At 40.3% G+C, this 72,089-nt stretch overlaps 1 protein-coding gene across 1 annotated transcript; it reads left to right on the plus strand.

The window, feature by feature from the left end:
* Window positions 1-21,872: 21,872 nt before the first annotated feature.
* Window positions 21,873-25,383, plus strand: SNAI2 (snail family transcriptional repressor 2). Its single transcript, XM_067553876.1, has 3 exons — window positions 21,873-22,093; window positions 22,673-23,218; window positions 24,158-25,383. The coding sequence occupies exons 1-3, from the start codon at window positions 22,015-22,017 to the stop codon at window positions 24,337-24,339; spliced, it is 807 nt and encodes a 268-aa protein (XP_067409977.1). The 5' UTR covers window positions 21,873-22,014; the 3' UTR covers window positions 24,340-25,383.
* The last annotated feature ends 46,706 nt before the right edge of the window (window positions 25,384-72,089 follow it).

The following is a 72,089-nucleotide window of genomic DNA, read 5'->3' on the forward strand; positions in this document are numbered from 1 at the left end:
TGCAACAACCACAGAATCAGAGAATATAAAGTCCTCCCTACAAATGCCTAAAATAGATCTAGTTAACCTAATAGATTTTATTTTTAATTTCACCCCATTATTCCTAGTTATACCACCTTGTACCACCCTAAACAATTAGCTGCCCTTCTTCCTGTCTACATCTTTCAAATATTTGTTTTTGACAGATGGGTGCCTCTTTCCCCCTCCATCATCTCATCTACAGAGCCACAAACTCAGACATAGCTTTGCATTTTTCAAGGAATGATTCAGTCACAGGTGAAGTGATCTTTTGTCAAAGATGTTTTTTAAGGGGTGGCAGCACTGGAAAAATGGTTGCAGTGGGCACCAGTTCTGCCTATAATGGCCAGTGTATTTTTCATGTCTTCTTAAATATGATTGATCATAATTTAAGACATTTGCTATCATGGCACACATGAACCAACTCCATATCCTTTATTGGCCCCTACAAACACATGTGACAAACCCAAGGGAAAGTGAGACAACAAGAAGAAAACCCCTCTGCAACTTTGTCAAGCTGCTTCTGCAGTACATCCAAAGCAGCGTGGGACTTTTTTCAGAGCTGAACACAAACAATGCTATTTTACAGCAGACTGTGATCGGTAGGCATGAAAATTGACTGTTTCTTTCTTTCTGTTTTTATCCCTTTTTATTTTCTGAGTTCCTTTTAGATGAGTAAGAAAAATTTGTTTGCTGCACAACCCCACAGAATTCCCCTCCAACAGTTTCCCACCTACCTTTCTCCCATATGTCTGCAACAGACAAGAATCTACTTTGGTTATTTGGATTATCCTCTATGGGTTATTTAATTTTCTTAACACACACTGCTTGGTAGCGCATAAGTGCAACAGTTGCAAGACTGATCAAATAAATATGCTGTCTCCAGAATTGCAGCTACTGCTTGTTTTTTCAGAGTTTCAAGCACACCAACATAATTTACAGTATTTTTCAAAGGTCTGTGGTTGTAAAGGTGACTCTTACGCTTTTCAGAAAAGTTAAACAATTAATTACTGTCTACAATTAAGTGTAATAATAATAAACAACAACAATCCCCTCGAGCTTGAACTGCTTGCAGTATGAATTATGTCAGGCTTGAAGCAGTATGACCTGCGTTAAGCCTTGTGGACTTCATTTGCTGAAATCAATCTTCTTTGGATTTCCAGTGCCCTCTTGTGGCCATGTGTACCTCATGATGGTAAAAAGAATTAAATAAAATTTCTAATTCTTCAAGAAACTCATAAGTCTCCTCGGACTTTATTACAGTCATCATTTTCAAATGTCACAGAAAAAAGATCATCTATGAAAGCAGGCGGTTTTAATCTTATGTTTTGTAACTAGATACATCACCTAACTAATCAAATTATTTAAGAAATGGATATTTAACAATTTGCAAACATTATGAAGACCTCTCTCACCAAAAGAGTAACTTAGATTACATTACATAGACTAATAAATAATAATAAGTATAGATTTTAGATCACGTATTCACATATTTTTATAGGTATAAAAGTCTTGACAGAATCTGGTTGTGAATTTTATTGTCAACCTTTAGGGCTCAGCAGAAAAAAACCTCACAAACACAAATAAGTTTAACACCTAGGAATCTGTGTATGCTCCAGGGGCATATATTCAATTTGATAGCTGTAGGCTGGTGGCACAAACCAGACAGCTGCGTTGCAACCGTTTCTCGGGCCCAGGCTCCGAGGAAGGCCACAGCGCCTTTCGCTGAGGGGAATAAGCTTCTTGTTTATGAGTCTGTAGCCCCAGCCCACAGGAGGGGTGGGCTTCCCTGGCAGTCTATAGCCCCCTGGCCCTCATGTAGGGCATGGCTGGTAAGGGGGTCAGCGGCTCCCCGGCCTTCCAACAGGCGGGGTGGGCCAGTAGTCCATTGCCCCCAGCCCTCAGACAGGGCGGGGCAGGCAACGGAGTCTTTAGCCCCCGGCTCACAAGTGGGGCTGGAAAGTACAAAGGTCCTATGGCCCCCAGCCCTCAAACAGTGGTGAGTAGTCTGACACTCCCGGCCCCCAGGCGGGGTGGGGTAGATGAGCAGCCTGTTGCCCTCAGTCCTCAAGTAGGCGGGGCAGATACAATCTACAGCCCCTGACCCTCAAGCTAGGCAGGGCTGGCGAAGGAGTCAATAGCCCCTGGCCCTCAAACGGGCAGGGCACATAAGCAGGGTGCAGTTCCTGGTCCTCAAGCTGGGCAGGGCTGGTGCCGCAATCAATAGCCCCCGGCCCTCAAGCGGCCAGGGCAGGTATAGTGGTCTATAGTCCCCGGCCTTACAGTCAGGTGGGGATGGCAAAGCTCAGGATCCTCTGGCCAGTAGTGCAGAGGATGCCAAGCACTCCCGGGTGGTTAGGGAAGGGAGGGAGGGGGATGCAGGTCCACCCGACTCCACTGCTTCCCAGCCCAGGGCCCTATCAGTGGCTCAGTGTTTTGTCACTGAGTCAGTGGGGATCCAGCCGCAACATGCTGACTGACTCAGTCACACTCAGCCACTCTCTGGTCAGCTGTCCCTGGGCTACTTCCTCCCACCCAGTCCCCGGGTACCTGCATCCACGTAGCTCTCTCCAGGTTGCTGGGGTAGACGACAAGTGGGCGTTTTGCAAGTCCCTCACCGTCGACTGGTGGCAGGTCTGGAAACTCCTCTGGGTCGTCCGTGGAGGGTAGCTCCTCCAGGTCACAGGGCCCCAGGGGTTCCTCCAGGCCACAGGCTTCAGTCCAGTCCAGTGGGTCCTCCACATCAGGCAGCTCCTCCAGGTCAGGGCCAGCCTCAGGGGGTTTCTCCCACCCAGTGGACCCAGCTCCCAGGGTCCAGCAGCCCTCTCCAGTCACTCGGGCCCAGCAACTCGGGCAGGCTTTGGAAGCTCCGGTCAGTGAGGGGGTTGCATCAAACAGCCGCAGGGCCTGGGTCAGGCCTAGACCACAGCAGAAATCTGGTCCAAGAGGTGAATATAGTTGAATAGTGACCATAACATAATAAAATTTAACATCCGTTGTGGGGGAGGACACCAAAGCAACCCACCACAATAGCATTTAATTTCAGAAAGGGGAACTACACAAAAATGAGGAAGTTATTTAAACAGAAATTAAAAGGCACAGTGCCAAAAGTGAAATCCCTGCAAGCTGCATGGAAACTTTTTAATGATACCATAATAAAGACTCAATTTAAATGTATATTTCAAATTAAAAAACATAGTAAGGGGACCAAAAAAGTGCCACTGTGGCTAAACAACAAAGTAAAAGAAGCAGTTAGAGGCAAGAAGGCATCCTTCAAAAAGTTGAAGTTAAATCCTATTGGGAAAAATAGAAAGCAGCATAAACTCTGGCAAGTGAAGTGTAAAAATATAATTAGGAAGGCCAAAAAAGAATTTGAAGAGCAGCCAGCCAAAGACTCAAAAAGTAACAGCAAAAAAAAATGTTAAGTACATCAGAAAAAGGAAGCCTGCTAAACAACCAGCGGGGCCACTGGACAATCAAGATGCTAAAGGAGCACTAAAGGAAAATAAGTCTATTGCCAAGAAACTAAATGGATTCTTTGCATCGGTCTTCACAACTGACTGTGTGCGGGAGATTCCCAAATCTTGAGTCGTTCTTTTTAGGTGACAAATCTGAAAAACTGTCCCAGATTGGGGTGTCATTAGAGAAGGTTTTGGAAGAAATTGATAAATTAAATACTAGTCACCAGGACCAGATGGTATCCACCCAAGGATTCTGAAGGAACTAAAATGTGAAATGGCAGAACTACTAACTGTAGTATGTAATCTATCATTTAAATCAGCCTCTGTACCAGATGACTGGAGGATAGCTACCGTGACACCAATTTTTAAAAAAGGCTCCAGAGGCAATCTTGCAATTACAGATCAGTAAGCCTAACTTCAGTATCAGGCAAATTGGTTGAAACTATAATAAAGAACAGAATTATCAGACATATAGATGAATACGATTTGTTGGGGAAGAATCAACATGGTTTTTGTGAAGGGAAATCATGCCTCACCAATCCACCTGAATTCTTTGCAGGGGTCAACAAGCATGTGGATAAGGGTGATCAAGCAGATATCATGTACTTAGATTTTCAGAAAGCCTTTGACAAGGTCCCTGACCAAAGGCTCTTAAACAAAATAAGTGATCATGGGATAAGAGCAAAGGTCCTCTCCTGGATAAGTACTGGTTAAAAGAGAGGAAACAAAGGATAGTGTAGTAGTCAGTAGGCGTGGCATCCCTCAGAGACTGACAGTGAGGGAGGGTCAATCCCCCTCTGGGGGGTGGAACCTGGAGGTCCATCCCCACTTGACTGGAAGCAGAGATGCAGGACAGGAAGGGGAAGTATAAAGGGCAGGCCTTCCAGCTCAGTTAGGAGAGGGTGGCTGAGGGAGAAGGATGTCTCTCCCTTGGTGTTGGGGCCTGAGCCTGACCACTGCCCTGAGGAGAGGCTGCCAGGGCTGCCAACCAGCTGGAACCCCAAGGACCTGCCGGAGCTGCCGGAGCCCTGCAAAGGAGGAGATACCTGGGCCCTATGACCTAAAGGAGTTGCCATCCACCAGTGACCTCGAGGAGCTGCCAGACCTGCCGCTGGTTGATGTCGTCGAGGTGCTACGGAACCTACCCCTAGCCAAGTACCCTGAAGAAACTGAGGGTGACTCCGAGAGCCAGGTACTCCAGAGAAAGGGGGGAAGAAAGGAGCCCAGGGAAGTCAGATGACAGTCCAGTTGTGTTGTGGTCTGCAGCCAAGTCAGCGAGTTTCCCCCTCCTTCGCTTTCTACCCCAACCTTGGGGTGATCACCCTGCCTGAGGGCCTGGAGCTTAGACTGGTTGCTCGCCCTACTTCAGCTAATGCATGGTGTTATGGGATACTTAGCACAATTATACAGGATTATAACAAAGATACAGGCCAATCTGGGCTGTGTAACTGCTATACCAGTGCTTAATATGTATACCTAAATGCTTGAAATATATATTGCTGTAATATTATCAGCTTAATATGTATGTATGTTCATCAGCATATATTAGTCAACACATTACTCTCCTGGAGCCAGATTCTAATCTCCGTCATTCCAGAGTAACTGCACTGGTGCTAGTAGAGTTACTCTGAAAATGCTCCAGAATCTGGCCCCTAAGTATCTAACAGAGAGAAAAATTAAATATGCTGCATGAATTGCATCTGGTAAGATTAAATGAGCCTATCTATGCAAAGGGAATGTCTACCTTAATTTAGAGGATATTCTGCACAAATTTCTAATATGTTAATAGTTTCAGAGAGAAAAATTCATAAGGCTACAGTTGGATGGTACTGCACCATCAGCTTTAGTTTCAAAGAGAACAAATTCAGAACAAAAAAACTTACTGTACATTGATGATTTCCAAGTTACGGTTTATTGAGTAAAAATATTCAAAATGCATAGGTATAATTTAAGGGAAAACTCTAAATCAAAGTACTGCCATTTGTTGTAGGGCTGGTCTTTTACTCTCTGCTGAAATATGAAAATGTAGCATTTCCTATTATTTAAGGAATTCTCACAATTGGTGTCAGTTGCCTTAAGATGTAAGAGACCAAAACTGTGTCTTTAGGTGTTGGGGTTACTGCAAAGCTACACTGCCTCGGGAGAAACTTCAGTAGCACAATACTCCCCTGAGTACATTGCAAATACATTTCACATACATACATTGCATAGTAGGGATGAGCCATCTTTTAGGATGCTGCTTTCTGCTCTCCCAGACATACCTGGTGTGCTGTGCCCTACACCCACCTCTACCAATTTCCTTTGAATACCCTCCAGGGTGCAACAAAGGAGCAATCTTGGTATTTCTCAAGTGCAGGAAATACAACTGATACGCTGTTGTGCATCTCCATCAACTTGTGCAAACATCAGTCACAGGCTGCCTGGGATGTGCTACTGCTTATCCCAGAATAGCTACTGCAGCTCTCTAAATTCTAAAGATTTAGAGTCTACTGCAGTGTTTCTGTGGTAGTTGTGCTCTCTTTATTTGGGAAATATGAAGGTTCACATATACTCACATACCCAAATGGCTGCAAATCCTGTCAAGAAGTCAGAGGGATTCAGACCTGGTCTACACCAAAAACTTAAATCAACCTAGCTACTGCAGAAGCCATGAGTTGGGAAGAAAACCACTAAAGAGGGTTGGAACTTGGGAGGAGCTGGCTTCAAAGGGCACAAATGTATTGGGCACATGGCTGGGCATGTGTGAGCTAATCAGAATGTATTGTCTGGACCTCTATGTCCAGTCTTGTCCAAAAGAGATGGAGAACCCAGAGAACAGGATTGCTTTGACTTCTCATTCTCCTTTGTGTTCTCCAGTTGCATCTGCAGTACTGGAAGCATTGTGACTGGCTAAAAGGAGACCTCAAGCTTGTAATGGATCCATTTTAAAATGTTGCTTTAAAAACTCTTCGGTACCCATCATGGAGTCCACTTACCACTGGGGGCACCTCCTCCTTGCCACTCTTTGGATCCACTCGTTCTGATGCCTCCTTCTGCTGACTGCACACCCTGCAGTTCAAGATACATAATAAAACACCAGCCCTCATCATTCCTGCCTTTCTGAGTTATCTGTCATTTGTGCATGAAGGTGAAGATGAGGTGGCTGTTTTAAACCATACACATTTTTTAGGCTTGAATGGAACAGAAAGTTCTATTTTCCTATAATTATTTTTACATGTGTTTGTATTTGTGCTATGTGTAGCTAAATAACTTATTTCTCTATTTTCTGTGTACTTTTAAATTTAGAGAATCACTCTGATTTTATCCCAGAAAGCAAGGTCTATGAGGTAATTCAAGATGGCTGCTGCTACACACTGAGACATAAACCCTGTAATCTCTCAAAGAAACTTTACATATGCTCTGTTTTTATTGTCCTTTAATACAAAAAAAAAAGTCACCCAGACTGAAAGTACATATTGCTTTTTTGTATATGGAAAACATAACAGAGTGTTCAATATAAATGCAAAGAACATCACTCATGTCTATTTATGGCAACGTGTTTACATATTTTATATACTTCACCACCATAATACTATCAGAGAAATTAAAGAGTTCTGTAAGATTTACACAGAAGTCATGGGATATCAGAATAATAAAACAGTCATATGCTAGCAAGACTAGTCCTACTCAGTTTCAAAATAGAGAATGCAAGAGCCCGACTTTTCATTTTAATGGAAAAATTGTAGTTGTCTATAATAATGTAGACTTTGTTTCCTGGTCATTTTGCTAAGTGACCACAACTCATAACTTTCTACAGAACCGCCTTATCATAGAAGGGTATGTTATTACCTCTTACAATAGAACTGTGATATGTGCTTTCATGTTATTTTATAGTGAATAATTTTGGTGACTTTGAGTCCTTAGTGAAAGGACATCCAAGGGGAACTGTATTAAATGTAGTGTGAACAGTGTCAGATGTATCATGGCCATGCTTTGTGAGAACCACCCACAACTTAGCTCTGCCACAGCACCTGAGTCTTGACCGCTTGCATCTCTTTTATTACAATCTTAGGCCTCTTAAAAGCAGGATCTGCAAACTGGGATAAGTTTTATCTGTTGTGTAGGGTCTATGTGGTGTGAAGATACATCCACAGTTGACTACTTGGGATTATAGAGCTCATTTCACATATAGCCCACCATTCGCTGACTTACATAGTGCTCTCTTGAGTAAAATGATTAACAATACAATATACTGTATACTTCTTTTCTGCTTTTAAATTTACACCATGATTAGTGGTTGATAAAAAAGATGTGCATTATTCTGCCAATGAAATACATAAGCCTATCACAAATAGAGTACCATGAGGCAGAGTGAAACTTAGAACCTTCATTTCTCCTTCAGTTTCTGTTTCTCTTCTTCTCTCATTCTGTAAAAGGGCATAAAAATCCCCTTTCTACTGCAGTTAAAACTATGCATTGTGTTAAACCTACTTCAGTGTTGTTCCTTTTGCACTTTCCTACTAGTCCATGTATTTATTGCACATCAGTCCATACATTAATTATTTTTTTACTTGAGTGTATCATTTATATTTCTGTTCAATGAGACATCAGTCTCCTTACATTTTCTTCTCCATCACTTGCTTTTTGTGTGCCTGACATTCCTCCATTCTATATCTTCCTCATTCCATCTTACCTTTCTTTGGTGTTATTTTCTTTCATTTTCTTCCACAATGTTTCATTTTCATCTATCTTCACATTGTTTCCTTCCACTATTCTTTGGCATCCTGGTATATTGTTTTCATTTGACATCATTCTACTTTGTGTTCCCCATCTCTCTGAATTCTATTTCCCCTTACTTTAATTTGTATTCCCTGCACTGTTTTTGCCCACTTTTTTTTGCCCACTTCATTCATTCTCATTGACATTGCTGTTTTACTACCTTTTAAAATTATTTTGCTTCATTCTGTTTCCTTTTCCTTTCAGGTTCTCCTCTTTCAACTTTGTTTTCACATCCTTTACTTTTGCTCAAACGTGAGGATACTTTAACCATTTTAAAGCAGATATCCTTAAAAAAACACTTTTGTTTGTTGTTTTAGTATTCTTAGCCTAATATTAGGTTTGGGAAGAAAACGTCAAGACATTTATTTAAATTTCAAAGCTACTGTGAATATACAGGGTAACTGAATGGTTTTTAGGTTTAAAAATTGACCCACTTGGAAACTATATTATAGGCCCATCATTTTTATTAGAGGATGACAATATATGTAATGCTATACAACCAAATGAGACACTGCACTTGCTCCAAGGAACTTGCAGTTTTAATACAGACACAGGAAATACTGCTCAGACATATGCAACAAAATCTTGAAATGTAGTAGATCTGAGGGAGAGTTTGTTAAAAGGTTTTGCAGAAGAATGAGGGAGTTAATGTAAAAGGAAGAGAGAAAAGGTGCTTCTCTCTTTGATCCTTCTCCACACTGAACTGGCTTTGAACTGTATTCCCTACTGATATTCTTACACAGTTGTGCCTAATGTAGCTAGGTAGAGGGTTCTGAACAGGAGATAGAGCCAGGGTCTGCTGAAGGAGCCAAGAAATGCTGAAGTATCAGGAAAGGTCTTTTCTTCTTCTCCAGCCTAGGTGGACTGCCTTGGTGCAGAGACTCTGTTTTGTCCTCTGGATCATAATTTGGGCACTCCAGACCTTCACTCCTTCTCCCCAGCCTTAGAGATGTGGCCCATAAGCAAGCGTCTCTCTCTTCTTTCTTAGGTTGCAGGGAAGAGGACACAAATTATCTGTGTTTTAGCATAGTTTTGTCAAACTGTCTCTGTAGTGTGTAGAGACCAATCACCTTTAAGACTGCAGATTTTAACTCTCAGGAAGCAATGCAAAGAGAACCTCAGAGTTTCCTGATCCCAATTATTTTTTTTCCCACACAGGGCACAATTTAATCCTATAATTCTTAGTAGGCCACATTTCCTTGATTTGGAAAAAGCAGTTTATTCAATCTAAAATGAGACTCACTTTTTTCTGTTCTCACATGCTGAAATCTTTGTACTATACATTCCAACAAAAGGCAGTTTTACGGGATTCGAGTGTAATGGGTTCTCTAAACTACAATATTTCTGCCCTCTTCTACTTACTTCCATGGGAGTGTCAGCGTGTACTGAAGCTATTATGCTATGAAAAGATCAATTTGAAAGTGATACAAAGTAATCCTAATTCCAAGTGTCCTGACTGAAATGGCAAACTGAATCCTGCTTCAGTCCTATATTGGAAACACAGCAGCTGATTCCCTAACAAATGGCAGAATCTAGTATGGGTCTCTTGCTTCAGAGGAGATATAGACCAGCCATTTGCCATCTGCTGCTATGAAGGTGTTACCCCGGAAAATGAATGTTGGGATGTTGCTATAATAACCTGCCCATTGCACCCTTAGTCTTTTCTTCCAAAGGTAAAAGTTTTTGGGGTTGTTAAGGAAACACTAAAGGACACGGATATAACCTTCCAATAAAGTAATTGACATAGGCAGTATTCTTTCCAAAACCAAGTATCTTTCATTAATGTAACTAATAATCCCTACTGCAATATGATCTAAAACTCCTAAACAAGGCACAATATCCCTGAGACACAAATCCCTTATTGCAAATTAAAGAGCACTTCAACTACAATAGCATATAGTTTAAATGATCTAAGCAAAGCAATTCGTTGCAAGTGGCCAGTTTGCAACACATTGCTGACAGCAGCTCTTAAAGTGCTTTTAAGTTTAAATAGCTATGTTGCAATTAATAACAGAATTTTATGCATTCTTATCAACACACACGCACTAACCCTATATACTATCCTATTCTATACTTATACTTACCTATAATTAAAAGAATTTTAAGTTTACTCTATAAGTCCATTGATGTTTCCTTTTAAAAAAATCACTGCTGCCGCTGTTCCGTTCCTGGTCAGTCAGTTCTGCTCCTCTCCAGTTTTCTTCTCTCTCTCTGCAGCAGTTCTTTGTCTTCCTTTGCTGTCTTCCCGGCTCTCCCTGAGAACCTCTCTCTCTCTCTCTCAGACTAAGAAGCTGGGCTCCAAAACTGTTGCTAGCAGCTGGCCTTTTATGCTACATTGTAGCTTTCTCTTTATATTTGCTATTCTTAGAAGCAATTACTTCACTCGCACATGCTCAGGCCTGGTCTACACTGCTGGTGGCCGCCGACTACTTAGCTTGCATATCTCTTGTCGACTTACTAACTTTCATGTATCGCGGCGTCTCCATTGCACTGCGCCAACAGGAAATACCCTCCAGTCGACCCAGCCTTATGCTTTTCATGGGGGTGTATTTATGGCGTCAACCAGAAAGCACTTCCAAGACTGATTGAACGTGTCTCCACTGCCTGCTCAATCGATCCCATGGAATCGATCCTGTGGAGCCAGCACAGCCCTGGCGGTGTAGACATACCCTCAGTCTTAACCATTAACTCAGAATTTTGATGGTCAGCTCTGACTTTTAAAACAAACTGTGATCAGTATGAGTGAGTTCTGACCAGCTAGCTGCTCAGCTAACTGACCTCTCTGTCACCCCTTACTGCACATGCTCAGTAGCCAACAGTCTTGCACATGCTCAGTAGCCAACAGTCTTGCACATGCTCACTGTTGTCATTTACCTCAGAGCTGTGATTCTTCCAAACTACACACACATACTTGACTCCTTGCCAGGGCACCATTTAAAAAAGCCTGAATTCTTACTGAGCATGCTCAGGATCTGCAGCATCTACATCAGGGTGGAGTGATTTTTGCTTATTCAGAATAGGGATCAGAAATACAAGGAAGAGTCTGGAGAATTTCTCTGGTAACAAAGGCTGCCTGTATTTAATGCATCCAACTTACCCTGCTTCCAAAGACGACGACAACAGCAACAACAAACAATCCTGCATTGACAAGAAAATGAATTAAGTGTTTTTCATCTTTAATTTCCATGCTGCTGATGCTCTTTTATTTTGCTATTCAGCATATCAAACAACATTGCATGCACCTTAATGCACCTAAATCTACATTTCAGCACCGTACAATGGATGATCACAACAGCTTTGTAAACCATAAGTTTGGTTTTAATTCTGATGCTGCAATTTTCAAACAGCCTCTTTCTCAGATGACAAAAAGGTTAGCTAGCACATTTTAGCCAGTACTGGATTTCTTTGTCGAAGTCAGCTGTCTGTGAGAAATGGCTTCTAAGATATGGGAAGTGCACATTGTTCTCTAGAAAGTTATTGGATCTGTATTGCTGGTGCTGGGAGTTGTGCATCAGAAGCTTGCTGATAGAAGACCTTTTGAATGTCTTCTGAATATTGAGTGTCAGGCCCCCTTTTTCTGGTATGCTTCAGCAAAGATATTGATATTGATCAATTGATATTGATATTGATCACCTGAAGATCTGTTTCTGAATGAGCACAACTACAGCGTCATCAGGACACTGAAGCTTTTGGTTCTGGATCAGAAGCAGCACAGGTTGAGGAGCTTACCATCCATTCGATAGATTAGCTGCACTGCTGCCAGGATCTTGTCAGTGATCAAATAGAGCATCACAGCAAGGAAGATGGAGAAGATCGTCGGGGCAATGGCACAGCCCTGCTTAATGTCTGTCTTAATCTTAAAAGGAGCCACAGTAGATCCATTACAATGAATGAGTTCATCTTCATTATATATAGTTATAACTCAAGTGTTGCCACTAATTCAAGCCCCATCCACACTCAAAACCCATTAACTTGGTCATGTAGTGGCTGGCCTATTTGGGGTTATAGGCTACAGCTTCAGTTAGCACAACTCTTCAGCGACTAACACAACACACTGTGCAGCTTGAGTGTAATTTTGCAGAGTGGCTGCTCTCATTTGAATGAAGTTAACATATGAGAAGTAACTTGAGTGTAGACAATGCAAGTTAACTGCAGAGTATACATACACTACACAGTCACACAGTCATACATACACATACATACATACACAGTCTTTGCAGGATCAGGGACAAAAGGGAGAATACTGAATTCAAGCAGAATTGAATTGACTGATTGATTTGTGAAAGAGCCCCACAATTTTTTGGTAGGCTTTGTTCTCTAAATGTGCCTTTCTTGCTTGTATTCAGTTTGTTTGCCCTTCCTTCTCACATATATGTTTTGCAAAAATATTCTTTTCCTGCCTCCGCTTTAGAAAACCTTATTCACATTAGACATTTGTATAATGTCCTTAACATAAAAGCTACTCAGTTGTCTGGCCACATTCCCAACTAAGCTGTCCACAAAAAATAAACTGTAAATAAATGTCTGGATTGTATATTGGACCCATATGATTTATAGGGGTTTTATAGAACAGTGGAGGTTTACCTTCACCCAGTGCCACTCATTTTGTTTGTTTCAGTATGTTCTGAATGCATTTCTATATTAATTCATATATTTATTGACGCTGTCCTAAATTGTCCTAAGTTTATGTTTGGGCTTCTCAGTTCACTTCTTAAGGGATAAGTGGTCAAGTAATAAAAATCACCCCACAGGTTTTATGCAGTCTGGCAGTCACTGCTGACAGAGTATCAGGACCTAGTTAAACTTAAGCCTAAATTACCTTTCACCTCCCTAGGGAACATTCTCTCCAGCCCACTGATGTCACTGACAGAGCAGTACGGCTGCACTTCATGTCAAACCAGTCAACCCTGGACAAAGATAAATAAACTGAGAATAAATAGTCAGCTTCAGGCTCCTAGCACAGTCAGTGCCTTACATCACCAGACAAATATTTACCCACTAATTTAAAAAGTTATTAATGAGGAAAATGAAAAGATAATGTGAAAAATAATTGAGAATCGGATTTCTTAAAGAGCCTGCCTGTCTTCTCTGTGATCCCTTCTTTTAATTGCTTTCGTATATCCTGTCAGGTACCTTTCTTCTGTTGATCTTTGTGGTTGCAACAAAAATGTTGTTTTTATTTCAACATATGAATTGAGCAATAAACACACGACAGGGATGGTACTTTGCTGGGGCTATCTCTCAGCTCTGCTGGGAGGCACATGACCAAAGGCCAAGTTTCAACATCCAGGACCCACCCCCATCACACCTCCCCACAGATGTGCTGACATCTTCTGGCAATAGGCTGAGAAGTGTGTGGGCTATTTATGGTGTGACAGAGAATGAGGGGCAGGTGGGCTGATGTACCACTTTTTCTTTAGCAACTGGTGAACCAGATAATGGAAGGAAAGCTCTAGAACCTTTGCTGTGACTCTGTCTTCCCACTGTCCCTGATTCAGTTGCCCAATCATGGGCTCACAGTACTTTTAAACTGTGTCCCAGACCTTGTAAATCCAATTAATCTAAGGTATTTATATGGCCCTATTATGATAATACCTCCCAATCTTTAACGTATCTATTCCCACACCACCCCTGTGAGGCATAGAACTGCTATTATCCTCATTGTACAGATGGAGAAGTGAGGCACAGAGAGGCTAAGTGGTTTGCCCAAAGTCACACAAGAAGTCTTTGACAGAGCAGAGACTAGAATTTGGGTCTCCCAAGTCCTAACCACTGGCACATCCTTTCTCTGTAAATCCTGCCTGCAACCCCGCTGAGGAGCAAAGGGGTTTAGATAACCTGTGGAAGTCAGAGATTGAATCTTTAGAGGTTCACATATCACTGATTCCCTCATCTTGTTCAGTATATCTTAATGAGAGATACCACTGAAAATCTCCTAGCAATACAGGACGGAGTACAGCATGGCACAGTATTCTTGTCTGTGACTGTTAACTTACATCTAGCAATGGATACATATCATACTTTAAATCATCAACTACAGACTGCTGGCTTTGTTAGTTCAACCAGCAGCCTATTGAGTGTTTAATTTTGTTGAGCTAATTCCTCTCTAAGAGGCCCCAGAAGGTCATAGTGGGTACTTACTCTCCTTCCTGTGAGTGCTCATAATGTGGGGCTCTTCACAGTGTCCTCTTGTCATCTTGTCCGTTCTACATGCATACGCATCCACCAAGAGAGACAGGGAGATGTTGGGCCCCCAGTTGCATCCATATGGGGGTGACACTTAAATCGAAATCTCAGTTTTTTAAAAAAAATCAATTTTTCCCCCCATTGGCTGACAGAAGTAGGAATGTGGATGGGGCAAACGGGCATAAACTCAATTCAGGTAAGACAAAAGTGATACTAGCTGGATGCATTTGGATGAATGAGTGAAACTTGTGCATGCATCTTTTACTGAGAGTGTAATAGCGGAGGTGGTTGAAATTGTTTGAATTTTGAAATTTCATTGCGATTATCAATTCCGAAATTTCAGGTGGTAAAATTAGGGACAGTAAATTCATACGTTTTCCCACCTTTTTTCAACCAGCTCTACATGACAGAGTTTGGACAGTATGTTTAAGTCTCTGAGCTACATTGCTCCTCCTGGTTTTGCAGATGGCAGTTACAGTCTGCAGTGCCTTTCTCATTTATGGTTGGCCTGGAAGCTGTAACAGTTCCTGCCTAATGGGGACCACAATACTGTGAACCATTTCTTTGTAACCACTGGGACAGATTACTGCAACTAACTCTGCCTGGGGCTGCTGTTGGAAAGGACTTTAAAGCTCCAAGAAGATAAAAATGTATCAACTCAGCTCTCAAGCGGGGTGAGCTTCTATGAGCATATAACATCTGTGCTCTATGGTCTGCACTGCCTACTTGTTTATATCCAAATACAATGCTAGGTGGTGTTGACAGTCTATAAACCCTTAAATGTTCTGGGAGTCAGTTCACTCAGAGATCACTTTCCTAAGTCATGGCATGGACCCAGTTTCAGGTTTTGGTTTTGACCTGAGAAGCCCTTCATGGCTTAGGAACACCTATCTGAGAAATGGCTTCACTCCTCATCTCCTTCTGCTACAACTGCAGTCAGCAGAAGTGCATGAGCTGGTTCTCTTTTGGTTTAAAAGGAAGGGAGCCACTGGAGTGGCTTCCTTCATGAGGGACCTTAAAGTCTGGGGCTCACTTAAAGTCCAACTCTGTTGACCTTCAGGGCACATTCCAAAGCCCATCTCTTTTCCCTGGTCTTTGGGGGAGTGAGGAATGCACTGAATGTTTTTATTATATAAGCTAATTTGTTTTTTATAGTGCAATTCTAATTATCATAAAAGTGCCAAAAGCAATTACTATAGAGGTATGTGTATAAGAGTATACACTGAAATACATAAATATGTAAACATGGAGGTGGGTTTTTTTATTCCAAGAGGAAAGATGGTTAAGGCACCAGAATGGGACTGAAGAGATCTGAATTCAGTTCCCAGTTCTGTCACAGACTCCTTGACTGACCTTGATAAAGTCACTTAGGCACTTTTGAAAATTTTACTGTATGTGACTTTTGAAAATGTGATTTAGGATCCTAGGGCACATAGCACTTTTGAAAATGTTACTCTTAATTTCTCTTTGCCTTAGTTCCTAATTTGTAAAATAGGGATAATGCTTCCTTTCCCCAACCATTATCTGTCTTGTCTATTTAGTCATTGAGTCCTTTGAGGTAGGGATTATCTTTCACTGTGTGTGTCTAATGGGGCCTTTAGATGCTACTGTATTATTAATAATAAATAATAATAATAATTCCAAAGATTCATAGATGTCAGATATGATACAGGACCTATTAGGTCATCTAGTCAGTTCATGACTGTTGCCAAAAGTACAATTTTTATCTTTCTGAATGTTTCTGTGTTCAAAGTCATTCTCTTTTACAGTGTAATTATGTGAGCAGTGCAGAGAGTGACTTGAAATTTGGTGATTATGAGTGTCCAATAAACTGAACGACAAAGCCTAATGCAGAGCAGAGAGATTTTGCAAGCAACCCCATACTGGATATTTGTTAATCCAAAATAATTAAATTGACATAGATTAAATTACTGCAGATTTACACTTCTGTAGATGGCCCACTGATGCCTGATTGAGTGCAATTCTTGCCTTTCTCTTAGAAGTACCAGACAACAACAACAAAAGAAACATGCAGTAACTCATAACTTACATTTTACCAGAGTCAAACAGAACGCTAATGTAATCTCAAATATTTTGAGTCATGCTCCACTTTGTAAATTAAGGATTTGTGAATGGATTTGATATTTGGCAGAACACGTTCTGCTCTATAGCAAATTAGGCTCCAATTAATAATGGATCTGACTAAACTAAAAAGTATTATGTAAGTGCAATTCATACATTGCCCACTGGGTGGTATGACTGGCACAGATGTTGCCTGAGATACAGAGCAGTTGTGTGTTGTAGTTATGTCCAGCAGATGTCTCTTTCCAACCATGTAATATTTATTTAACTGTTTATTCTTTAAAGGATTTTACAGGGTCAGCATTTTCAAACCCTTTAGTTCTTCTTCGGAAACAATTATCAATTGTATATTAGAAGATTAGTGTAAGTCAATATGATGCAGAAAGCACTGCTTTTCATAGTATAATGATTTCACCCTGACAGAATACTTCTGTTTAATGAATACTTGTCACAGTACTAAGATATACACAGATTTAGAATGCATTTGCAGTTATTGGGCTATAATCAGATTTCAGTTAGGCATGTATAAATCTGGAGTAATTCAGCAGTAGCCAATGGAGTTACACTGATTTATACAGATGAAAATGAGAGCAGAATTTAGCCCATTGTTAAAAAAATCCTTATGTAGAAACAACTCTGTTGGAAAATTGAACTATGACAAGTTTAATTTATTATGACCTAAATTCTGCTCTAAATTACACGCTCCGAAGTCAGTGAAGTGACACAGGTGTAAATGAGAGAGTGCAGAAGTTAGCCTTATTTAAACTGTCTGGTACAAACTGAGTAACTGGAATGGCTAACAAATATTGCATCTTATTAATAAAGGTAAGTCTCTTCTAAGCTATCACTATTTATAGCTCTAAATACTAGAGAAGGGCTTGAACCCGTACCCCAGATTCAAAGTCCCTTGAACTTTTCAAAAGTTGAGACTCTGATCTGACCTTTGTGGCTCAGCCCCTATTTCTGTAATAGGCCTCAACTGCAACCACAAATCTGAACTGTCCAAAACACAGGGTAGTTTGGATTTGCAGCTCACACTTATTTCAATAATAGGCCCTCAGTGAAACCTTGGTTTTGAACACCTCTGAAAGTTGGCTGAAGTTTGGATCCTATTATGAAACTGAACTTATAGGAATTATTGCCTTAATAGAATTCCAGTTAATGATGAAGCACTTTGAAGATGTTGGGAGTTTGGGCTTGATTTGGAAAAGCATCCATAATTTCAGATACTTTTCCCAACTCTCTGAACCTCGAGCATACAAAACTGGGTTTGACGTAATTCAATAGCAAGCTCCTTTAGAAGCTTGCTGGACCTTCTGCTGACAGTCCAGACTAGAATTTACACACTTGTGTAAAGTGCACACAAATGAAAAAGAAGGTTATCTCAAAAAATATGTTTCTAAAAATGGCTTGAGTAGTTAGGGGGTTTTATTTTTCCCTAACTGATTCCCTCCTCTCTAAACTAATTTCTCACAGTCACATACCCTGATAACAGTTGGGGCATTCCACAAATTCAAGCTCTACCAAATTTGTATTGCTTCCAACACTCACGTCTCTGCTCTTCTTTCCCAGAATATAAATGCTGGTGCTATAGGAGAAATATGAAAGCACAGATTAAGTCCAGCACTTGATGGATATGTTCTACAGCTCAACTGGCTTTTGAAAACTGATCATGTTTTCAGGTGACAGGGGACTCATCAGCTATACAATGCCATACATGTTTTCATATGAGAGCTACAGAATTTCCCTAAAGGTTTGGAAAGACTTATTAAGTTGAGGAGCTACACTGCAGTCAAAACAGTCATTTACCCAATACTGTTGCTTCTGGGATGAAGTTGGCAACTGCTTAATTAAATCTAAAGTAGTACATTTGGTACACACCTTCGGGCCTGATTCTATGAGCTGCTGAATGCCTCTTGGCTGTCTAGGCTTAGTACCTTACAATATTGACTTCAGTGGAATTTAAGGATGCTGAGCTCTTCCTGGAAGGTGCTCAGCACTTCACAGCTTTGGGTCTGGTATCAGAGAAAAATATTTTACTGTCCAAATGCTAACTGAACATAGAATGACCGATTAATATGAAGCTTTAAAGCTGATTACTTTTGTTGCTGATATTATATTTCATACAGTTAATTATTATTTTCCAGTCCATGATCTTGCTAATAATTGATGCTTAGAGAGGGGATGAACTGTTTCTCTACAGGAGTTGCCAGATGGATTGTTTTTGTTCTGTTCCATACTATTTCTTTGATGCTCTACTGCTGGCACTGGCCCATGTCCAAAAAGTTAAGTATGAGAAGTTGCAATGGTTCTCAGAAAGTTTGACACTTCTATGTGAATCACTGAATGACTCATGATGCATTTACTGTGTTCAAAGAGTGAAAATTCTCTGCATCTCTGCCCCATTTGTCTAGATTAGAGGAAAGGAGTTTGGCCAAGATTTTCAAAAACAGGAGCCTAAAGGAAGGCTCCTAAGTTTGAATTTAGACATATAAATAAGCAGCCTGCTGTAGGTACGTAAATATGGATGTAGAAGCTTACCTTCAGGTTCATATTTTTTAAAATCTTGGACTAAATATTTTGTTTGTACATGTTTTCAGATGCTAGAATGCTATGATGGTTTTTCATGTGCCTGTTTTGTACAGCAGCAGTAACAATATATTTATCAGATGACTTTATGCAGTAGAGGCATTAACGGTGATGTATTAAAGGGTAGTTATTGAAATGGGTGCAATGTTTTGTCTCCCAATTAAAATATCAGCAGTGTGATCTATAGAGAATACTTATCTCACTCCAGAATACTAGAGCCTCCAACTGCCAGAATGGAAGGAAATCTTCTATCTTAGCTCTGACTTATACTTAACCTTTTTATTTCCTTTAGTTCAGTTCTTCCTTTCTAGCACATTGGCACTGGATGTCTGCAAGCACTCTATCATCCATGTTCACTATAAACATGCAGAACACCTGTTTACTCTGATTCACCCAGTCCTCATGCAGACTCTCCCAATTTTTACCACATACCTCAATCAAGCATCACATGGTGTTAATATCCTTTCAGAACCATGTAATAACATGCCTTACTCCCAATTCCCCACGTCATTCAAGCAGTCCAGTCACTGGGATAACACGTCAAGATTTTGTAATTTATAGGAATGCAATTAATTTATACTGCTTTACCCCGTTGTTATGCTGGTGCAACTCCAATGAAAACTGGAGTGGTGAATCAGCCCCCTTGTTTTTAAAAAATATATAAGGTCAGATCCTGCGCTGTATAAATTGGCATGACTCCATTCACTTCAATGGAGCTATCCCAATTTATACCAGCTGAGGATCCAGACCCTACTTTCTACAAAGGGTCAGTTATATGTAAAACAATATTTGACATCAGCTATTCCAGATCTTCCTGAAATACAGTACTCAGCAACGGTTGTGGAAATTCTTAAATGGACCACAACTGAAAAGATTTTTCTAGAGCTTTTTAGTGTTGTGGATGGTCGCTAAAAATTAATTGGAAATTTCATATTTTCTGTAGAGTCAAGGAGGAAATGTGCTTGTTTGTCATGGCACTTATTGCATTCCCTCCAAAAATAGGATTCCAGTCTATACCTACCCTCCAGCTATGAACCAGCTCCCAAAATCCTGCTCTGAACTGTACTTAGGTAAAGCATTTGCAGGTATTAGAGAAACCCAAAAGTTTCTTGTTGTCTTTTGTTACCACTCTTCCTTCCTCCTTTAGCTTAGGTGTTTCCTGCAAATTGAAAATCCATGTGATGTCTCTCACTGATACACGCTGGAGTTAGACACTATTAACAACTGAATCTTTGAAATCAGTTCTTGAGAACAGCAAACTTTTTCTCTGCACTTGTTTTGGCATCTCCGAGATTAAGAAGTCACACAGCTTGACAAAGCACTTTACTCCTACAAGTCTCAACAGAGCCACAAGGATATTTCCCCCATGTCTCCATTCCAACACCTGTTGCAAAAAGGCTGGGGTGGTCTCAGTGTAATTTCCTTCTGCCCCCCCTCCTCCTAGTCATACATATATACCCATACATATTGTGGTATAATTGTAAATAAACCAAAACAGCCCCCAAAACACTATTTGTATTATATAGATAGATAGATAGATAGATCCAGCTTGGAAGGCTTGTCACATCTTCAGGTGTCTAGAAGAGCTAGGCTTTTTCCAGGTTTTCATATGCATGCATTAAACATACTTGTAAGGCAATGGCTTTTCTAAAATAATCCAGGTAATTCACAAAAACTAAAGTCAGAAGATTTAGAATATTTTATCCTGAATGAAATACACAACAAAGATTTTACCTTTATATAAATCCTGCAGTATCCTTATGTTTTCTATAAAAGTCCCATAAAGAAGTGTGTCTAATAGGGTACATGATTACCCTGGCTATCATTTTTGCTGATGCTTATCATCTGTACACATTTCAAGGTCCTTGGATAATCAGGAGTGTTTCACTAGCAGAAAATATTTCATTCTGTCCTAGGGCAGTCAAAGGAGTGACTTGATTAATCAATTTCCACAAAGAAGGATATGTCAGATTCTTGCATTTTGGAGATGTTTAAAAACAAAAAAGTATTCCTAGTATTAAGAACCTGAAGCAGAGTCCTTGGGTTTTACAAAACCCAGAATCCTGCTGTGATACACTGCCTTTCCACTTGTTTGCTGTTGCCTTGTCTCATCTAATTTGCATTTGTCAGCTATTTCTCAAAAAGTGAGGGTTAAATATTTTGTTAATCTACAAACTTTTCAAAGTGTAGTTTCCAAACATAACTGGCACCTCCTAGCCAAAGTCTCTCATCAGCATTGCAAGTGAAGTTGTTATCTTGTAACATTCCCCCCTTCTGCCCTTAATGAACAGTTTGTTCCATTGTATTTCTTTTATCAAACATCTGGAAACCAGACTTGTTTTAAAGAGACGTTTCAGTTCATGTGACTTATCCAGCTCTCTGTTAGGGAAAGAAGAATAAGAATGCAGTTAAATCAGTGAAATTACACCCTATTTAAAGTACTCTAACACTTTTTTGTAGACTGAAATTCTAAAGAACAACATGCACCCACTTCGCACCAGAATAATTCACTCTGACAACAGATTCTTCCTCTGTTCACAGCTGTCCCAGTGGGAGGAGCTGAAACCTGAACCAAATCCTTAACTTGTAGCCAGGATTGGATCCTTCTTGCAAAGAGAAAGAAAACCCTCCCAGCAAAACAGGCTGAGTTTGTAAAAGTGCTCGAGCTAATTCATAAGTGATTGGATGAAAAGAAAACCTTGGCCCTCCCCTCCTGCACCTGACTAGTGGATATTTACAGCACTTTTCAAGGATCCTCTCTGCACTGCCACTACACAATTTTACTGCATGGACTGAGCTGAGTAGACAATGTTATAGGGACCAATGTGCTCGCAGTGATTCTGTGTGCTGCAGAAGATCTGGGGACCGTTATTCTAAACTGAAAGGAGATTCTGGAAGAAGAAGAAATTCTGCATTCAAAATGCCACGATCCTTCCTGGTCAAGAAACATTTCAATTCATCTAAGAAGCCAAATTACAGTAAACTGGACACTCATACAGGTAATAAGATTAAAACATATGCCACTGTGAATGAAACCTGAAGTTGTGTTTATTCTTTGGCAGTGAAATTTTAGTTTTCATACTTCTGGGCAAGATTTGGTTCATTCCTAGCAGTTTTTTATTTGCTTAAAATGATCAATTTTTGAGAAATGTGTAAGTGCCAATCAGAAAGAAACACTGCCAACTTTAAAAAGTTTGCTCATTGATTTGAATCCAATTATTTTATGTGGATTTACATTTTTCTTCTTCTGTTCATGTTAATAATGGAATTTATACTTCTATACAAAGCAGTGTGAAAGTTTCCCTGCTGAATGTGTTAGACTGCATGGATTTAGAAGCAGCATGTTTCTTTGAATAGACCTCCAAACCATGTTGTGCTTGTTTAAGTGCACTGTATGTATGTATCCGTGCATCAGTATGTATGTATAGAGTTTTTACTCATTTAATCCTCTTTACATATAATTGGATTATGTTCATGGTGTTTGACTTCTGCACTTGCTAACCCTATAGGCATTTATTGTACTGCTTTTAAAGCAATTTTCCACTTTTCCTAATACTTTCTTTTTTCTTTTTCTCTAGTGATCATTTCCCCATACCTGTATGAGAGCTATCCAATGCCTATCATACCCCAGCCAGAGATCCTGAGCTCAGTAGCTTACAATCCCATTACTGTGTGGACTACAACTGGGCTGCTACAATCCCCGTTACCCAATGACCTCTCTCCTCTTTCTGGATACCCCTCATCCTTGGGAAGAGTCAGCCCACCTCCGCCCTCTGATACCTCATCTAAGGATCACAGCGGCTCAGAAAGTCCCATTAGCGATGAAGAAGAGAGAATCCAGTCAAAGCTTTCAGATCCCCATGCAATTGAAGCTGAAAAGTTTCAGTGCAGTTTATGCAACAAGACCTATTCGACTTTCTCTGGGCTGGCCAAACATAAGCAACTGCACTGTGATGCCCAGTCTAGGAAATCATTCAGCTGCAAGTACTGTGACAAGGAGTATGTAAGCCTGGGAGCCCTTAAGATGCACATCAGGACCCACACACTACCTTGTGTCTGCAAGATCTGTGGCAAGGCTTTCTCTAGACCCTGGTTACTTCAAGGACACATTAGAACTCACACTGGTAAGAAAATCTATTAGAAATACAACATGTGAATTTTATCCCACCAGGCTTCAGCTTGTTATTAACTTTTGTGCTTTGTCTTAGGCAACTGTTAGTGTCCCTAAAATGTTATTGATGTTTACATGGATTGTTTTTTCCTAGCAATTTTTAAAGCATCATCAAAGTACAAAAGTCACTTTGTATTATAACAATATCTTGCATTCATGGGCCAGATCCTCCACTGGTGTAAATCAGCATAGCTCCAGTGAAATCAATGTCATTTTTGCCAGTTTACACCAGTTGAAGATTTGCCCATAGTGACTTCAGTCTCACACTCAGGCGTTGGAAAGTGTTGTGTATGTATACAAGGTTCAGTTTGACTCAAGGATCAGTTAGAAAAATCCAAATCCAAACTCTAAAAGTTATACAAGTATCTACTCTGTGAAGCAACCGAGGAATACAAATGTTGCTAACAGAAACAAATCATTGTCAAAGTTTGTTTCCTAAGACAAAACATGATTTTGGTGTAACATTGGCCACAGTGTTGTGTCTGAACAGTTTTTTGCTGCGTTTTTACTTGTAGCCCCTCTCCTAAGTCATTTATGCTGCTCTAGGCATAACATAGGATAACCAAAATGAACAGAGGGAACATTTGGAAATGTTGGGAGGAGCCCAACTTACAGGGGCTGGTTGCACCTGTTGAAGCAGAAAGCGTCAGCAGCTTGTCTTTCAAGACAACACCAAGCAATATTCTCTGACAAGTCTGAAATATTTCAGTACAATCAGCACTGCTGTGAGCAGTAATTGTAGGATCTGCAACCTGCTCACTTTTTTAGTACATACTTCAATTATTTAAACAAATCATTTTTGTTTCCCAAGGGAAAATGGGGCTGTACCTGTCCCCAATGGTACTTATTGCTTCAAATGCTTAACTTTTTTTACTTTTTTAACATTTTTTAGGAGAGAAGCCTTTTTCATGCCCTCATTGCAACAGAGCATTTGCAGACAGATCGAATCTGAGGGCTCATCTGCAGACCCATTCAGATGTGAAGAAATACCAGTGCAAAAATTGCTCCAAAACTTTCTCCAGAATGTCTCTTCTTCACAAACATGAGGAATCTGGCTGCTGTGTAGCCCACTGAGTCATGCAGTCAAAGTTTACCTGGACCCAATGCATTTCTACACTCCTGTTTCAAATGATAAGTGGATACCCAAAGGCATTTTCTCTTCTGTTTTCCAACCTCCTCCCCCACCCCATCCCATCCCATCCCACCCCACCCCACCCCCAAAAAGTGAAAGAATTTACAATGTCAGTACAAATTATCTTAAGTATTTCTGCTACATTACTCGAGTGTGAATTCTGAAATATGAGGGGGAAAGAACCATGTATGACATTTCAAGTAGATCATATGTAAGAAACATTATCAGCCTTCTTCAGAGATGAAGCCAAATGTGCAAAGACATTTCTTACTAAGAAAAGTTGCAAAGAGTTAACAGTACATTCCTGCCAAACCATTTCAACCAAAGAAACAGTATTTAAAGAAGAAGAAGAATAAAAATCCTAACCCAAGAGAATCTGCCAGACAACATTTATCTCAGGTGTCTTATAAAGTATTTCAAGTTTACTTTAGTAAATGTCTAATATTACTAATTGTTTTTTTATTAAAAACTAAGGCTTCTATTGATGATCTGAAATGCTTTAAAACTGTATAGTTTAAAGAAGAGGAAAAATCACATAAGAGAATGTATGAAAAATTGTCTGCCATATTTTAAAAGTATGTGCCTTTCAAAAAGACTGAAGTTTCAAACATTCCTGGTGCATACTTGACCCAATTTTTAGTATGGAATAGTTCCTCTAAACTTTAACCTTTTTTTTTTAACGGGAATAAGTGCAAGAGAGGGGGTTCATGAGAGTTTGACAATGATTTTTTTTTAAAAAAAACTTTTTTGAAATGCACAAAGGAAATGCAATATGTTTAGCAGTACCCCTCCAAGTGCCTTTTCTATTAATGACTTTGTAAAGTATGTGGACATAATGTAAATATTTTTATTTTTATATGACTGAATGCGTTGTGAATGAAAGTGAAGTGTTGCCTATAGCAGCACTTACAGGTAACTTGAAGAAAGCGTGAAGTGAAATTTGTTATGTTGTTTTCTAGTCACTTTTTTACAATAAACATTTTTGAGTAAGATCTCTGTTGTTTGTTCTGCTTGCAAAGACTTTATCTGAATTATTAAGAGTATGAAACATACAAAAGAAGTGGTTTTTCATTAAAATATGAAGATGGAAACATTTTCAAACATGAATTGATAGTTCTTGATTGTTGTGCATTAATAAGGAAAATAAGTCATTTTGGTTTTTACAAAGCATTTAAGGATTCTACTTTAAAAACCTCATTAGACTTTCTTTAGCTTAATATCTGTTTTGCTAAGAACCTTGACTAAAAGAGAAACATTTTTTATTGCATTTTAAGGATTAAGATGCTCTCATTACATTAGGATCATTACAGTGACCACGCTTCTGTGACCATCTTTTCATTATACATTGAGGTTACAAATTTGGGCCTGATCCAAAGTTCATTGAAGTCAATGGGAGTACTTCATAATTTCATGGAGTTACATCATACCCTTTAAGAATAGTATTCCAACTACAATATATTGTATATTTTATAAGAAGGTGTCAGAAATATAAATCGCATCAAAAGGGTTTTTTTTAAATAATTGTATGAAATATTCATAGATGGCAAAAGTGTCATCATAATGTTTTACATCTGGGACCATATCAGCTGAATGTTCGGCAGGGGATATAGTCAGAGTGAAAGAAGCCCTGAGATACTAAATCAGAGAAATAATTATACATACCGACTCACAGCTAACCATAAATAGTAATGATTTTTTCTTAGGTAGCTTGATTGAGATTTCCGGGCTTTGACTCTAAAAGTGTGACAAAGCATGACATGAACAAATGCTGTTCCATTACACTAAATGATGCAAAACAACACTGAGCATTTTATAAAATATGCAGCTATGATTCAGATGAATACAAACTGGGATCTAATTTACAAGTATGTTACAGTGCTAAGAGGAGTAAAGTAGGAACAAAGGAGCAAAAAGTAGTAAAACCATAAAATTGTCAGTAGAGTAAGCAGATAAGACTTGCAGTACACACAAGGAACAAATTTCTTGAATAAGAAGTTGACATTTCAGCATAATTACATTTCTGATCATATCCACATCTTTAGTTCCTACAATAGAGCACTTTAATAGGGCTTTGAAATATTACATTTGAATTTTCTTTGTTCAAATCTGCACAGTAACAGATCTTTAATTCTGTCCAGAGGAAGTACTGCATTTCAATAACTCTAACTCGGATTAAGATTTTGATATACAGCGATCAGCTGTAAAAATAACTTTACCATCTTCTTTCATTATGGCAAATTATTTTTGCAGGAAATAGCTAAACAGCATAGGAAAGATAAGCAGCAAGGTATGCAAATTTCAAAATTAAGTGCAATGAGAATCAGTGTGAATTTGTGAGCCAGCATTTTGAAATGAACCTGTGGAGGCATCAAATACCCTTAAAAAGTATCATGTAATTACTGTATTGATCTACACTTACATGTTATTCACTTTGAAGTTCTTAGGTCTCTGAAAGCAATTTGATCGTGCCAGCTTTCCCTTTTCAGAGTAAAGTTTATCTGCGTGAAAGTAAAGCTCTGACAGTAAACAAGTGGTCCGTGTGGCTTTATTTCCTATTTTCACTGCAAACATTTTGGTTTTGCTCTTTTACTTCCATGCATCTGACTTCAGAAAGGAACTTTCCATTGTTTCAATTCACACTTCTGCTTTCAATTCTTTAGGCCCCCAATAAAACTAAATAGGCTAAAGACCAACTCCTTCTCTACGGAATTCAATGGAAATGTCATTGTCTTTGATGGGAACAGGATCAAACCTTAGCATTACTAAAACACAGCTTGCTAAACTGTACACAAGGGCTATTGGTCTGATTTGGAAGGTGCAAGTTAAGATTATCTGCCTGGCATGCATGTAATCATAGAACACAAGAGATGGAAAAGCCCTGCTGCATCCTTTTAATTCCTCTTTTCAAAGTATAGTTCTAGTAGTACATTGCTAATGCTTTATCCAGGCTAGTTTTAAATATTCCATGTAATAGAGTGTCACTACTTTCACAAACGACTATGCCACATCTCACTGTCAGGATGTTTCCCACAATATTTAGCTTAAAATATTTATTCCTTTCTTAATTAATTGTATTACTCTTAGTTATGCCCCTTCTACCAGCCCAAATAATTCAACTCAGTTGAACCAAATTCTACTTTGAGATGCATTCAAACAACTCCCATTGACTTACTGGGAGTTTTGCAGGAGAATTTGGCTCTGTGCTCGGTGCTTTTACCCGTCAATATTTTTTGACTATTATCATAGCTCCTGTTAGACATCCCAGCTATGCATAATTAGCTTTCTTAATATTGCTATGAAAGACAATCATTCCAGCCCCCTAATAGTTGTTGTTACTCTTTTTTTGCCAATATATTTCCACTTTTGAGAAGTCCAGAGTTCCACGTCATGGCTTTTTGAGTGAGAGTTGGGGCTGCCAATAAGCAAGTTACTACTTTAAACCACACTAGATGGTAGAGACCAGTATATGGCAAGCCTCTGAATATCTACAGGATTTCCAGGTGTTATGACCTCTCTTTCTCAAAAATAAATAGGTCCTTATCAAACTTACCTGGAGGCTAAGGTCTTATTTGGGACCTTCAACTATAAAAGTGGCAGCCGGTGAATGTGATGTGATCCTCACATGCTACATATACCTTTGCTCTTGCCATTCACTTGTGACTATTTAAAAACCAATAGATTTATGACAGGGATTTATTTATTTATTGCTTTCAACCCACACACTCTTAGGGAGTAACATGTGCTTCACAGAAGATGATGATGCAGAAGACAACAAACACAAACACACTACAATTGTTCTGACTCTCAGCCACTCCAATGTTTAGAAAGGCAACTCAGTGCAGTCTTTGAGCATGCAGTAAGTTGTTTAAAGCAGTGACCAGACATACCGCTCAGAATAAAGCACCAAGAAGCCTTTGTGTTTAGATATTATTATTTCACTATCACTTATTATGTGTATGATGATAGCGCTTTGCATCCTCAGCCAAGATCAAGAAACTATATAATCGCATAATAAAGAAACAGTAGCTACCCCAAAGAGCTTACAACCCCAATGGATAAAACAGATCATGGAGAAGTTGGAAATTGAATCCCAACCTCCTGAGTCCCAGTTTCAGGCTGTGATGGGGCTAACCCCCATCACCTGCAAGGCAAGGGAAAGAATCCCAATTAGACAATGGGCTGCACCTGGGGTGTGAGTAACTAATTGCCTTCTGGCTAGAGGACTCAAAGGTAGGGCTTTTCAGTAGACTGAGGGAACTAAGTTGGGAAAAGACTGCAAAAGAGACAGAGCCCTCTTGTGGGGAGAAGCCCTGGATCAGGATATAACCACACAGGTAACAACAGAGGAAGAGCACAGCTAGCACAGATTAGGCTCCTGCAGGGGAAGTGCTGGAGTAGGGTCAAAAAGGGAAATACAGTGAACCCCGAGAGGGGTAGAAAGTCTATTAGTTTGAAGATTTGTTTGGACTTTGATGTGACCTGGCTGGATGCCAAGCCACAGAGCACCATGGAGGGGAGTCAGGAGAAGATACAGATCTGGGGCAAAGCCCAATAGGAAGCTCCAAAGCTGAGGATTCTCCTGCAGTGCTGTGTTCAGGCATTGGGGGGGGGGGTTGCCCTAGAGGTGAGGATGTGTGCTTACAAAGGCCTTAAACACAAGGCCAATCAATATTTCATGTTGAAATATACTATTTCTGTTCTTAGAAGGCATAAAAATTTGTATCCCTTTGGAAGTTGTTTTTTGTACTTATTTATTGTCCTATGATTCCAAATCTTAATATTTTAAAAATGCAATCTCGTATCTAAATCTATGAATTAAAATCCTGTGTGGCAGGAACCTTGAAGGTGGAACATGAGAAACATTTCAATTTATATGTATTTTTTAAATGCAAGAAATAAGAATAGGTAAAGTGAATGACTTGATACCATGCATGGTTGATGGGATATGTCTGGTTCTGGAAACTATAAGGAGGTAATATGAAGAGGAAGGATAGAGACTTGCCCAACATAGAAGAGCAGAACATGACTAGTACAAATGGAGGCTGCTTGTATTCTCAGTTGCTTCTTCCTAGTAAAGTTAATGCCCTACCTGCCTCCTCAGCATTATTTAGGGTATGTGCTATTCCCTGGCTCCCCTCTCATTGATGACAGGAGTCTTTATAAGTAAAAAAAGGTTCAGCTGTGCCTCTGAGGTGGGGGAGAGTCATACTGCTCAAAGGGGCAGCGCAAAGAGGCCTGTCTATGAGACAAACACAAACCCTCTGATTTCCCATGTGTTGGGAAAGTGCAAAAGTTGCACCCTCCTCCAGGCGTATCTGGCTTGTTCTATGAGTGTGGAAGGCCAAAGGCCTGCCTCCTCCCTGCGCCCTTTGGGACAATATGCAAAGTACAAACAGTCTGCAATTTTTTTCCCCCTCAAATGCAAGGACCAGTCTTTCACTAGCCTCTCTCCCCCACCTCCCTCCCTGGACACCCACACAAGGTCAGTCACAATCTGGCCAAGAAAGCTTTGATTTTGTTTGTTTTTTGTCTGGTGGTTGTCATCTCTTTTCTCATTGCCTTTCTGTCTCACCAGGGCTTCAGAAACATTACCCAGACTAATATTGTCTTGTGGCTTCCTCCTCTTTCTCTCAGGTTTTTTGGAAACAAAAACAAATACAAGTGCTTTTTGGGGGCTTTCACTTTTTTTTTCCCTCGGCTCTCAAAAAGCATTGGAAAATGCAACTTTGGCCTCTAACTTCATGCAGTTACATTTGTATGCTCTGTTATCTGTACACTGGATCCACTCTTCCTTTCTCTTGTCTCCATTCCCTCTTACCCTATGGCCATCAAGAGTCTTCTCCATGCAGAGGCTAAGGGCTTGTCTACATGGTGGGGTACTGTGCTCTATTGAAGTGTGATTGCTAAAGCGCACTAATGTGTTGTGCTTTAATTGGGCCATGTAGACCCTGCTGGTGCCCTGTAACATAAATGCTGCTTGAAACAGTGCTATACTAGAATGCACAAGGGAACCTTTAGTGCCAACTCGCAGGGTCTACTCAGACCAATGAATGTGAAACATGTTAGTGAGCTTTAGAAATCACACCCCCTAGAACACATTACCCAACCATGTAAACCAACACTAAGGAAGAAGTGCTGGACAAGAGCTTTAATCTCTCTGACAATTGTCATAAAAAGGACATGCATTCCCTCTCTCTTTCTTGAAGGGAAAATGTACTCGATGTACCTAACTGTCATTTATGCTAAGGTCACTTTACTCTACTCTGGGGTAAAGTCACTTTAAGACCCCTTTGCATGATTGCAGCTGTTAAAGGTGCATTAGTACAAATGTGAATAAATTTCTTTCACAATATAGACTTTTGAAGAGCTAATGATTGTCTAGATGTGCAGTAGAGGCCCTCTCTAGTTGGACCTTTGTATAGCTAATTGGTGCATTTTATCATTCATTTATTGTGTGATGTTAGGATTATAAAAGTACAAGATTGATCAGTAGTCAGAAGAGAGCTGGCCACAGCTGCATTTCAGCCCTGCTTACATAGATACCTAATACATACTTATCCCTTCCGATTACTGATCAATCTTATACTTCTATAATCCTAGCATCACGCAATAAATGAATGATAAAATGAACCAATTGACTACAGCTGTTTGGAGCCAAAGGTCCTTTTAAAAAGATGTGCCAGTCTGGAAGTCCATTGTGGTAGGGAGTAGAGGAGGTGGCATGATCATTAAAATGCCACAGCATTCATGTACCCTCAGAACCAGATTTTTAGTAGGCGTCACCTGCAAAATTTGAATGCACAGACCTCTGTGTGTACAAACAGGCATGTGCACATTCTCCTCGGTGAATCAGGCATGCAGTTAACCAATCTATGAACTCAAACAAGCAAGCAAAATTCCTGCAACCCTACTTGGTGGGACCACTTTAGAGCAGTCTGATTGTGTCCCTAAACTTTCTGTTGAGTGTGCCAACTTTACTGCTAATGTTTTTTTGTGAATGCCGCTTGCTATAATCAAGCCCTAGAATTTGGACTAAGACCAACAAAACATGTCACATATAGGCCACTAAAGATCCATCAGTTGGTAATTTCCAACCACTACCACTTCATGCTTTATTAAAAGCAGTGACCTAGAATGAAAGGATTCATATCTCATTACCAATTCCATGCACCACTGAATCCCTCAAATAAAATACTTTTATGTCTTTGTAGGTTCCCTGGATGCAGAATACAATCGATGAACATCAGATCAGTAAGTGGATGTGAAGAATCTGAGTGAAATGGCACTTACTAGCTGCAATGCCAAAAATAGTTTAAATATTGTGCTTCGCCTTAAAAAATTGGATGCCTCTTGGAGCAAAACTGTCTCTTCTCCTGTGTTTTGTACTCTGTTGAGCTGATTATCAACCCTTAACAAGTAATAAATAATGACTAATAGCACTGCATTTACAAGACAATAAAATCTTCTCTTTAAAAGCCATAACTGGGTTATGTGAAACCATTAACATTTTCTTTTTATATTTTGAAAGGTGATCAAAATATGTTTTAGAAAACTGCAACCAAATTCACATAGGAAGGCTCATCAGTGAATCTTTTCCATCCATGTCACTGTTATGAAACTGGGCCAATTTACTGACCTGAAATCAATAGATATTCATTGGTCTCTAATGGATGTTTGGTGGCTTCTGAGAAATAACTTGCTGGTCTCAGTCCAGTTCTTAACTGGTCTGACTAAGTCCTGTTGGACAAAGCCCAAAACTAAAGCTGATGAAAAATTTCCATTAAAACTTTGTTTTTTAGTTTCTTTTAATGGAAAGGGGGGGTTTAGTAACTGGATTATTTGTTTTTCAGTTGTCTAAAAAAAAAACATTTTCAGGTTTCCTTTTTTTTTTTAAAAGCCCCATTCCCTCTTCTCCCCTCCCCCCCCCCCCCCAAATTACACAAAACTGACAAAGAAAATTAATTTGTGTGCATGAGGAGGAAAAATCATTTTCTGATTAGTTTTATTCACATTGTATGAGAATCACCACCATAGAGAGTGCGCTTTGGACTCCATTGGCAGTCACAGCCGGGAAGCCAATGACTGCATGGCGATGAAAACTGAACTACTCACTCCCTTCTAAGGGCAGGTTTCAGTAAGTCACAGATGAGGTATACTGGCAGAACAACGTGGGTTTCCATTGTGCATATAGGTTTTGTGGTAAAGAGGGCTTCAGTCCTCAGGGCTGTTTAAATTGTCACCTTCCACATAAATATCAAATCCTAGTTAAATATTACCTTCCCATGTTAGACTTTTATATGAGGAAAGACATAGAAGGTGAGTGCTATTTAGTTTGGAGAGGTAATGTATATAACCTTCTCTATACATTCATAATTTTAATCAGGCCAATCTAAGTCCCTGTCTCCTGATAAAAACTAGAGGGCATGTAATCAAATTGGAAAGCATTTAATTTAGAAATTGTAAAAGAAAATACTTTTTATCACTATCCATAATTAGCCTGTGGCATTCCTTGTCACAAGTTATTGTTCAGGCTAAGAATTTAGGATTCTAAAAAGAATAAGGCATATACAACCAGGATAATATATGAACAAGAAAAACATCCACACTCACGTTTGACAATACTAAAAACAATTAAGGATATAAGTCAGCTAAACAAATAGTTCATGCCTAGCGCTGGTTGAAAAAATTTTAATGTCAATTTTTTTTACTAAAATGTTCCATTTTTTGAGCAGCTCATTTAATAATTACAAGTCCTGAAATTTTGCAACCAACTAAAAGGGATAAATGCTTGGCAGAAAAGTTATCCAAAAATGTTCCCATTTTGTGACCAGTTTTACAAAGCTCCCAGTAGGAGCTACTGCGTTCCAAGCTGTTTTGAAAATCCTGCTAATAAACTCTTATGCTTCACAACAAAGACTGGCCTTTGACATTGTTAGGGTGAAAGTTTCTCTGTGCACAGTTTGTTCTGTAATTGTCCAATACAGGGATTTTTGCACCTTCCTCCAATACATCTGGCACTGGGCACTGTGAGAAACAGGATAGTGGACTAGTTGGAAAACTGCTTTGATCTGGTATGGCAATTCTTAGTTCCTGTGTCACAGTACAGTGTTAGCATACATTTTGGTATTCATTTTGGTTTATAATGTTAAGAAGTAAATAGAGCCAGAACTTTATAAGCACAGGAATTTTGTCTCCTCTAACATTGCCCTATTTGGAGCTATATGGATCCATTAGACATTTTTGTGTTGGATTAATTGCACAAACTGAATGGGAGTCATGTTCATTTGTAACTTGCTAAAATGCAGCAAGCTCTGGCATTGTTTTCTGTTGCTACATGTGTGCATGACAAGTTCCTGTGCTAATGAATTGAGAATGCAATTGTGACTTTCTGAGTGACTATAGTTAGTTCTGCAGCTACAGAATGTTTACTTCCTTACAAGAATTCTGCTAATTGTTTTCCTTTTTATTATTTATTTCTAACACAGTATCATTTCTCTCACAATTTCTAATAATTGTAGTATTTATATTAAACTCTGAATCTCTGTTCTTCAGGGAAGCTCTTTTCTATGTGTCATTGACAAATGCCTCTCTTGTTTATGTATTTTCTGTTTTACAAGACATGTAAAACAAGAACTGAAAGGTCCAGGACAGATCTCTATACCTTACTCTTGTGCTCACTTTCCAGATCTTCTTGTAACAGCATTAACAAAACTTGAATCGGGGAAGAAAAGATGGAAGATGTTGACAGATGAATTTTTTTGTATAGTTTCATGTTATTTGCACATTGGTAAATTATGGACTTGGAGAGTTGAAATGTCAGAAGCCTATGCAGAAATAATGTGTTCGCAAATGTGTGTCTACTTTGTAGAGTCACAGAGCTGAAGGCCAGAAGGGAGCACCAGCTTATCTAGTCTGACCTCTTGTATATGAGAGGCCACCAACATCACCCAGCCACCTCCATGCCAATCCCAAAACATGCGCGCGCACAGGGGCACACACACAAGATTATTGTGCACCAATGCCTGAAGCCCGTGCAATGGCAAGAAATAGATTTTGTGAGCTATATGGGATTAATTACCACTGCTATGGGTGAAAATTGTGTTATTTGCCTATATAGGTCACTAGTTGGGTATACAACTAGTGGGTATACAACTAGTGAACAAACACCCAGTTTATGTGCACAATCAGTAACTGGGTGCCCAAATTAAACACACATTTTGCAAATGGCTTCGGATTTCTGAAGCTTTTAAAACCAAGCCTTTTCTTGTCATGCTGGCTGTATATTTACCCAAACAAAATAAATCAGCACACCCATGGTGTATTTCTTCTGTCTGCCAGTTATAATGCACATTTGTGATTAAACCTTGAGGGCCAAATTATGCCTTCCTTACTACCATTCAGCAGTGCCTGATTACGCCCGTAGTTCCACTGAAATCAACTCATGAAGTAAGGGATACTCAGTGTGCGGAAAGATGGCAGAATCTGCTCTATTCTAGTCACATGTCTTGACCAGTAAACTAGGCATGGAGTTGCATACACAGATGATCGCTATTAAACTGTGTCTATACAATCACTATTTTGCCAGCTTTTAAAAATATTTTAAAAGGTTTCAAAGTTTCTTTTGAAGGGGCACCACACGAAGGCAAACTATTCAATCCTCTCAGCCCTGCATTGGCAGATAGACAACAACCTAATAGGAAGTTTCTGTCTCTAATCTTTATGATCTGTTTCAAAAGACAGAATTGTGTCTTCACTTGAAGTGTCGCTGCAGTGGATTTTAAATGGAGTTAGTCCTGATTGCAAAGTGTTGTGTTGGTTCCATGGAATTTCTTATTTTAGGATGGATTTATCAAAATGCACTTTTGTACTTGATGTAGTGTTAGATTGCTGATGCAGGGGAGTGAGAACTAAGAATCCCCCTGACACCTCTGTGTATGTGTATGTGTGTGTCTAGGCCTTGGGTCCAGATGTGCAATGTAGGTGAGCAGGGAAGGGCAGGGAAGTTTTGTCTCTGCCGCACACCACACTCACTACCTCTTACTGAGCCAAGCTGGGAAATGTCCTAAACTTGTTCTTGATGTAGGTCAGAAACAAATGACCACCCCATCTTGACTCAACTTGAGCAAGTCGGTGGGAGGCAATTAGACCTAAGAGGCCTAGTCTACACTAGAAAAGGTTTGCCAATATAGCTATGTTGGCAAACCTTCTACAGTAGACATAGTTTATACCAGCAAAAGAGTGCATTTACTGGGATAGCTAATCGCAGTTCCCCAAACGAAATAAGCTATACTGGCCAAAGTACTTTTATGCCGGTATAACTGTGTCTACACTAGGGCTTTAGCCAGTATAGAAACGTTGATTTAAAAAAAAATCACCATCAAATCGATATTACAATGCTGGAAAAATTTTCTACCGTAATATGGCCAGAGGCATATGGCTTTCTGGGGTGCGGTGGCATATGCATCATCCCTCTCTCAGACCTGTGTCTGGAGGTCCAGTCCAGCCCTTAATGTTTAAATGACAGGAATCGGAGATGAAGTGTGGCAGGGGGATGGACAGTTAGTGGTGGAAGACTCACAGGAATTAGTCACTCTCATTGAGAAGCTAAAGCAAACATAATACATTTCATCTGTTTGCTTTTTTGTTTTGTTTTTTTCTTCCTGCCTATTTTTAGCAAGAATGAATAATGTCCATGTGTTGAAACACTTCAGTAATAATTCAGAACCATTGTTGTGACCTTTACTGGTTGGATCAGGATCCATTTGCTGCAGATTTCTCTGTATGGAATTCAGCTAACAAGCCCATCTCAGTAATTCTGGATGTTTAATTGAAGAATGTGAAACACTCTTTAGTTGCCCCATTAAAAGAGCAACCTTTATGGGGGAAATAGAGAATTAAATTGAAATGCACTTTTTAAAACTTTCTGTTTCTATTTTTATACAGCTTCATGGAAATAGCCATAAGGGCCAGTACCAACAACTGAGTATGTTGCAATTTTTATAAAATTGCAGGTGTCTCAACTTTCCCCAGTTGCTTCTACCAAAGATAAAACCTTCCAGGTGATTTTTCCATGTAGACTTCTTAATTGAGGTGAGTGGCAAGCTTCCTGTTCTTAAATTCCAAATTGTAAAAAGAGGGTTGCATTGTCAGTTAGCCAGCAAATGGTGCTGCACTGGTCTGTTTAGAAAAACAAACAATGGGTAATAAATGATTTCATGATGGGGTTGAATTTAAAACAAAAAAATAGGGTCTTATCAGAGTAAAATACTCTGTCTGGTCACCAACATTTCTTCTGATCTGGCCTGTTCCAGCCTTGTTCAATTTCTCATCTTCAGTTTAAAAGAAGCACTTTTGAAACTTTTATATGTACTGAAACTCATTCTGCACTTATGCAACAGACAGGCTAGAAGCAAAATGCTCCCTGTTCTTTTGAGTGGTGCTGTGGATATGTGGCACATGACCACCTCCCATGAGTGGCGATCATCATGAATGGCAGAATCTCAACTTTCATTTTAAAATACAAAAGCGAGTCTCTAATCCCAATGATTGCAAAAAAACAACTGAGTGTAAATGCTGCAGTGCTGTCTGCCCTTGGTTGCAGACAGCCTGAAGCCATTGCTGTGAGAGATATGGATTGCCACTGCTCTTTTTTGTTCTGGCCTTAGTCAAGAAGCAGCCAAGCCCAAGGAGCCTAGCTGATATCAACAGTGCCTGATGGGGAGCCATGCGTGAGAAGCCCAGAAGAGCAGTCCAAAAACCCCACTGGAAGGCAGCCAAGCCCAAGGATTGCTTTGGAGTCCAGAAGCCCATATGTGATTGTATTTTGAACATCTGCACAATCCACTACAAGTGGTATTTTATCTGGGCATCTCATGAGAGGAAAGCATAGCTCGGGAACAGGGAGTGCAAAAATATTCCTGCTTTTTTCTCCCAGTTTGCCCCCACTTTTGAGACACACAATCCATGCAAAGGTTGTTGAAGAGCAGTGCCTAGGGGGTAAGACCTAGAGCCATGCAACCAGTGCATAGCAGGATGACTAAGGGACCTGGAGGGAATCTACTGTGTAAAATATCTTACTGCTCATTTACATAGGAACTGTACATGCCTGCAGCTGATAGCAACATTGGGAAAAGAGATCAAGGGATGTAGCCATGGTCTCAAACTAGTGGAAGGAACCTCCTATTGGATGATGGAACATGAATGGACAAGTTAGCCCGTCCCTTCTTGAGAGCACTTAGCTGGAATCCTGCCCTGCTTTTACAGGGGTTCTCCAGGGAGAAAGAGGCTGACCTTTTCCTCTGCAGTGCACCCAGGCAACATCAAGGAGGATTATGTTTTTTGAGAGCAACCCTCCTGTCAGGGATATTTCTTTGCCTGTGAATTTCTGTACACACACAGAGCAGCACAACACAAATCAAATCCTTCTATCTGCCACTCAGATGCAGGAGCAGAGCATCATAGGCCCCTCCACACACTGGGCATGGTCAGTGTTCGTCCAGTCCCATAGCTGGAGCTTGATTTTCCTCTTGATTTTTTTCAGTGTGCCTTCTCCAACTGGTAGACACTAACTGAGTCTGTTAGCTCCCCATCACCTGAATGTATGCAGAATAGAGTCCTAGATTAGACTGATATCTGAAGCACACGTATGGTTATACTGGCACAGCTGGGTGTCAGTGGTTGATCTGAAAGGTTGTTCTATGATAGAGTATCCCAACGTTTACCAAAAATGTTATGTGGGATACATAGGCCAAAGATCATGTAATGTTTCTGTTGAGACAGTGAATTAAAAACAGGAGTAAAGACTGAAGCACTTTCTAGCATTGTGCATGCATGTCAGTGAAGTGAAAAGAATATAGCTTACCTGATGTGTATTTGTGACATGACTTCTAAGCTATATCATTCCATAAGTTAGCTGTTGCATACACAAGGGAACCACAAAACCTGTGGGCCATGTAGGGCCAGATGTTCAAATGCTCGGCACCCCACTCGGGATCAGGTTTACAGAAGAGCTCAGGTATCGTATAGGCACCTATATAAGGGCCATGTTTTAAATAGTTCTCCAGGCCCACCAGGTCTCATTATGACACTTCTGGCCAGATTTTCAAAACAGTTCAGAATGCTGGGTGCGCATCGGTTGCACTGCATTTTAAAACCTGACCCCAACAGTAAGTGCTGATGGCTGAGCTGTTCTGTAAAAGCTGGCCATAGTCTTTCCTTCACTAATATGTAAACTGGATTTACTGGTGATGTGGCAGAACACCATCATACACAGTTATGTGATTTCCCCTCAGATATGCCATTCAACAATGGTTAATAAACCATGTTCCCTTTTGGCTCCTCATAGAGGTTTCCATTTCAAGGGATTGCGTGTTTCTGATTTTCTTCATGCTGAAAGGGGAATCCTTGGTAATGTCTGACTACTGATGATAGTGGTATCAGTGCAGTTTTGCATAAGACATGTAGAAGCTGGGTTAATTTCATGTGCTATCAAACTGGTTTCATGTGGCCTTAGAGAAAATATCTTCCAGTAGTGTTCAAAATTAACTTAATGTTCTGATTTGTTTTCCTTTGAAGCATTTACATTAGTAGATCTATATCTACCCATACCTGTATGTACATGAAGATCCATATGCAAGGACACGTGTTTTACATCGATTTGCTTACAGTCTCCACACCTGAGGTTATTTCTGCATATTAATTACACCTCAGGGCTGAAATATTTTTTCTGCCTGACAGATTTTGCGCTAGTTATTTTTGCAGTAAATAATTCATAAAAGCAAAGAAGTGCAACCTACTTTCAAGGGTTCCCTCTCTTCAACAGAACCTATTTAATATTAATTTGGCAAACTATGAAAACTCTACAGTAACAGTGATAAGATGGCCATTCCCAACAAAGTCTTGTATGCTCACCTTTTACTCTTACCATTTCCCAACAGGATGGTTTGTTCAATGCGGGTGTTCTCCCTGTGGATTGCTGCTATATTTCTAAAATTCTGGACCCAGCAAAATCATCAAATTTGATTAGACTAAGAAAGCAGCATGCCAAATGCCAAGCCTTTTTGGGAATAGCTGCAGAGTTTAATATTGAAAGTCAGGGCCCAATTCATTAAAAATAGATCTCTGCATCTTGTTTATGCAGAATTCATGAACTATTTATGGAAAAAAACAACAAAAAGTGCAGAGAGCAGTTCACTATGCTGATTTGGGCTACATTATACATATTCTCAATGAGTTTCTTTTCTCTTTTCAAATAAGTGTGGGATATTTTCTAAGCAAACATGTCAAATTGGAGCAGACCCTCCCCCAACCTCTCCCCAGCACACACTTCCCTAAGCAAACAGGCATACTTCACAATTACTGCACTGGTGGTGGTGGTTATGGTTGGTAGAGGGGATGTGGTCCAGATTGCCTGGCTTCCCAGATCTCTACAACTTCGCTAGCTCAGAGGCGACAGAGTTTCTCTGATTTTTCACTCACTGTTCCTAACAAGTCATGACCCTTGTTTCACACACCACTGAGGTTGACAACAGCAAACTGCAGTCGAAATGGAAAAAGCCCAGGCTGGGGATGGTAGAGTATCTGTGTGTCAGGTGCACATTTATTTTTCAATTTAATGTTAATGGGATGGTATCTCAGCTGATGTAAATTGACATCCTTCTATTGAAATCAATGGTGCTGCTGATATGCACCATCTGAGAATGGCTGTGGATTATTACATTATTAAAACAAAAGAAGATTCCAGCAACCCTAAGGTATGGAGCCCTTTCTCTAACAGGATTAAATTTTAAACAATAACTCTTTGAAATAAAGAGAGAGAGACCACCTTGCTCAGTGGGCCAGAAGCACAGGAACCCTTGAAAGTACAGAATTTGCAAAAATAAGGATATCCACAGACCCATATGCAAATGAATATTAAGTAAAATTCTGCCATTAGATGGACACACACAGATACTTTTCTGGATTATTTGTCTGTGATCCAGCAAAGCACTCAAGCACGTGCATAACTTTAAGCATGAGGATAGTTTCACGGAAGTCACTATCCCACACACATTGGAACTATTCTAACGCACAAGTCCTTGGGTGGATCAGGGCCTTTTTCTCCTGATTGAGCTGGGTGGCAAAGAGAGAGAGATTAATGAGGTTCAGCTGTGAATGGGAACCACTAAATATGGAAACCAAAGAGGTATATAATCTGAAATGTTTTAATAACTTTAAACTTATTTTGTGCCTCGCTCTTCCGATTTTGACCATGAAGAAATGCTACCATCTTTTTATTTTACTACAAACATTTATTAGGCACCCACCCAATCATCTGGATTCCATTTACTGCCCATTATTAAACCATGCAGTAATAGAATTCCCTAAAAATACAGACCGTCCTATTTCTCCACACAATTCCACCAGATTCCAGTGCAAAAAAAACCCAAAAAACCTCAAAAGGATCCACACCGAGAGTTCAGAGGAACATGGGAATGAGGCTGTGGAGGCAGCTGAGCCCACTTCTGTATGGAATGAGTGAGGAAAGTCCCCTCTGTGCATGGATCTAGGGGGCATGATCGAGGCCAGAATTCTTCCCCTTTGTGTAAGCATTTTGCCAATGTTGTGCAAGGAACTCGTGTAAAAATGTATAAATTGGAGCAAGTAGAATCAATTCTTCAGCTCCATTAGTTGTACATTTGCCTAATCAACAAAGGAGGACCACGGTTCTAATCTTCCCACCAAGCTCTGTTTGATATTCTACCCTCTAAAAGTTGCAAACGATTTGCAGACCCTGTGTTTAGAGAGAAGGATCATAGATTTAAGCTCTGTTGTGAGATGAGTTATTCACCCAGATTTTTAGGCCTGCCTAAACCTAAAATCTTTCCAGCTGTTTAAGCATTAATCCCAGCTGACATTACTTTGGGTAGCTAAGAACCAGGAAAGAAAAGTACTGTAGCTGGTACACCAGCCTCCTTAGAATAGGATTATAATATTTGATATATGAAGGAAGAGGTGTCCCTCTTTCAATTAAGAACTTTGTGCCCTTTTTCATTGGAAACAGATTAATGAAGAGTGTCAGTTCACAAAGGCCAAAAATCAGCAAAGCACTTGAAATAAGTTTATCTTTAAGCAGGTGTTGAAGTAAATGGGACATAAAATGTGCTTAACTTTAAGCACAGATGTAAGGACTTTGCTGTATTGGGGCCAAAGTGTGTTGCAGTTTGGCATCCAGAAAACAACACTTCAGTATTTGAAATAGCAAATAGAAGTATTTGTACTATTTATTAATGAAGATGTTTGTTAGGGAAAGAATTAATAAATGCTAGTAGTAAAATGATAATGAATAGTTCCAGATTTATACCGTGCCTTTCATTCCAAAGAATCCCAATGTGTTTTGCAAATTTACAAATCTTGAATTAACTCTCATGCACAGAGGTCAGTTTATCCACTTCTGAAATGCCACACAAAAGTGCAGAGCACCACCGATCATTTCTGTCTCTAGGGACAGTATCTGGTTCTTAGTGACACTATTAATCATCCTGGTTCTGAGATTCTGGAAACATTTTCCAGAAACTGCAAACTGGGACAATATTGGCCAAAAACATTAAAGTCTTAGCTCCCAGTTCATCCTTCAGAAATGGAATAGTTCTTGCAGCATAATATTTCTGACACTCATTATTTCTAGTAGCTTGGATTTCATATCCGCCTCTGCCCAATCACTTGTGGCAAATCTACTGCTAAAACAAATGTTTTTTTCTGCTGTTTTCCCCCCTTAGAATTACAGATCACTGGAGAAGAAGCTTAAAACATTTCCACTTGACAAAAATATGAAGACATTGTTAAAGGTTCAGCTGTTTCGAAACATTAGTAGGTTGCTGGCAGGAGGTCTATTCCCAGACTGATCTTTCCTTTGGAACTAACATTTAAGTTTGCAATATTTGTACATTTCATGCCTCCACTGTGTAGTATACATCTCTGGCTTATTGTTTCTCTTTATACATCTGAAGCTGGCATTTTTCCACTCTCCACAATTAAGTTGTCTTGATGCTAGAGACATGCTTATTCTATCACATGTACGCCTTGTATATAGATGAAAAAGGAGATCTCCAAGGGAGAAGAAGGCTGGCGTCTCTGAGGTTGAAATGGTTTCAATCTGGCCTGAATACTTTGCCTGCAGTGCTGCAATCCACAAGGGGGTCTTAACCTCTGAAACCTGCTGACTCAAGAGTAATTGGCCAGCATGATGCCACTGTGACCATCAAGTGGAACAAATAAAATTATCCACCATTTCAGTGCAGCGATTGTCCTCTCCCACTGCGTGATTCCACGAGTCCCCTGGAGGACTGACCTGCTTATAATAAACAAGTTGTTTTCTGGGTTCCTTCTCCATTGCCTGTAGGGTAGTTGCCAGAAAACAGAACCAAACTGTGTTAACTATATTTAGTGCTTTTTTTTTAGTTGCATCAGATGGTTCAGATGACCAGATGCTGTTGATCTTTTAAAACTAAATCACTGAGAAGCAAACAAATTAAAGAGAAAACTGAATGTATATAGAGAAACTAAAGTTTATGCAGTGATGGAAATTTATACATTCAAAAAATTCAAGAGGGTTTCATATATCCTATCAGGTTGACTTAACTCCTTTTCCAAAGCAAGACAGCTTAAAAGCAAGGATTCTCTTTCTATATATACAATTTTGTAATCTATTTGCATAAAAGTAAGTTGTTTACTCATCAGGACTCAGTTCTACATCACCATATAAAGATTGTGGCCAAATACCGCTGTCTCTGCTATGACAGTATAAATCCAGAATAGCTCCAATAAGTGCAGTGGACTTTATTCAGATACACATTGGTGTAACAGGGAATTGAATTTGGCTCTGCCTTTTTTTTTATAAAAGCAGTTTAATAACGTGTTTGGAAAAATAGTTCTGACATTCATGAGCTTCTGTCTTCATGGGCAGATCAACGTCCTTTCAAATATCTGGGTTCGGGTGCAGGAGATACTATAGTCTGGTAAATTCATCCAGATTAGACATTCAATATTTCCAAGCTCAGAATGTCTCTACTCCTGCACCCAGTGACTACTGTGGTGCAGGTTCAGTCCTAGAACCATAAGAATTTATGAATGGTCATACTGAGTCATACCAGTGGTCCATATAGTCCAATATCCTGTCTTCTGCCAGCAGTTTACATTAGCTATCCATCAGTCATAGAATCATAGAAGATTAGGGTTGGAAGTGACCTCAGGAGATCATCTAGTCCAACCCCCTGCTCAAAGCAGGGTCAACTCCAACTAAATCATCCCAGCCAAGGCTTTGTCAAACTGGGCCTTAAAAACCTCTAAGGATGGAGATTCCACCACCTCCCTACCCTAACCCATTCCAGTGCTTCACCACCCTCCTAGTGAAAAACCTTTTCCTAATATCCAACCTAGACCTCCCTCACTGTGACTTGAGACCATTGCTCCTAGTTCTGTCATGTACTACCATTGAGAACAGCCTAGCTCCATCCTTCCTGGAACCCCTTTTCAGGTAGTTAAAGGCTGCTATCAAATCCCCCCTCATTCTTCTCTTCTGCAGACTAAACAAGCCTAGTTCCCTCAACCTCTCCTCATAAGTCATGTGCTCCAGCCACCTAATCATTTTTAATGCCTTCCGCTGGCAATTTTTCCACATCCTTTCTGCAGCTTGCAAGTATTTCACTCTTGTGACTGGTTTTTTTAAATTTCCACTTAACTAGCCTCCTCATTTTTGTGTAGTTCCCCATTTTGAAGTTACAGTTAAACCCCCCACTTCTGAGGTGGGTTTCTTTAGTACTTTCCTCCCTCCAAGGATGTTAAATTTAATTACATTTTGGTCACAATTACTGAGCAGTTCAGCTATTTTCACCTCTTGGATCAGATCCTGTGTGTCACTTAGGACTGAATCAAGAATTGCCTCTCCCCTAGTGGGTTTCAGGACTAGCTGCTCCAAGAAGCACTCATTAATGGTGTCCAGAAATTTTATCTCTCTATCCCCAATCAGTATGGGGATAGTTGAAATCTCCCATTATTATTGGATTTTGTGTTTTAACCTCTCTAATCTCCCTAATCATTTCACAATTACCATCAGTATCCTGGTCAAGTCATCAATAGTATTTCCTCCTGCTATACTCTTTATTATTCTATGTATTTATAGAATTCTATTTATTCTATTTATATATAGACTCTATGTACTGTTTGATTCATTTGAAACTTTTACTGTATTTGACTCTATGCTTTCTTTCACATAGAGTACCACTCCCCCACCAGTGTGACGTACTCTGTGATTCCTATATATTTTGTACCCTATTACTGTGTCCCATCGATTATCATCATTCCATCAAATGTCTGCGATGCCTATTATATCAATATGCTCATTTAGTACCAGGCATTTAAATTCACCCATTTTAGTATTTAGACTTCCTGCATTTTTATACAAGTACTTATAAAATGTGTCAATATTTAGTTGTCTGCTTTCATGTGATGTAATTGAATGGGACTCGTTTCGTTTAACTGCTTCTCTTCAGATCCTAGTTCTACTTTATAATTTCTGTCCTCTCCTCTTTGCTAAGATACAGAGCATCCCCTTTAATGAATCCTCCCCTATGGAATATGTCTGTCCAAATAGTCAGCACCTGTCAGCTTTCCCCCAGCCCTTAGTTTAAAAACTCCTTGACATATATAGTTTTGTGCTGAAGCCTACTTTTGGTTTCTTTTGTCTTTTAAGACCTTGATTCAGCAAAGTATCATCTATCTGTCAGTCTGTTCATCAGCATCTGTCTCTGACATCTTCCAGAAATACACCATATCTGTTAATATGCATTTATGCAGTTTTCACTGAGTTTCACTTTGAATTTCAGAATTCATTTGGACATCAAAACCCAAAACAAAGCTTGTGGAGTGGAATCCATGCAAACCAAAAGTTCACTGGAGGAATAAAAGACCTCTGAATTTTATAGAACTTTAACGATGAAAAGGAACCCAATGAACATATTAACAGAGACATACCAAACTACCTAGCCACAAATTAGATCACCATTTAGGGCACCTGCTAATGTTTGAGTAAGAATACATAGTTCACTGCTTGTTGTAAACCAATATCATTTAGATTTCCAATCAGCTTGGCATTTAAGCACATGCCTATGTTTAGCATTATTATACATATGCTTAAATGCTTTGCTGAATCAAGTTTATAAAGGACAAAGAAACCAACAATTGAATTTTTCTAATGTGCATTATTTCAGATCATCATGAGGGATTACCCTACACCACTACTGTACCTATTTAATCTAAGGACCTGTCTACACACAGTTTTTGTCCCCCCTTAACTATTGGTTTAGAAACCAATTTCATTACGGTAGTATTTCATCCTAGTGAGGACACAGTTGGACTGGTGTAATGGTGCTTACACTGTAAAGTTACAGGAATAATCTATACCAGTGAAAAGCACCTGATTACAGCTACAAAACTACATGTACACTAGGGGCAGTACCAGTTTAACTATTTTGATATAAAATCACACCCCAAATTGAAATAGTTAAATTGGTACAAAAACACTGTGTAGACCAGACCTAAGTTACCTATCATTCTGTTATCTTAACACCAGGGAGACATTTAGAATGTGAAATATGATGGATCTCTGGAAGATGACAGAAAGACAGATACTGATGGACAGACTGATAGATAGATAATGATGATGATGATAATTATTGTTTGCTGTTGAAAAGAAACTGATAACTATACCAAAACCAAAAGCAATACATTCTGTAAAAATATACATGATAAAATTCACCATACACCAACCTTCCTCTTGTGTCAGGCTACCAGTAGATTCACACAAAACAATACAGTTTTCCTTTATGGCCTACTGTACTCTTTTGTATGCAAAGCACTGGTGAGATCAAGAAAAGAGGAAGTGGCGTTTGTGACCATACCTCTGTCAAAATAAGCTTACTGTAAACAATTAAGGCAAAATTGTGGCTTTACACAACTATTGATAGAAGCTAATATGAAGGCAGATTGCCTCATCGGGAACTCTTGGAGGACCCTTTAATGCGTGCAGCCCTATTGCCTCTGCAAGGGGCTAGCCCTGGTGAACTGTGCAGAAGTGGTTTAGGGCCATGCAAGTGCTAACTTGGAGGAATCCTGGCACTCAGGGACTATGATTGCTCTAGACTCTTGGGAAAGACAATGGCTCTGGAAACAATCTAGCCCTTATGATTCTGTGTGTGAAATAGAAAGCTGTCTCGGTTTTCACTAGCTATACTTCAATGATGTGTAATTAGATAGTATCAACCCACTTAGTGAATGACTTTCAACATGCAATCAGTTAATTTGCTCTTTGTTACATTACTTTTTCCTTCTGGCTGCTGCAGAGCCTCTTCTCAAGTGCTTTTTAGCAGCAGCCAGAAAAAAACATTTCACTACGACTCTTGTCCTAAAATGCCTCTCTCCATTACTACTTGAATACTTTCGGCCTCTTCAAACTACACCCATTCCCCTAGTAATCTATCACAGAGTGCCCAAAATATACGTATGGAGCCTGATTTCCCACTGCCTTGCATCTTATGCCATCAGTCACTCCCACGGAAAGGGAGTGCAAAGTAGATGTAGAATGATGCCATTATGTGGCTAGAGTGAGTCCCTCTAGAAGGATGATAGATATTGCAACAGCAGAGTGTATTGGAGCACTGGGCCAGATCCTCAGGACCAAACTGTCAGCACAGCTCAGCTAATTTATGCTGGCTGCCAATGGTCCCCAAGGAGCTGTCCCTGCCGCGAGGGATCACTGGGGCATAAGGACATCCTAGCCATGTCTCCAGACACTCACTGCAACAAGGCCCAGGGGGGGATGAATGGATATTCAGGGATTCCCTTAATCCTCATAGTAGCCCGCTATAAGTGGCTGGCACTGCCCTGAGCCAAGCAGAAATCAGATACAGGAGACATTGGAGCCTCTGGTCCCTGAACACATATGGAAATATGGAAAGCTTTCAGTTTTATTAAAAGGAAGAAAAATTTGGAACACAGGATCACAGATTTGAACCACGATTTCTGGCAACAACTATATTTCTACTTCTATGTGAAATATCAACCAATAATCTGACAATCTGGTCATTACACTATAACAAATGGCATTCTAATTACTTAGTTTCTCAGAGAAATCAAGTTTCAAAAAGCATTATAAATACTGGGATCTTGCTTCTTCACTGCTTTCAACCTTGTGTAGACGTTTCTACCTGTGCAAGGCATTTTACACCCACTTCGCACATGTGTAAGTGAGCGTTCATGGTGCAGGGCAGGGGGAGAACTGGGCCCTGCATTTCATGATGAGGTCATATGTAATCTGAATATAAACTAGTGTGATCTTATTAAAGAAGGAAAACCTGGCCATAGCAATCTTGGTTTCTTCCAGTTATCCCTAATTAAAAGTCTCCACTTCTATTTATGCTAGAGTAGGATTTTCATTTCTTTTAAAAACAAATTGTATATGCACTGACTCATCCATGTTTAAAAAAGTTATGATAATCTAATGGCAATTGACCACAGAAATTCTCTAGATGTAACTTAGTAACTGCACAGACATAAACCCACAAAAGGCTTGGGTAACTGCTGCTGATAAACATGTCTTTGATGTAATTAGTGGTGTAGACTGGAGGAAGTATAGTCTTGTGGTTAAAGAAGGACAGTGGAAACTGGGAGCTCTGGATTCTGTTTGTGGCTCTGTTATACCGTATCTCTGTGACCTTGAGCAAGTTGCTTAAGCTTTCTAAATCTCAGTTTCTCCCACTATAAAATGATGATAGCACTTACCCTCTCCCAGGGGTGCTGTTAGCCTTAAGTCATGAATATTTGTAAAGGGCTCTGTGACCCCAGGATGGAAGACACCAAGGAACTGCAAAGTATTATTACTATCAACAGTACACTCCACTGACCTCACTGACATGCATACAGCATGTCTCAGAAATTCAATCTCAAAAGTTAACATGTAAAAGTAATCTCAAAAGTTAACGTGGCACTGGATTTTTATAGGACCTTTTGAACACAATGTGTGACTTGTGTGACAGCAGTCAGCAAAATGTGAACCTGTAGTTGCAGCTCCTGACTCTTTAAAGTGGTTTGTGAAAGATGTTACAGAAAACAAAGTTCTATTTCATTGCAATGTATCGCTACAATAGCGTTTTAGTCCAATAGTTATAATTAGTCTTCCACATTGCCTTCAGGTCTCTAAGAGCAGAGTTTAATGCTTAGCAAAGTGCATAGGAACATTGATAATCACATGGTTAAAAAATAAATTAAAAAGGTCACCAACAACAATACAGAAAACTAACAAAGGTCTGCCAATTTTTCTCCATACTCATCTGCATCTAAGTTATATTCCCATCTCCAATTCTTTGTCTGCTTCCATCTTTTCAGTTGTAACTCCCTGGGCAAGGATTGTCTCAGAAACTGTTTTGTAGAGTGCCCAGTATATTGTGACTTCAATCCCATTTGGGGCCCACCATAATATAAATATTTACCAGTATTACTAATGGGGACATGCACAAGGCGGGGAGGGGGAAGCAGGAGCATAGCCCCTCCCCCAAATAATCAGTGGAGGAACAGAACATGGTGGGAACTGACAACTCCTCTGGCCCCAGGGCTGGAGGAGTTCTTTGCCCCTGCCACAGCCTTGGGGCTGGAGGAGATCTCTGTCTCTCCCCCTCCACGACCACAGGGCCAGAAGAGCTTGCTATCCTCTTCCTATGTCTCGCGTACCCCCAGGGGTACACGTACCACAGGTTGAGAAACTATGACTTACAACATTATAGAAAGGACAGATCTTCTATACATCTTTGTCATAACACATACATCTTTAAAGTAAAATCCTGGTGCCAGAGACATCAAAGACACAACTCCCATTGATATCAGTGGGACCACTTGTAATATTTGCTCTGCATGCACTTTTTATAGGACGATAATAATAATAAATACAGTGACACCTGCCTTAACTGACCACTCAGAGTCCTTACAAAAATAGACGGAACAGAATTATACTCAGTATATTTGGGGGGATACACTGGGGCAGTCTCTCACAGAGAGGAGGTTGCCTAATGAAGGTGGTCTCTTGTATAGATTTCCCAGTAACAATAAATGAAAGCATTCCTACGGGTGATGTTCACTTCAACTACATGAAGCCTGTGTATCAAAGCATTGTATAGGTAAAATAGATGTTGAAGAGTCGAAATCCAGCCCGCATGTTGGGGTCATTGTACTAGGCTTCAGTGCTACAGCCAAGTGGTCCAGCATATGGGCTTTAGTAACCCTTTCAGCTAGATAATGCAGTTCGCCCAGTGTGTTGAGGCTAGTGGATTTAAGCAAATTAATACTCTATAGACCCTCCCCAGCCTTCTGCCCCCCAACTCCCTCCACACTTGCCTACGTACTGTTCACCCAAAAATCCCTTTCACTTCATGCAGATGGGTGCTGCTGGGGTTGTCCCTGAGCACTCTCTCCCACCATCCTGTGCAGTCCCAATGCAGGGCTTTAAGTGCTGCTAACCCTCTGCAGAATTACACCCACTGAGCTTTATAGCTCCAGAATACTGTACTAACATTAACCAATTCATCCTCACTGCATCCCTAAGAACTAAGTGAGCAATTCAGCTCTCCAAACACTTCACTGGAGTCTTCTTTTTCTTTCATATGGCTTGGGTAGGTAGCAACGATAACAGATTTATATCTAGATTTGATAGCCAGCCCGTTGCCGTAGCAGTGAGCTGGTGAATATCCTTCAGGCGAAAGATCAAGGGGCACTCAGATATGATGTGCTCCATCATTTGTGACTGGTGAACACAGTTGCATACAGCCAGGTGTTTACCTCATTTTCCATTTAAAGAGGGTTTGTCCATATCTCCCATGAGGTGTCATGATGCAATTCAGTCTGCACCAGTCTTTCTGACATAAATCAACATCCGGTGGTTCCTCAACAGGGTCAATGATGAGCTGTTTATTTTGAGAGATCAAAACACTCCATGTGGCTCTCCATTGAGCCTCCATGTCAGTGTTGAACATAAGGGTCTTGATGCAGTTCCATACGGGATTGCAGGATTTAAATCTTGGTTTTGGCAGGCTCTGTAGGTCATTGTGCAATGGGATCCTCGTGTTTGCATTGACGTGGTTAAGAAAGTGAGATGTCTGGGCAGCTCTTCTAATCTGTGGAGGCTGGATGTGCGATAGCACTGGAAGCCAGTTGCCTGGAGTCGATTTGAGCATCCCTGACACTATGCACATGACATTATTGAGTTGAGTATCAAGGAGTTTAGTGTGTGCCAGTGTGGTCTCTGAGCAATCACACTAAACTTCATTGGAATTGAGCATTCAACACGCAAAACAAAACCATTCAGCATGAGATACATAGAAATTACATAAGCGTCATGTAGCTGGGAGGTGTGGCCTCCTTCGGAGATTGACGGCAAGGGAGAGCCAAACCCCCTCTGGGCGGCGGAGGCCAGGAATACCACCCCAGGGCAGGAAGTATAAAATACAGGCCTTCCTTCTCAGTAAGGGAAAGGCGGCCAAGGGAGAAAGACGTCTCTCCCTTGATGCCAGGGCCTGGGCCTGGACCAGACCAATACCCAGAGGAGAGGCTGCCGGAGCTGCCAACTGCTTGGGGCCCTGAGGACCTGGAGGAGCTACCTGACTCCAGCGAGCTGGAGGAGACCCCTGGATCTTGCAACCTGGAGGAGCTACCCGAGCTGCCAGCCCCCTGAGAGCATGAGGAGATCCCAGGACCCTGAGACCTAGAGGAGCTGCCCTCCGCGGACAGCTCTGAAGAGTTCCTGGACCTGCAGTCGAGTGATGAGGCCGAGGGATTCAGGAATTTCCCTCAGTCAGAGTATCTAAGAGAATGGGGAGTGACTCAAGGGACCAAGTACTCTAGGGAAAGGGAGGAAGGAAGGAGCCTAAGGGAGCCAACACCCAACCGGCTGTGTTATGGGTTATAGCCGAGTCAGCACATTGCAGCTGGAGCCCTGCTGACCCAGTGATGGGACAACCCGCATTGTCAGGGCCCCAGACTGGGAGGCAGTGGAATTGGGTGGGCCTGCCCTCCCCCCTTCCTACCTCATCCACTAAGGGCAAGAGACTATTTCCCCACTGCCTGCCCCGCCCTGCTGAAGGGCCAGGACTTTGGACTGCTTGCTCGCCCTCCTGAGGGCTAGAGACTGTTTCACCCTTGCTTAGCCTGCCCTGCCTAAGGACCGGGTATTAAACTGTTTGCTTACCCTGCTGAGGGCTAGAGACTACTTCCCTGTTTGCTTGGCTCGCCCTGCCTAAGGGCCGGGGCCTGGAACTGCAGGCTTGCCCTACTAAGGGCTGGAGACTGTCCCCCTTTTTTTGTTAGTACTCCCCACAGGACGCAGGTGCCGGGAAGTGTGGCCTCCCTCGGAGATTGACGGCAAAGGAGGGCCACCAGCCCCACCCATGAAAGGGGACGTTTACACACCAAAAACATGCTGTAGCGAGAGGGTGTGGCTTCACTCCAACACTGACAAGGAGAGACCGCCATCCATACCCTGGTAGGTGGAGTCAGGAAGGCCATGCCCACCATGCCAGAAGCAGAAGGGTGGGACAGGAACAGGAAGTATAAAGGATGGGCCCTCTACTCAGTTTGGAGGGAGCTGCCCCCCACCGTTGCTGCCCATGCCTGTCCAGTGCAGCACCGGGGACCCAGAAGGGCTACCTAAGCTGCCTGCCGCCTGGGACCCAGAGAAGCCGCCAGAGCTGCCTGCTGCCTGGGACACCAAAGAGATGTTGGCATTACCCTTGCTATTTACCCTGGGGAGACGGACAATGACCCTGATGCCCAGGTACTCCAGGGAGGGAAGGTAGGAAGTAGCCCAGGAGAACCAGACAATGGCGCGTTTTGGCTGGAGTCCCGTTGACCCAGTGGTGGAACACTCTGCCACTGTGAGGGCCCTGGGCTGGGACTTGGTGGAGTACAGTAAGGCTGGGTCTCCTTACCATCTCCCCTGCTGCTGACCCCATCCTTGGAGTGTCAGCTATCTTATCATAGGCCAGGAGGCCTGATGGTGCTCACCCCTTGCTTGTGAGCCCCTAAACTGTGTTTGGTGCTCACCTCTGCCTGTGATTCCCCAAGACTCTGTTGGATACTCACCCCTGCCTGTGAGCTCCAGACTGCTTAGTTGCCCTGCCATGCCTGAGGACCTGGGGCCATAGGCTACTTAGACTACTGCTCTGCCCTGCCTGGCACCAGAGATAGCTAATTCCCTGCTTTGAGACTGCCTACACAGGTGCGACAGCGAGGGGATGTGGCCTCCATCATAGATTGACAATGAGGGATGCCACGCAGCCCTACACGTGAGAAACATATTTTCCTCTTGTAGTTGTGCAGTTTCTCTTGTTAGGCCCTCGTTTCTCAAGTATTTTATTTTATTTTTCCTGCTGTTGATTTAACACTGAGTTGTAAATGTCTTTACATGAAAGCAGGTCTGTAGTAACAGACCATCTGTTATCACATGTTTTGGTAGCAATTCTATACCAAGCACTTAAATGGAATAGTACTGAAGAACTGTTTTGATTACAGGCCCTGTGATAATGGAAGTGCTATCATTACAGAAGCTATCATTACAGAAACAATACTAATATGGAGCTTCTTTTTTGAGGACATTCTTACCATAACTTAATCTTGATTCTTGAAACATTTCTGCGTGGATGATGCACTATTAAAATATTTAGCAAATATAAAAAATACAAAACATGCAGAACAAATCAGCTATCCTTGGTGCAATCTGAATAAGATACTTCCTACCATATGCAAGAGCTTTAGCAAACCCAGGAAAAAGCTCTCTGGCTGGAGGCTATTTCTTGTGTTGTTTAGAATTCCATCTCCATAGGATGCATTTTTTAAAGGGGTGTGTGAGAGAGCACTCTACATGCACCAATGCTGTGACCAAGCATGAATTAAATACTGTTCTTTAGAGCTGTCAAAAAATATGAGACTCTCTATCCAAACCTAACACATCATCCGCTGTGGATTATTATTTAATAGCACCCAGATGCGAGCTAGACACTTCAGTGAATTAATAAACAGAGATGGTCCCATCCCCAAAGAGCTTATAATTTAATTTTAGACATGACATAAAGAAAGAGGAACAAAAAGGGGCAGGCAGGGGTAAGGGAAGGAAAACTCTGGTAAGATTGTGCACTTGGTCATGGCATGTGCATATCTTGGAGTTCTATAACAGTGTTTTAAATGTCTGGGATCATTTGGAAATGTCAGTTCATGTAATCTGGAATGAATTCTATACCTGCAACCAGCACATACCAATGGTCATTTACTTGAGGCACAAAACCCACAAACCTTAAAATTCAGGCAGCCTGCTCTACTCATTTTAACTTCTGTAAAAAGTGCTTTGCAGAATATAAGAAGGACTGATAATTGCAGCCAAATTAGAAACTTTTCTACATTTTGATCCATTCACTCTGCTGCACTTGTTTCAGTGGATAAATGCTTTCACTGACACAACCTAGTCCCTTTCACCTGTCCCAGATAATAAAGAATTAAACCAAATTAAAGGTCTGATTCTGCAATTTGAGGCGCACTTTCAGTGAATCTGAATGCTCATCTACCTTTGTGTTTAACTTTACAGAACTGAACACTTAATATGGCAGCAAAGATGAATGAAGACAATGTCATCAGAGGGCAATTCATACCTAACTTCCATGAAAAACATCAAACATTTTAATTAGCTTTCTCAAGTATGATTTGGAAACACTGGAAAATGTAGTGAACTTAACTCAGTTTCAAACAAATTATAAATTAGAAGGACAAACAACTTCTGATCTTGCTGTGCAGGGGCAGTCTGTACTATGAAATCAACCTATTATTAATTCACCAGTACGTAGCAAAAAATAATAGCCTTATTCTGACATTTTCAAATGATTTTTTTAATGCAGTATTTTGACTGTGATGAAAAGTTCAAACTGGAGTTGCATTTCATTTTAATCCAGTTTGTTCTGTAGTTGTCCTAGAGATGACACAGTGGTAATATTTTTTCCTATAATAGTACAAAAATAAATAAATATTTGAAAGTCATCTTGTTCATCTCCTTAACAGTGCAAATTTACCCTCTGCAGAATATTCTCCAGTGCTTTCTCCAGTCTACCTTTAGATTACCTAAGTCATACATAAGAGTTACTGTAAATATTGTTGCCATAAATCCTCAATCAAAGACCATGGCCATTCAATATTCAGCCATTTAAGTTACAGTAAGATTATCTACAAATGTAGAGCCCAATCCTGAGAAGTGTTGACCTCAACTCCCATTGCTTGAAATGAGAACTGAGAATGCTTAGCAATCTGCAACTCACAATGCTTGATATCTCACAGACCTGGGCGCATCCTAGGGGAGAAAAGGTGACAACCTACATGAGTGGGACTTCTGACGTAGGAGGAATAAAAACAGTGTCAGTCTGCTTTTTCCCACTTGCATGAAACCTTTATAATAGGTGATTATCATTTCAATCACATTGAAAATCTTCCTTTTGTGTTTATTAAACTCTAAATTATGTGGTGGTCATGTAATCTGTAGAATTAAATCTGAAGGGCATGATGGAAGCTCTTCCTACCATCCAACTCACCAAATTGTATTTAATTCAAATCATCACGTAAAACTCCAGTCAAGAGCCTGTATTTTCTATCCATCCTTATCAAGGCTAGAATCCTACTGATTGCACCTACTGACTGCAACTTCTATACAAAAAATAGGGTTATGGGTTTTTTTTGACAGAACCTTAAGGAACGTTAGAATGTTTCAGTGTGTGGGCAGAGTTCTGTTTTGTTTGGCTTACTAAACTATCGACTTCAGTTTTCATTTCCTAAAGTAACAGCCTGTTCACTGCCTACATTAAGACAGTTGGACAAATGGTCTAACCTAACCTAAGTAGTTTGACACTCATGCTCCAACAAAGCTGAACAGCATCTCATGACGCTTACGTGACTGGATGATATCGTAACCATATACTAGAAAGCCATTAGGCCAGGACCAAAAAGCAAAACATTGTGTATTATGTTGGATGCAAAATGTACCCATTTAATGGAATTAAAGAAACAAAAAAGGTTCAGACACCAGGGAACATCTGGCCAATATTTACATCTCCTGTTTAATTTGGATGCTTCAGTTTAGTTTTCAAGATGGCAGTGTATAGAAACAAATTAAGCACATCACTCTATCGCAGTTTAGAAAACCAAGTTTTGTTTATAGTTCCTTATATTAATACCTCATCCACTTGGCCAACATACCGCATGAAAAATATAACTCAAATACACAACTCGTCTTTAGCAACAAAGCTGTAATTCAGGATAATTCTTTGTTGATGGGAGGAGAAAGGAAGTCATGTAAACTTAAAGTACTGAGAGGATGAGATAAGGTTGGACCATATGAAATTTAACATTAAATTATTCCATATTATAAAGCTTACTTGCAACCCATTTTAAAAGTTAATGCAAGGCATTATGGGCTCAATCCTGCTTCTGTTGAAATCAATGGGAGTTTTGCCTTTGACGTTAATTAAAGCAATGCTCAAAGTCACTGTCACTGTTAAAATAAAGTTAATTGGAAGCGAGGTCTGTAAGCACTGTGTCTGAGAATTTACAGGTTTCTCTTCTGTGATCATTTTGCTGGATCGTTCATTTCAGGGAGCACTGAGAGTATGAAACAATTCAATAACCAAAATGTAGAACTTCATAAAATAGTATCCATGAAAGCAAAGTTGGCCAGGTGACAACACAATGAGCTAAGATTCAGGACGCTCAAGTTTATAAACAAAGGCATAGTTTTCAAAATACTATAGACAGTTCAAATCATGAATCTAAAAGTCATAGCTCAGAACTTAGAAGGCTAGACACACAAGATAAATAGATCTCCCACAAATAAAGCTTCCCTACCCTCAAAGACACATAGAACTGCATAAATAGGCCAGTCCAATGTCCTAAAAGAGTGCCATGTACTGTTAGTATTGGTGGCAGTGGTCATAACCCATAAAATATTGACGTTTTAGTGCTGCTAAGCATCCCCTTCTCTCCTTTCTCTTCCCTCCCCCCCAAAAGCACCCTCTATCCAAACCTCTTTGGGCTGTAAAATTGGACAGGAAATGTCCTATGAACCATCACTGTAGTTTGGCACCTGATCTTGGTTCTTCTAGATGTGGAGTGACAGAGCAGTGGAAATGCTGTGGAGCTTTTCTAAATGTTTTAGTTAACCGGACTTTTCAAAGCTAAAAAAAAAAAATAGTTCAGATAAGACTCCATAGGAATTCTGGAAGATGGCTCAGGAAGGTTCTATTTTAGGGCTCTCCTCTGGAATGGACAGACTACTCTGGCTAAAACAGAACCTCCTGGAGCTATCTTCCAGAACTCACATGAATCACAATTTGATCTCAGTATTTTAAGCATCAGAAAAACTCAGTTCATTTCTTTGTCAGACAATTTTTAATTGCCTTTATCCTCTGCACTACCTTGCTGCAGACAGGACCAGAAATGGAATGGAAATGGAATCCTAATCTCCGACTCTTTGAAGGCTCACTCATCCCTGATTTCTATGGTATTGTCAAGTCAATACCTTTTGTTTGTTGGTTTCTTTTAGTTCTTTTTACATATAAAAAACTTCAATTAATAAATTCCTTTGTGCAGTTATTTGCAGTGTTTAGAGGAATAAGCATGTAAATAGGAGTTTGGAACTTGTGTTTGAGTCCTAGTTCTATGTCCCTTTGGACAACATTTTCAAAACTGTATGGAGACCAATGGGGGTCTCGTGGTTAACTTGAGATATATGGGGTCTGACTTTTGAAGGTGTTGAGCACCTACAATTACAAGTGAAGCAGATGCGAGTAATGGGTGTTTGATACCTCTGAAAATCAGTCTCTAGATGTCTTAGGTTTAGCACCCAAGAACTGAGGCGCTCAGACTCTGCTCACTGACTGTACTAGTGCTGCTCACTCATGCTCCTTCCTGGGACGTAAGATGCTGAAAAGAGGGCAGGGAGGATGTCCAGCAGCGAGGCTGTGCCCTGCACTGCCTATGCGGTAGCCCACAAAGAGGGGCCACTGCCACTGTGGGGAAGGCAATCTCCTCCATGTTACTGGACAGAAAAAAAAACCCTGTTCTCTTCCTGTGTGTAAGGAGCATCAGAGAAAGAGATTATGGCCCTTTGAGGCACTTCTGTTTTAATTATTCTTCCGGGATGGTGTGACTCCATCCACTACAGTGGTGTAGAAGTAGGGTTGGCAGAATTTGATTTTTTTTTTTTAATTTTGATAGAAAATATCAATGTTTATTTTAAAGCATTTTGATCGATTTAAAGTCAGACTATAATTACTGAATCACAGTAGATGCTGAGATTCAAAACATTAAAGCTTTTTAACATTAAAACACAAACTGTCAATATCACATCTCAAAATATGTGAAGTAAATATCCTTAAATTAAACTCTAAAGTTCTCAAGCAACATCTTTTTTACTTTGCCTATCTATACATTTGATTATTATCAGTGGAAATATGTTTTCATTGGTTTGCGTGTATGGTGAAATCAAAGTTCACTAATATTTACGGATAAAAATTGAATCCTTTTAAGCCTCCTTAAAAGCTACGGTTTATCTCTGGGATTAATTTAAAATGGAACCGTCCTAACAGCCTGATTGTGCAACTCTCACTCATGTTGGTAACAGCACTTATATAAATAGCTCCACAGAAGTGAATGGGATTGTACAACTAGAGCCAAAGTATGGCAAATTTGTATGGGACAGAAGGAAAGGAGGGCTATTCTGTATGGTGAAGATTAGCCGAAAGCAATTCTGCTGCTCTCCATCTCTTTATATAATACTGCTTTTTAATTCAGTGGTGAGTGTGGAGGCTGGTAATGTTTTTTCTGAGTGAAGCATGTCCAGTTGGTACAAAAACAGGTAAACATGCTTCCTGACATTAAAATCTATCTCTTGCACACTGATTTAGATTTATTACAGAGCCCATACACTAGAATGACAGACAAAGCCAGAATGCCGCCTTACACTTGTAAAGAATTGTAACACACCAACACCAAAAAAGTAAGCTTTTAAGAGATAAAACAGTGATCTGATCTCTGGAACTAGCAATGTGAGCGGTTTAAGATTCTCTTATACTTGAAGTAGTTTTGCAAGCAATGATGGCTGAGATTGTATCTGTATAAAGCCTCCAATTCCCATTTTTCACTTCAGTGAATGGTAGAAGTGAAAAAGTTATATAGGACTATCAGACTAATACTAGCTCTTCCAAATTTCCTCATGTTCTCCCTTAAAAATTGTCCTGTCAAAATTAGATGGGAACTTGCAGACATGCTACAAAATCATTTAGAAGTGATGCTGTAATTTAAAAGAACAGTTTCAGGAGATAATGTGTTCATTCCTCTGATAAAAAATAATCCTCATCTTTTCAAAAATACATTTGTATGATATTTTTAAATAGGTATATTTAGAAATTATTTTGTTTGAGAGTGAGTAAATTTTTGTTACCTATTCAGAACATTATTATTTAATAGTAACAGTGATAGTTTCTCTCCCAATTTTCATGATTGGTATGTTGTGGATAATATGAAAGATAGGAAGTGCTGACTATTTTTAACAGAAAAAATGCATTCACTTATCATACAGAACAGATTTTTTTTAATACACAACAGAACAGATTTTTTTTTCTTTAATTTAGAGAACCTGGAGCTCTAAAACAGCTAGAACCTGTGAAAAAAAGGCAGCCTGACAAGAAATTATTCCTATAGAAAAACTCTCTTATAAATAATCCTTATTCATTTATATAGAGTATTCTATTCTTAGATTTTATGAAATTCAGGAAAGGGTATAGATACTATACAGACATCCTGTCCAAGAATTTTGCATCAAGTGCTTACTTGATGTGAGGAAAATCATTAATGGCAATCCTGCTGAATTATTTGCTTTGGAAACAGACTGGCACATAACTACTCTGGGGCAAAGCACACTGAGACAGTGGGACTCTTTATTTACCTGTTGCTCTTTTGAACAAAGAGGCAAGGTGCTGCACGTTGTGTGTTAAAATGACTAATGAGGCCTCTGTCTAGGCTTGAGCTCTCATACCTGTTTTCAGTTCCTGACATACTTTTGCCCCCCCTCCGCCCAACCAACCCTCTGTTAGAGCATTCTGATACAGATTCTCTGGAAACAGGACTCCAATTGGATAAGCAGGAGGAAACAAAGCCCCTCAGAAAGGATAGCAGCCTCAGGCCAGTCTAATTACAAGTCCCTGCACTGCTTGAAGTTACTCAGCTGACATGCCTGAACTGTGCAAAGACCTTTAAGTGAACTATTATACAAAGCTCAATGTATCACATGGTTGTGAAGCAGCTGCTAAATCTCACTGTAAATGAGGCACAGAGAAGATAAAGTCACATAACCTCATATACAACATGTTTAAGGATCCCCTCTCTCCCCTTACAAATTTTAGTGCCTTAGGCTAAGATGAAACCTGGGAGGTGAGGGGAAAGGGGATGTGGGAAAAGAGTTTTAAGTGAAGATGCACTAGTCTACATTAAGGATGTGTTTACTTCTAGTAGCTTTGGCAAGTGATTCATAACATGGATTTTAGTTCTTCCATCTCAAAAAAGATATATTGGAATTGGACAAGATACAGAAAAGGGCAACTAAAATGATGGGGGTATGGAAAAGTTTCCATATGAGGATAGATTAATAAGACTGGGACTTCAGCTTGGAAAAGAGACAACTAAGAGGGGAATATGATAGAGGTCTATAAAATCATGACTGGTGTAGAGAAAGTAAATAAGGAAGTGTTATTTATTCCTTCTCATAACACAGAAACTAGGGGTCACCAAATGAGATTAATAGGCAGCAGGTTTAAGACGAACAAAAGGAAGTATTTCTTCACACAACATGTGGAACTCCTTGCCAGAGGATATTGTGAAGGCCAAAATTATAATGGGGTTCAAAAAAGAATGAGATAAATTCACGGAGTATAGGTCCATCAATGGGTATTAGCCAAGATGGGCAGAGATTGCTGTTTGCCAGAGGCTGGGAATGGACAACAGGATGGATCACTTGATGAGTACCAGTTCTATTCATTCCCTCTGAAGGACCTGGCATTGGCTGCTGTCGGAAGACAGGATACTGGGTTAAATGAACCATTGATTTGACCCAATACTGCCATTCTTATGTTCTTCCAATAATATCCCCCAAAGTGGATTTTTAAATGTCACATCCCTGTTTTATCCAGCACAACTGAGAAAGAAAGAGAGAAAGAGGATTTTTGTGTGAAAGCTAGTGGACACAAACATGACAGTAGTTATTAACATTTTGGCTCTCCTCCCCCCACTTCAGTTTATAAAAACGAAGGCCTGAAAAGTGTGTTCTGAATTGTAATGGACTGAGTGCAAACCGGATATATTTGATTGCAGTGAAATGACAGAGTAAAAAATGAGACCTAATTAGGAAACCACTTCTGGTTGACTAAAAACCAATGTTGTCCATTGAAATAAATATACTGCTTTCAGGACTTTTAGAAATAACAGAATAGTCTATCTAAGGCAAATTAAGGTGACCGAGGCACTCTCCACATAGGGTGTCTCATGGCCCTGCCATATACTGTGACCTCAGTCCCTCTTGGCAGCAGTTTCAGAGTGACATCAAATGGAACAGTTCACATCTCTTGAAGCTATTCCATGCTTTCTGCAAACTCAGGCAGGTGTTAGTTACATTTCATTGCATCCATGTGAGCAAAAAATACATTGTATATATTAAATGAAAGCTCAGATTCTCATCTCATCACATAACTCCAGGAGCTAGGACCCTAGGCACGGACATATAGTGCTTATGCCTTAAGCCGGCCCTGGCTATGGCTATACTGGCATTAATAGAATGTCATGTGTTGCTTGATGAAGAACAATGATCTTCCATTTTTATAGAACTCTAAATGAAAAATGGCTCAGTGTCCTTTAAACCATTGAAAATTAGAGAAAAAAATTACTTCAAGTTATTTTAATTTAAAAGATATATGTGCTGAAGAGATTTAATTAAAGAACAGTTTTATAAGCAAAGTGCATGAAAAGCACCATTTTCCAAGGATCTGATCCAAAGCCCATTGAATACAGTACATAGACTCCTATGATGAGATAGTAATATGGACACATGGTAGGAAGTAGTATACTTCTAGTAGGTCACTATAATCAGATTGTAAGGGAGACAGCAAGACCCTGGAACCAAGAGCTCAAGAAGCCTAACTCAGATTGTTCTACACCATGCAAATCACTATTTTATTTTTGAGTAATTTAAGAGTAGAAGAAAGATCAGTAAATACAATATCCACGGCCAACATTCAATTAAAGGGTGTGTGTACCTACGGAGAAGAATTCATATTCTCTCTTTCATCATGGTAGATATAAAACAAAAATACTTCATTATCAAAGTTAGTATCAAAGTTTGGTATCATTTACACAGAGCCTCAAACCACATTTAATTTCAGTGGGACTACTGAAGTAGTTAAAATTAGGCATGTCCTTAAGTGGTTTGGTAGATCAGTTCAGCATGCTGAGAACCTTGAAGAATTGAGTCCTAGTGGCCTGATACTACTTTCACTAAAGTCAAGGCAAAACTCAAACTTCAAAGGGAACATGCTGATACCATAAGGAACTGTATTTCAACTTGGCTAACACAGGGTTCCAATTACAACAGTTTCTAACACTGTTTGTTCAGAGAGCAGGGACAGGTCCAAACTATGTTAGAAAAACTAATTTAAAAAAAAATATGTTCAAGCCTAAATTAAATTTGGTTTAAAACCAGTGTAGATGGGGCCAAAGTGACTTTTCTCCCTTATCAGAGACATTTATTTAATTCCTCAAAAAAAAATCTCACAATGTAATGGTAGCCAATATTAGTACACCCTGTCTGGGTCATGCAGATTCATCACCAAGTAAAACTAAATGTATCTTCTTCTGGAGAAGGTCACTGTTCTCCTCAATCATTTCACTCTTTTGTTATGTTTATTTTCAGCACACAGCTTAATCTTAAAGATGCCATTTAACAAAGAATATGTCCTGTTAATAGCAACATATGGAAGCAGCTGTTTGTGGCTGGATAGAGTTCTGTTCATGAAATGAGTTACATCTTCCTTTAAACGAAACAGCTTTTTATTTTGCTGTTAAACCTGAAGTTGAGTCAGTACGAACTGATAATAAACATGTCTAGAGAGATGTCTCCAACTCAAAGCAAGAGTAACTGTCCATGAACTCTGCTCCTATTTGGTTTTTATTTCATAGCACAGAACATCTGTGTGTTCCAAAAAGTAGTTTTAATGCAGAAAACATGAGTTAGGTTTAGACACCCTTTATTTTTTTTCTTTTGCAAAAGTTTCGGTGACTTAAAACATCTTTAAAAAAATGAAAGAGTGTGATATGTTACATACTGCCTTGGTGCATTACAGCAAAAATCAAACATAATTCATTGCACAGCTTGTCAAAACTACAGTACCTAATGGCCTAAATCCTACTGGAGGAGAAGAGATTGTAAAAAATGTGCTAAGAAGTGTAACTTACTCATTTTTAATCATAAAAAGAAACTGGTTTTCTGTTGCACAAACAGTATGAGCAACAGATCACTGATGAATACTGCTCACTGGGCCCCTCAGCTCCACAGCCCAGGTCTACTTGCAGGATTAACTCCATAGTAGCAGCCAGCTTTGCAAGGAGAGGTGTTTCTTGTGCATGGGAGGGGAAAAAAACAGCAACAGAACCAATGGGGTCCAGGAAGGAAAAGAAAGTCCATACCATACTGGAGGGGTGGGGAGATCAAATATGGAGAATATGGGTAAAGAGGACTCAGGTATGGAGAGATGTGGATCAAATATGGGAAATGACTTGTCAGGAATTAAAGGGATTGAAACACGTGGGAGCACAAGATGGTTCAAATGTGAAGAAATGGGGCTCAAATATAGGGAGCTATCTGACCTGGAATTTGACCAGGACCCCTGCTCTTATGAAATGTCTCATGGGCTCTTTAGTGATCACCAGGGGCAAGGACATTGGTTTTATGTCTTGTCAAAAAGCAAGCATCTCCATGAACACAATGACCCTTCCACTATGCTAAGGCTGAGGAAACACTCAGGGCGCCCACAGGGGGGGGGAAGGGTACACTTTACCGGGGCCTGGAGGCCCAAACCCAGGCTGCAACCCCCATTATGTGTGTGGGTGAGGCCTGTGTTACAAGTTTGTACTGGGCCAGAAAAAATTATGCTTGGGCCCTGGAAACATTGCCACCTAATGAGCCATCAATATTAACTTGAGCAACACCTACCTGTTCCTGGAAGTTGTTCTAATCAAATACCTAGCCATCTTAGTTTGCGATATCTAACAGGCTCACAGCATAAAGGGACATCATCTCAAGAGGTGAGAGTTTTATTCCACAATATGCTAGATGTTCTCCACAGTTATCTGATATTACAAAATGGTTCCAACTATCTCTTGGCTGTATACAAAACACATTTTTCCTCTTTCCACCTCCATTATTATTTACTGGGTGGCTTCCTTAAGTAATAGATTTAATTTGGCCTTATGAGGAAAGTTGTTCAGGAGAAACTACTTTATCACAAAGAGATGAAGGATGGTTGTGTGGTTAAGGCAGTAAACTGGGACTCAGTAAATCTGTGTTCAATATCCAACTCTGTGACAAACTTCCTGGTGACCTTAGGTAAGTCATTTAGGCCAAGATTTTTTCAAACATGAAAAATTGGGCCCCTTCAAGGTGTCTCAAGTTGGGCAGCCAAATGACTAGGCATTTTGAAAATCATGGCCTTGCCCAATATGTTCCTCAGTTCCACATCCGTAAAATGGGGTACTTCCCTTTGCCCTGTAGAGGTATCAGGGGGAGCAAAGCATTAATGTTTCTGAGGTGCTCAGATACTATGGTACAATGGCTGTGTAAGTACCTAGCTTCTTTATGTCACTCAGTCAGCTTTCACAAAACATGTCAAAAACCTAACTAAAAATAATATAGTTTACAACACTTTTGGTGCCATATAAATAAGTCATAATATCTGTTTTAATCAGTTTTTGTACTAATTGAACTAGAGTACTCCCAGTTGCAAAAGTGAAATGTAACAACAGTTCAATGAACTCTCCTTTTCCTTTTCTACTTTTTGAAGAGAGGTTTGCAAAGGCCAGAAAATCACCTCATTTTCTCCTTTCCTCTTCTCCCCTACCTTGTTTGGACCAGTTTTCCTAGCTGAGGAAGTCTGAATGTAGTTTCCTCCAGGCTTCTTACTGCTGTTCCAAATGCAACCAGAGGGATCATTACAGAGGAACTCAAGCTGCTCCCTTCCCAGCAGCTGACCTCAGTTGAACTGATTCTCCTGTCACTCTCACCAGTGTAAATCAGGAATTACTGTACTGAACTGTGTAAAACTGGTAGCACAGGAGAATCAGGCACACTGTTTCCACACTGCTCTGAACCTGTCAGCATCATAGCAAGGAATCGAGCTTCAGCCTCAAAAAAGTCTCATTCTTTCTGGCCTCACATTGTACTAAGTGGTTGCTGTTATAAAACAAACATACAAGTAGTGATAATTTACCACAGCATGGTATGTGACTGTTTCATAGTTATTGTGCTAGATATATAGTTATTGAACCATAGGAAATAAATGCTGATTTTTTTTAGGTTATACTACTAGACTATTGAGCTGGTTGCTTTGCAATTTAAAAAAAAAATTAAATACTCATGATGTTTAACTTTAGAACAGCTTTTGATAACAATAGTAATAATGTATTTTTAATATACATGGAACAGTTGTGTCTAAATATGCATCTGACTTCACATCTCATAAAAGAGCTCTTTTAAAAAAAAAAATTTAAATAAATATAGAATGATGTTTAGACACAGTAAAAGGTTTTAACACAAACACAAGTGCTATGAAATTCATACATTAACACTGACATTTTTACAGCTCAGGCTTAGGTGGCATTTATGCAGAATCATATGAGTCCACGTGGTGCAGGTCACCGATACAACTCTACTGTACTGATTTGTTTGTATCCTATTGTCAGCTCATTTCTGCATTGGGGGAGCTAGAAAAAGGAGTGTATAGATACCATGAGAATACACAAATGAAATAAAATTGCTCTATTAACAGTATTAAAGCCAGGGGCATCACTTGGAGGAGAGGAAGGTAATCAGGAACAGTCATCATGGATTCACCAAGGGCAAGTCATGCCTGACCAACCTGATTGCCTTCTATGAAGAGAAGATTGGCTCTGTGGATGTGGGGAAAGCAGTGGACATGATATATCTTGACTTTAGCAAAGCTTTTGATATGGTCTCCCACAACATTCTTGCCAGCAAGTTAAAGAAGTATGGGTTGGATTAATGTACTATAAGGTGGATAGAAAGTTGGCTAAATCATCAGGCTCAACGGGTAGTGATCAATTGCTCGATGTCTAGTCAGCAGCCGTTAATAAGCAGAGTACCCCAAGGGTTGGTCCTGGGGCCAGTTTTGTTCAACATCTTCATTACTGATCTGGAAGATGGAGTGGATTGCACCCTCAGCAAGTTTGCAGATGACACTAAACTGGGGGGAGTGGTAGATATACTGGAGGGTAGGAATAGGATACAAAGTGACCTAGACAAATTGGAGGATTGGGCCAAAAGAAATCTGATGAGATTCAGGAAGGACAAGTGCAGAGTCCTGCACTTAGGATGGAAGAATCCCATGCACAGCTATAGACTGGAGACCGACAGGCTAGGCAGCAGTTCTGTAGAAAAGGACCTGGGGGTTACAGTGGACAAGTAGCTGGATGAGTCAACACTGTGATCTTATTGCCAAGAAGGTTAATAGCATATTAGGCTGCATTAGTAGGAGCATTGACAGCAGATCGAGGCAAGTGATTATTCCCCTCTGTTTGGCACTGGTGAGGCCACATTTAGAGTATTGTGTCCAGTTTTGGATCCCCCACTACCAGAAGGATGAAGATAAATTGGATACAGTCCAGCAGAGGACAACAAAAATGATTAGAGGGCTGGAGCATATGACCTACGAGGAGAGATTGAGGGAACTGGGCTTGTTTCATCTACAGAAAAAAGTGAGGGGGGGGAGGGATTTGATACCAGCCTTCAACTACCTAAAAGGGGGTTCCAAGGAGACTGGAACTAGGCTGTTCTCAGTGGTGGCAGATGACAGAACTAGGAGCAATAGTCTCAAGTTGTAGTGGGGGAGGTCTAGGTTGGACATTAGGAAAATCTTTTTTTACTAGGAGGGTGGTAAAGCACTGGAATGGGTTACATAGGGAGGTGGTGGAATCTCCATCTTTAGAGGTTTTTAAGCTGCAGCTTGACAAAGCTCTGGCTGGGTTGATTTAGTTGGGGTTGGTGCTGCTTTGGGCCGCGGGTTGGACTAGATGATCTCCTGCAGTTCCTTCCAACACTCATCTTCTATGATTCTATGATTATTTGCTATGGGGCAAGCAGGAAGTTGCCCACTCCTCTCTCCCCACTCCGACTTTTCATAAGTCAATATGCACCATTGTCTTTTCCATTTTTTGTCCCCAGATATTTCTGGATATAATATAATCACACATAATAGTTCATTATATAGCTGAGGTTAGTCCTGCTTTGAGCAGGGGGTTGGACTAGATGACCTCCTGAGGTCACTTCCAACTCTAATATTCTATGATTCTATGTGCTGATGAAAATTGCCCTCTCCCCAGTTCAAGATTTTTCTAAAATGATGCCCCTGGTTAAAGCCCTGATCCTGCCGTCACTGAAGCCAATGGCAACTCTTACTTTGACTTCAACTGGAGCAGAAGCAGGCCTCTGGAATGACTTAGCGTATCTTAGTATATCTTAGCAGTTAGGGAACCATAGCCCTAAACTAAAGTTGACCTTTCCCTGTCAGAACACTTGTCATCAGGGCACCTGCTGTCTGTTGGCATGGAGGGGTTTAGGTTGGCATCTCACCTGGCACCGGTTCAGTGATTGTCAGCAAGCCACTGTAAAGGTACTAACGTGTCTGAAGACATGATGTGAACAGCAGAGCTGAAAACAAATCTCCATATGTGTGACAGCTTATGGAATGGAAAGCAAGAAGGGCTGATCGGAGGTGTTGGCTGAAGATAATAAATGAAGGTTTATTAGCATTGAAGACACGCCCACAACAGGCACTCCTTTTGTGCTATCCATTGCCTGGGATGTGCTGGAGCAGTAGGCGCTCTGCTCTCCAAAATATCTGTGAAGGGTCCGTCATAATTTGAACCTAAATCAGTTAAAATAAGATGTTGAAAGCGGCCACTGATTTCAAATAGGTCAGAATTTTACCATTAATATCTGTAAAGTGAATCGCAATCTTTTGTTGAAAAGTGCTATGTAAGCACAAAGTGTTAATAAAATCACACATGGTATCATGTGGACAGAAATAGTGAAGTTACAGGTTAGAGTTTTACTGTGGAAATGAAGCTATAATTCAATGGTTTCTACTATCTCTGTAATGTACTTATATGGTTCCCTATTATCACAGTACTTAAGTGCCTCATGCTCTTTAATATATTTATCCCCCGAACACCCATGTGAGGTAAGGAAGTTCTATTATCCCCATTTTACAGATCACGAACTAAGCTAAATGACTAGCCCAACATCATACAGAAAGTCTGTGGAGGAAGCAAGGACTTGATTGACCCTTGGTCTCTCAAGTCATAGACGAGTGCCCTAACTACTAGACCATCCTTCTTCTCTGTTCATACTGCAGTCACTGAAATAATACACCAGCCTTGGTTCTTTCACTTACTCTTGTAATTAGTAGTGACTCTTAAACATTTCACAGTTTCCTATGGTCGGAGCTGGTGTAACACTGACAAACCCCAGTCGTTGTCAGGCAGATTGAACCTGGGACTGTGAAATTTAATGTATGATTCTTTATTGCATGAGCCTCAAGGCTATTAGCTATAGACATAGCAGACTCATTAATCGCTAGGTGGTCTAGGTCCCCACTAGAAGGGGGGGGGGGGAGAGTGCCACACCAAGCAGACATGGCTTACACTGGCTCTGTTTTATTTTTATTAATCTTAATATCTATACTGCGATGGTGGCAGAGGCCTCAGTCAGGATCTGGACCTCATGGTGCAATACACTGTTGAGTTCTTGTTGAATATTTGTTCCTTTTCTCTAGCTTGTCATCATAGCCTCTACATGAACCTAACCTTGCCTTAATTTGGCTGTTTTCTCCCTCAAGTACTCTTTGGGTAAACCGTTATACTGGTGAAATGTCAAATGCTGTTTTTCTTGGCAAACACAAGCCCTTTGAAAAGGAAAAAAAATGTTCCTGCCACTCTCTTAAACACTGAGGGGAGATAATTGGAAGGTTGAATGAGACAATAAAAAAGGTATTGTTTCCATTTGCCTATTTGTTTTCAACATGCAGGGATTTAAATTCAGCAGAAATCAAGATCCTCAACCCCACTGACATTCCTGAAACATCTGTGTTAGCTGAACCCATTTTTTAAAAAGTAACTCAGGCTGCTGTGGCTTTTAGTTGCTTTGTCCAGTCATTATGGAACAGGCAAAAATGTATTAATCCTATTTTAGAAACCCATTTTCAAGACTAGGTTGCTCACAATATGCTACAGTTTCCCTAGAGCATGGGAAGGATGGTCTTATGGTTAAGATACTGGAGTGGGCCTTTAGGAGACCTGTGCTCATTTGCTCCTTCTGACTTGACATGGGGCAAGTCACTTAACATCTCTGTATTTCAGTTCTCCATCTGTAAGGCGGGTAAAATCAGATTCCTATTGGCTATTGAGGCCCCAAACCTACAAATGCTTAACTTTACATATTAGAGAAATAAGGTGAATGAGGTAATATATTTCATGGGACCAACTTCTGTTGCTGACAGATAAAAGCTTTCGAGCTTACACAGAGCTCTGTGTCGGAGGCTTTCCACGCTGCCTCTCCCCTGCCAGAGCCTGTCACTGCTCCGTGTAGCTATACACCACAGCATGTGTTTCATTGCAGTGTTTAGCTACACATACTCTATACCCTGCTGGCAGTGTCGACAAGGCCAGCATTATTTAGGGTCTGAATTTAAAAGCCAAATATATTTAGATTGTAAGATTCATACAGGTAATGGAGTTCCATATCAACTTTAAAGTCTATTACGGACGTGACCAAACTGTGGCTTGAGAGCCGCGTGCAGCTCTTTAACAGTTCAAGTGCAGCTCACGGAGCGTCCCCTCAATATTCCCCATTCTTTGCCTGCCAGACTGTGAGTGGGGAGCTTGGGGCTTCAGCCCCTGTGGAGAGGGGGCTCTTGGGACTTCAGCCCCACAGGGAGAGTGCCAGGACTTGAGGCTTCAGCCCCACAGGCAGGGTCGCTGGGGCTCAGGACTTCTGCATCTCCCAAGCCCTGGGGGCACCCTCCCTCTGGGGCTGAATCTCCAAGCCTGGGTGTCCTCCCAGAAACCACAAACCCCAGCACCCCCTCCACAGGGCTAAAGCCCCAAGACCCCCCCTTCCCACAGGGCAGAAGCCCCTAGCCCCACCACCTCGCTGCAGAGCAGAATGCCCACAGTCTGGTAGGTGAATAATGAGGGGTAAAGGGGGGGCTCTGCAAAATATTTCAAGATAATTTAAGCCCTGGTGAACCTGGTAGTGTGAGAGTGAGACCAAGAGAAGCTCTCACATGTGCATTATATCAGTAAATTGCATTATTCTGTATTCAGAAACGTTGTGCTGGGCAGACCTCATGTGCTCGGAATCTCCCTGCATTCCGAGAGTACGAGCTGTGTTTGCTGATTATAGGTCGCATTTGAAGAATTTTAGATTTAAGTGTTGACCCTATGTTAATTCTGTGGATGATGGCATCTTCAAATTTTAAGAAACACAAGTATGAAGAAGACAGCCAAAGTTTTAAGCCAGAATGGCAGTAAGACTTTTCATTCACTGTTAAAGGTGGCAAACCCCTGTGCCTTATCTGCAATGTATCGCTTGCTACTACAAAGAGAGCAACTTGAAATATCATCACAGAATGAATCACAATAACTTTTCCTCTAAATACACTCCTGAATCAGAATTAATGAAAAACAAGCTAACTGTATTAAAATTATGCCTAAACAGTCAACAGACACTATTTTCGGTGTTCAGTGAGGAAGCTCACACAATGACCAAAGCTAGTTTTGTTATGTCATGGAATATTGCTCATGCTAAATGTCCATATTGTGATGAAGAATTTGTTAAGAAGAATATTGCAGAAGTGGTTGCAATTTTAGATTCGAGTAAGACAAAACTTCAGCAACTAATAGAGCAAATTCCAATTTCATGCCACACAACGGGGAGGCATATCTCCCAGTTCAGTGCTGATGTGGCAAGCGAGATGCAAAATTATTTAAAGAATTCTCTAACATTCAGCCTAGTTGTTGACAAATACACAGATATACAAGATAAACCACAACTAGCAACATTTCTTCACTATGTTTTCACAGATGTAATTGTGAAAGAAGAAACGTTGGACTTAGTGACGCTAAAAGAAACAACCCATGGTGTTGATATAAAGAATGCACTTGACAAAGCATTTACAAATGCTGGTATACCACTGGATAAGCTTGTCAGTGTTGCAACAGATGGAGCACCTGCAATAGTGGGGAAAAAAGTAGACCTTATCGGACTCTTGAAAAGCAATCCAAAATTTCTGGAGTTTTTCCCTGTTCATTGCATCATCCATTGTGAACATTTTGCAGGCAGATACTTCAAGTACGAAAATGGTATGAAAATGGTCCTAGAAATTGTCAATTTCATTTGCTCATCTGGGAAGACTCATCAACAGTTCAAAAATTTCATCAAAGAAATGGATCTTCAAAACAAACTTAACGATGTCTCTTTCTGCTGTATTGTGATGTGATTATCAACCAGCAATGTCTTAAATAGGTTTGTGGAACTACTGGAGCCTATCAGTGTTTTCCTTGAAGAAAACTAGTTCCTATCCACAACTAGAAGATAAGCACTAGATGCAGGATCTGATGTTTTTCACTGATATTAAAATGCATCCGCAAACTCTCAACTTGGGAAGGATAAGATAATTTCTGACCTTACTCAGACAGTGTTCAGCTTCCAGAATAAGTTAAAGCTTCTGCAAAGAGACTGTCAAGAGACTTTAACCACTTTCCCCATTTCCCTGAAATCGAAGAAGATCACAAACTTGAAGAATACAGAGGTAAATACAAGGACTGCTTGATGACTTTTGTGCCAGGTTTGAAGATTTGCAGAAGTTATGATCCTGCTTCACCTGTCTTGTAAACCCATTCATGGTTGATGTGACGACGATGGCTGTCCAATTCCCGAAACCGGGGTGGACTCTCCATTCTTAGATGTTTTTAAGGCCCGGCTTGATAAAGCTCAGGATGGGATGATTTAGTTGGGGTTGGTCCTGCTTTGAACAGGGGGTTGGATTAGATGACCTCCTGAAGTTCCTTCTAACCCTAATTTCTCTGATTCTATGGAAACATCTACTATAGAAATGGAACTACTGGAACTCCAAGAGGACCAGCCTCTAAAGGTAATGGACAAATCGTAGTCTACAACTGAGTTCTGGAAGCAAGTGTCAGGCACAAATATCCTCAACTCAAGAAGACTAGTGTGTGACATTTCAATTTT

This window comes from Emydura macquarii, unplaced genomic scaffold (assembly GCF_026122565.2).
Source record: "Emydura macquarii macquarii isolate MOO-44397 ecotype Brisbane River unplaced genomic scaffold, CSIRO-AGI_Emac_v2 contig_1477, whole genome shotgun sequence".
Taxonomy (NCBI): domain Eukaryota; kingdom Metazoa; phylum Chordata; order Testudines; family Chelidae; genus Emydura; species Emydura macquarii.

What these genes read in the sequence shown, in the direction of transcription:
- SNAI2 (XM_067553876.1), top strand. Translation starts at nt 22,015, where the DNA reads ATGCCACGATCCTTCCTGGTCAAGAAACATTTCAATTCATCTAAGAAG. An exon ending in TAAACTGGACACTCATACAG is followed by an intron (nt 22,094 to 22,672) that starts GTAATAAGATTA and finishes CTTTTTCTCTAG; the next exon opens with TGATCATTTCCCCATACCTG. An exon ending in ACACATTAGAACTCACACTG is followed by an intron (nt 23,219 to 24,157) that starts GTAAGAAAATCT and finishes AACATTTTTTAG; the next exon opens with GAGAGAAGCCTTTTTCATGC.